Raw genomic sequence first — 72,089 nt, forward strand, 5'->3', positions numbered from 1 at the left:
CTGACAAACAGTGGGCATGTAATGAATATTTGTTAAGTGAAGTAATAAATTCAATCAAATCACATCACCTGTTTAAAGCACTTCATTGGCTTCACATTGCACTTAGAATAAAGAGAAATTCTTTTTATACAATATAAGTTCCTGCAGAATGGAGACACTTTCTACTTCTCCAGCCTCTTTTCAACTCCTCTCCTACTAGCTTCTGTATTTAAGCCACATTAGACCTTTCTTCAGTTTTTTATATAGACTTTGTTGCATCACACCTCAGAGATTCTGTACATGTTCTTCCTCCTGCCTAGAAAGGATCGTCCCTCCACTTTCGCCAACTAATCCCTGCTCAACTTTTCATCTCAGCAGGAGGCCCATTCTCTTTGGCAATACTCTGGCCTCCAGCCCATTTATTACATGCTCACATGTCATCATGTACTTCGTACAGCATGTAACACAATTGCACTTTTATATTTTAACAAATTATTTTCCCATATTGAACTGTAAGTCTCCTGAAAGGAGGAATTTTGTTCTTGCTCATCATCAACTTTTTCAACATCCAGTGCACCATTTAGAACTTAGATGTAGTCAATACAGGTTTGTGGAATGAAAGAGGAAAAGAAAGAATTAATATTCCTTTAAATTAGGATTGCAAAGATCGTATATAGAAAATTGGCTAAGTTGTGGTCCATTCATGTTTGCTCCCAATTAAGGAGCACAGCTATGAAAAGGAAGGCTTCAAATTAATAACCAATAGATTTTTTAAAAAAGAAAACTGGCCAGGTACTGTGGCTTATGTCTGTAATATCAGCATGTTGGGAGGCCAAGGCAGGATTACTTGAGCCCAGAAATTCCAGACCAGCCTGAGAATTTGGCAAAACTCTGTCTCTACAAAAAATACAAAAATTAGCCAAATTTGGTGGCATGTGCCTGTAGTACCAGCTACTTGGGAGGCTAGGTTGAAGAATAGCTTGAGTCTGGGAGGTCAAGGCTGCAATGAGCTGTGATCGCACCACTGCACTCAAGCCTGGGTGGTAGAGTAAGACCCTGTCTCAAAAAAAAAAAAAAAAAAAGAAAAATTACTAAGCAAAATAAGACATGTGAAGGATCATGTCAAAGGTAAGAAAAATTAGGGGAACATTAAAAGCTTTCTTCCCAAGCCACTAAATCAACTTGACTAAAAAAATTACCACTTGATTTAGCATTAGAAAATTACATTACATATCAAACATAAACCCATTAATCAAATACTAAAGAAATTTCTGAGTTAAATGGTATAATGTTAGCTTATGCCGGAGCTGACCTTGAAAGATTGTTCAAATATGGCTCAGTGTGATTGAAAGTTCTGTGTGAATATGTTTTTGGAAAGATCCAATAGCAACATCTTAGTGTATGTTTTTGAAATAAAATGTATCTGAGTAGCAGCAAAGTTATTCTTAAATTTCCATTTTATAGCTGGAGATGTTATACCGTGACATATATGATAGGACCCAATATGGATTAATCCCTTTTAGAAGTCAATCAGGAAGAGAGGAGCAGTTAAAACAGTTGCTTCATTTACAAACATTAGAACAATTTTCTTATTCACACCATCTGATTATTGTATTTTATTTTTTCCCCAATGTTTATACTACACAATGAGTTAAGAATGATAAAAATAAGCTCACCAATATACTAGGTACATATTTACCAAAATCTGTGCATGCCTATACATATAAACACAGCTGATAATTTATTAGTTAGGCTCATTTGTAATTTTTGTCACTATAGACCAGTTTTTTATTTAAATTGAAGATTAGTATACATTTTAAATGATTAGTCAAAATAAAAAATCTAAAATGTGCTCTAAATACTTCTTAGGTCAGAAAAAAAAAAGTCAAAAGCTAGAATATAGAGAAATTAAGAAATGCCCTAAATTTCTAACCTGACAAAAATTCATACAAGAGTTAAATATTTTAATGGAAAATAGAACAGAACTAATCATGGAAGAAATTATAGAAAGGAAACAAAATAAACAGATTATATGGAGGATTTTTAGAAGATAAGTAAATAAATTAATATACTAGGAAAAAACAAGGGAAATATAATTGATAAATACAGGTAAGAGTTCTTTTGAAATAATGATAAAATAGAAAATCTCTGTCAAAACTAAAAGGAAAGATGCATAAATATATAAATAAATGATAAAAAGATGTTGCATACATATATGACTTTTTCAGAATCAAAAAAATTAAATTTCTGTAATAAAATTTAAATGTTTATAAATTTAAAAAACTAGAAGAAAGAATGTTGACTGTTCACAATACAAATAAATGACAAATATTTGAGGTGATGGATATGCTAATTATCCTTATTTGATCATTGGACATTGTATACATGTATCAAAATATCACTCTGTATCCCATGAATATGTACAATTATTTGTCTCAAAAACAAACAAAAAAAAAGATAATGGGAGAATGTTGAAAACTCAGAGAGAAGAGCAACTGTCACAGATAGGGATCCAGATAACATTAGCAGCTGATTTCTCAGCAGAAACCTTGAAGGCCAGTAGGCAGTGGATTATATATTTAAAATAATGAAGAAACCTGTCAATTGAGAAATCTATAGCTGGAAAACTTATCCTTCAAAAATGAAGGAGAAATTAAGACATTTCCGGATTTTTTTTTTAAACTGAAAAAAATCCATTTATCCCTGAATTTGCCATTCAAGAAGTGTTAAGTCCTTCAGGTTGAAATAAATGAACTCTAGGCAATAACTATATAAGTAAATAAGCAAGCTGTGTGAATATACAAAGCTCTCTGGTAAAGGTAAATACATAAACAAACATAAAAACAGTCCTATTGTTATTTTGGTTTGCAACTCTGCTTTTTATTTTCTACATAATTTAAAAGGCAAATGCATAAAATGTAATTGTAAATCTGTTAGCTGGTATACAATGAATAAAGATATAATTTGTTACATCAATAACATAAAAAGAGTAGAGCTATATATATAGCAGTCGAATTTTGGAATGCGATTGAACTTAAGTTGAAATAAATTCAAATTAAAATGTTATAACTCTAGGATGTAATTCTCATAGTAACCAAAAATGAAATATACATAGAATATAAACAAAAGGAAATGAGACTAGAAACAAAATGTGTCACTACAAAAAAATCAACTAAAGATAAAAAAGAAATAATTGAGAAAATGATTGGCAAAAATCAGTAACTCTGATGTATTAAAACTTTCCATGCTACATAAAACTGAAAACTCTATTTCACATAAAACTGGAGCTGAAAGAGACAAATATTTACCTATAAAGTTAAAAGTTATATAGGGAACAAACACTAATTTTTTTTAGAAAAAATTATAAAAAGAGTAAAAATATGCCTTATACTACCATAATTTCATGTTTTACAGCTCTGGGAAAATAGAAAATAAAATGTTCTGTTAGCATGAATCCCTCTGTGACCCCAAAAAACCCTATGGATTGCATCATTATTACCTAAAAAGTCTATTCTCAAATGCAGCAGAGTGATTTTTTTACAAGGTAGATATTAATTTTAGATATGGAATAATATTGGTGATTTCAATTTTATAACACTGGGTTAAGATGAAAGAATGAGAAGTTAAAGGTCCCTCAGCAATATAACCCACAAACATGTTCAGAAGCAGTAAGAAGTTACATTAATTATCTTTTGAAAGTCGATAATCTACATCTTTAATGTATGCATATAGCATAGCTAATGTACTATCACTGGGTCCATTTATTCAATGAATAATTGCTGCTATGTGTCAGACATTTTTCTAGGCCTAGGAATGGATACATAAGTGAACAAAGCAAAGATTCTGGTTCTTGTAGAGTTTCCATTAAAAGACCATTTAGTAAAACTTTTCTTCCCCCAAATTATAAAATCTGTAAGATGATTTAACAACATGTGTAAAAGTCATTGTGGGCCAGGCACGGTGGCTCATACCAGATGTGGTGACTCATAGCAGTCTGTCACCCAGGCTGGAGTGCAGTGGCACAATCTCTGCTCACTGCAACTTCTGCCTCCTGGGTACAAGCGATTCTCCTGCCTCAGCTTTCTGAGTAGCAAGGACTACAGGTGCACACCATCACGCCTGGCTAATTTTTGTACTATTAGTACAGACGGAGTTTCACCATGTTGGCCAGGCTGGTCTCGAACTCCTGACCTCAAATGATCCGCCCACCTCGACCTCCTAAAGTGCTGGAATTACAGATGTGAGCCACAATGCCTGGCCTTATTTTCTACAACTTTGGTAACTTTAGCATATACCCCAAATCTGTAAGACATAATATTATAATTCAAATGCAACTCATGGCTTCTCATTGTACTCTTTCTCTAGCTTTTGAATTATTTATTCTAATATCAGTTTTAATTCTGACACAATAGCATGGGAGTTCTAATCAAAATCCAACCTTTTATCATAAAAACTATGAAGAAATTATGAGTAGAATTTAAAAAGGAAAATAGGCCTATTAATTAGATTTGTCTTTGTAGCATTTAACTCTATAATAAATAATATTTTATGCCTATGAGTCCCCAACAAAGCCTCCAGCTTCTATTTAGATATAAAACGTAAAAGTCACTACTGGATCCACAAGCAAGACTATGGTAAAGAAATTTCTCCACCTAACCAGCTTCTTTTACATGATGTTACATGTTTCTTTTGTTTTTTTCATTTTGGCAAATATTGATTGTCATCTTCGTGTTTGTCTATGTCCTAAGTGCTGGGATACAGAATCTGAAAACATGGACACAGGACCTGCCTTCAAGTTCACCCTTTCTTTTTTTTTTTTTTTTTTTTTTTTTTTGAGATGGAGTTTTGCTCTTGTCACCCAGGCTGGAGTGTAATGGTGAGCTCTCTGCTCACTGCAACCTCCACCTCCAGGGTTCAAGTGATTCTCCTGCCTCAGCCTCCCAAGTAGCTGGGATTACAGGTCCCAGCCACCACGCCTAGCTAATTTTTGTATTTTTAGTAGAGACAGCGTTTCATCATGTTGGTCAGGCTGGTCTCGAACTCCTAACCTCAGGTAGTCGACCCACCTCGGCCTCCCACAGTGCTGAGATTACAGGCATGAGCCACCACGCCCTGCTAGGAGTTCACACTTTAGTTGGGGAAAATATACAATAAGCAAGCCAATTTTTAAAATGAGAACTGCAATTAGAGTTAAATGCTACAAAGACAATCTCACAGGAAGATGGGATGCAGAATGATAAGGCTTTCAGAATAGTAAGAGAAATTATTGTTTCTTACGATGTTTGTCTTTCTTTGTATCAGTGCTCAGCTGAGTCTGCAGTGCTTCAGAGGCAGCTTTCATTTTATAAAAATCTATGATTTCTCCTTCCAGTTGTTTTTTCTCTTCCTCGAGCTTCCTTATCTCCTCCTGCTGAATCATTTTAAGATGCTCGAACTTGTCCTGCAGCTGTGAAACCAATGTGCAGTTGTGACACCAAAGCAGTGTGGCTGAACACCCAAAAGAATATGCTTTTTTCTGATTATCAAACAAACCCAAATCATCACAGTAGAGCATGATCTTACTAATAATCTCAAAAACTCAGGAGTAAACACTCAGATATGGAATTTTTCTTTTCTTTCTTTTTTCCTTTTATAAGATGGAGTCTCACTCTGTTGCCCAGGCTGGAGTGCACTGGTGCGATCTCAGCTCACTGCAACCCCCATCTCCCAGTTCAAGTGATTCTCCTGCCTCAGCCTCTTGAGTAGCTGGGACTACAGGCATGCACCACCACTACAGGCGTGTGCCACCACACCTGGCTAATTTTTGTATTTTTAGTAGAAATGGGGTTTTGCCATGTTGGCCAGTCTGGTCTTGAACTCCTGACCTCAGGTGATCCTCCCACTTTGGCCTCCCAAAGACTTTTTTTCTTTTTTAATATAGAGACAAGTTCTCAGTATATTGTCCAGGCTGGTCTCAAACTCCTGAGCTCAAGTGATCCTCCCACCTCAGCTTCCCAAAGTGCTGGGACTGACTGGATGCAGTGGCTCATGCTTGTAAACTCAGCACTTTGGGAGGCCAAGGTGGGAGGATCGCTTGAGCCCAGGAGTTCAGGACCAGACTGGGTGATATAACACAATAGTAAACTTCAACAGGAGAGAGAATCTGTAAACTTGAATATAGATCTTCTGAAATTATCCAGTCAGAGGATAAAGAAAAAAAGAATAAAAAAGAGAAAAGAAGGCTGGGCATGGTGGCTCAAGCCTGTAATCCCAACACTTTGGTAGGCCAAGGCAGGCAGATTAAGAGGTCAGGAGTTCAAGACCAGCCTGGCCAACATGACAAAACCCCATCTCTACTAAAAATACAAAAATAAGCCGTGTGTGGTGGCACATACCTGTAGTCCCAGCTACTTGGGAGGCTGAGTCAGGAGAATCGCTTGAACCCAGGAGGCAGAGGTTGGAGTGCAATGTGAGCCAAGACCACACATTGCACTCCAGCCTGGGTGACAGAGCAAGACTCTGTCTCAAAAAAAAAAAAAAAGAAAAAAGAAAAAAGAAAATAAAAGAGACAGAGAAAAGAAAGCCCACAAGACACCATTAGGCAAACCATTGTCAGGTTATGGGAGTTTGAGAAGGAAAGTAGAGAAAGGACAAGAAAGCTTATTTAAAGAATGGCTGAAAACTGCCTAAATCATAGGAAAGATTTAGACATCTAAACCCATGAAGCTTAAAGATTCCTAAAGAGGTTCAAACCAAATAGATACTCACCAAGTCACAATATAATCAAATAGTCAAAAGTTAAAGAAACTTTGCAGGTCAGGACAGAATCGAATAATACATTCAAAGTGCTGAAAGAAAAAAACTGCCAGCAACTAATACTATGTCTGACAAAGCTGTCCTTCAGATAGAAAGAAGAAATAACATGTTTCCTCGACAAACAAAGCTGAGGGCATTCAGGACCACTAGGTCTACCTTAAAAAAAATGCTTAACGGAGTTTTTCAAGTAAAAATGAATGAAGTTAGGAGCGGTGGCTCATGCCTGTAATCCCATTTTGGGAGGCCGAGGTGGGTGGATCACCCGAGGTCAGGAGGTCAAGACCAGCCTGGCCAACATGGCAAAACCCCACCTCCAGTAAAAATACAACAAATCGCCAGGTATGAAGGCCACTGAGATCGTGCCACTGCACTCCAGCCTGGGTGACAAGAGTCAAACTACATTTCAAAAACAAAAAACAAAACAAACAAAAAAACAAAACTTGAGGTCTGTCCTTCTGCTCCTCTCCAACCCCCCCTTCTCTGGGCCCAAGCCACCTTGGCTGAGGAGGGGGCAAGGAGGTGTGGGCCCCTGCCAGGAACCCTGTGCCCAGACCAAGTACTCAGCCCCCAGGCCTGCGTTCAGTGAGGCCTCCCGTGGCGTCAGCATGTTCGTGTGGAGCAATGTGGAAGGTCACTCTGTGGCCATGTTCCCCTGGTACTCCATCCCCTTCCTGAACCCTCCCTGCAGCCACACGAGGCCCAGCAACCTGCCAGTCACTCAGTGGCCTCCAACCAGAGAAAACAACCTGCCAAGTTGGCAGCTGTTGCTCACGAGCATCCACCAGGTGGGACAGGGAGTGTTGACCCTGGGCGGCCCCCTGGAGCCACCTGCCCTGAAAGCCCAGGGCCCGCAACCCCACACACTTTGGGGGTGGTGGAACCTGGTAAAAGCTCATCTCCCACCATGGAGGAGGAGCCCTGGGCCCCTCAGGGGAGTCCCTGCTGGACAGTGAGACAGAGAATGACCATGATGATGCTTTCCTCTCCATCATGTCTCCTGACACCCAGTTGCCTCTACCACTCAGATGATGTCAGGCCCAGTTCCTCAGTGCCCTGCACAAGGAACAGGGCTCATCTTCTGAGAAGGATGGACGCAGCCCCAACAAATGGGACAAGGACCACATCCGGTGTCCCATGAGTGGCGGTCATGATCTTCAGCAAGCGGCACCAGGCCCTGGCAGGGCACACCAGGGTCACCCCAACCAGGATAACTGGACCGTCAGCCAGATGCTGAGCAAGTGGTGGTACACCCTGGGGCCCAATGAGAGGCAGAAATACCATGAACTGGCCTTCCAGGTGAAGGTGGCCCACTTGCAATAAGGACTGAAAGAAGTTCAGCTCAGAGGCCAAGCCCACAAGCCAGGGGCTAGCAGGAGTGTAACAAAGGCTCGTGGGAGTGGAGCATGTCAGAGACTGGCACTGCCACTGCCCCTGGGGTGTCCTCTGAACTCCTGTCAGTTGCAGCCCAAACACTCCAGAGCTCGGATACCAAGGAGCAGCTTCTGTGGGGCAGAATGGCTGCACACAGTCAGGGAACCTGGCTCAGCCTGGCCCAAGCCTTCTCCCACAGGGGGGTACACAGCCTGGATGGCAGGGAAATAGACCATCAGGCACTACAGGAACTGACACAGGTGGTATCTGGCACTGCATCATACTCTGGCCCAAAGCCTTCTACTCAGTATGGAGCTCCAGGCCACTTTGCAGCCCCTGGTGAGGGAGGTGACCAGTGGGCAGCCCTGCTGCTGCCCACCTGAGCTGGTCATTCCCAGCACATGGCCAGTGAGGACATAGCGAGTGACAAGGAGCACACGGTCATCCATGAGGAATAGGGTGTGATGATGTCATTGCTGATGATGGCTTTAGCACCACTGACACTGATCTCAAGTTCAAGGAGTGGGTGACCGACTGAGAGTGGGGACAACTCTGGGGAGGAGCCAGAGGGCAACAAGGGCTTTAGTGGGAAGGTATTTGCACCTGTCATTCCTTCCTCCTTTACTCCTGCTGCCCCTTGCTGGATCCTGAGCCCCCAGGGTCCCCCGATCCACCTGCAGCTTTTGGCAAAGTCTATGGTCCCACCCTGTCCTCCTCCTACACATACTCGGATGCTTCCTCCTCAATCTTGGCACCCACCTCCTTCTTACTGGGCCCAGGAGCCTTCAAAGCCCAGGAGTCTGGTCAAGGCAGCAGAGCGGGCCCCCTACAGCCCCTACCCCTGGGGATGTGGACCCAGGGATGCCTTCCAAGGTGACCTGTTTCCTCCCAATGGATCCTTCCACCTTCTGGTGCAAGAGACCTGAAAGTGTGGGTGACCTGGAGCTACCAGGCTCCTCAGTCATCAGGGTCCCTCCCAACACTAAGGCTTTCCTAGGCAGGAGCTGGGCTGAGCCACCTGGGGGGCAGAGCCTGAAGAGAAACTGACTGGGCTTTTGGGGTCGGGGAAGAGGGAACCCCACAGACATGGATCCCACACTGGAGGACCCCACCACACCCAAATGCAAGATGAGAAGATGCTCCAGCTGCAGCCCAAAGCCCAACACCCCCAAGTGTGCCATGTGTGATGGGGACAGCTTCCCCTTTGCCTGTACAGTTGGAGAAGCCAAGGACAGGCTCAGGGAACTGGAGACCGAGTAGGCGCTGTCCTCTTCACTGCACGCGCCCTGGACCAGTGCCAGCCCTGATCATGCAGCATTTCCAGGCCCCCTTCTTCTTCCTGTCCACTAGGCCACAGCCGCCCTCCAGGCCCACTATGTACACATCTTCCCCTCCAAGGTTTGTTCTGCCCCTGCCCTGACTCCCAGCCCTGTGGGGGTCCTGACCACACCTCACCTGGCTCAGACTCTTGACGCTGCCCTGGCTGCCCCACCACTGCCTCTGCCTGAGAGTCACATGAGGCTGAGAGTAGGGGCAGGGGCAGCAGTGGTGCCAGTTGGGGGGTGGTCCAGTGGGAGGAGCCTCAGCCTTGTGGGCTGCTCCATGGGACTGATGACTGCATGATCTTCTGGGCACCTCATGGATCTTCAACTGCAGGTGAAACAGATGCTGGTGGTGGCTGCAGGGCCGCTGGGAGCTGCTGCATGGGTCCCAGAGGCTGGACTGGGGCAGGTGCCAACTGAAGCTGCTGGGGCAGCAAGGGCAGGATGTTCTGCACACAAACCTTGGAAAAGAAGGTGTGTGCATAGCGGGTCCACTGCTGCTGCCCCTGCCCTGACTCCCAGCCCTGCCTGACCCCACCTCACCCTGCTTAGGCTCTGGCGCAACCCTGGCTGCCCTGCCACTGCCTCTGCCCCAGAGTTGGGGCCTTGACAGCCTGGCTGGAAGGGGACACCCTAGCCTTGCCTCAACACCTGGGGGTCTCCATAACTACCACAGGCAGGTAGGCGACCCCAAAGAAGATCCCAGGACTCACAGTACAACCTGAGAACATGGACAGTATGTGGGGGTAGCAATGGAGGGCAAGATGGTTATCTTCTCCCAGGTAAAGAGATTTAATCCTTTCAGTTTGGGATGGAATAAGGCCTGTCTCTTTTTTTTTTTTTTTTTTTTTTTGAGACGGAGTCTTGCTCTGTCGCACAGGCTGGAGTGCAGTGGTGCGATCTTGGCTCACTGCAACCTCTTCCTGCCGGGTTCACGCCATTCTCCTGCCTCAGCCTTCCGGGTAGCTAGGGTTACAGGTGCACGCTACCACGTCTGGCTAATTTTTGTATTTTTAGTACAGACGGGGCTTCATCATCTTGGCCAGGCTGAGTTCGATCACCTTACATCATGAACTGCCTGCCTCCACCTCCCAAAGTGCTGGGATTACAGGCATGAGCCACCACGCCTGGCCAAGGCCTGCTCCTCTTATCTATACCCCCTACCCCTGCAGCTGTGCCAGGGGAAAGCTGGGCAGTTTCCCTCCTCCGAGCCCCTGTACATTCCATGAATTGTGGGACCTTCACAGCTTTTCACTTTTCAGAAAATAGTTCCTGCTGGGGCTACAAGATGGAGTGTGAAGAGGGCTTTGGGCCACAGGGAGGCGACTGTGGACTAGGGGGAGTTCATGCACCCCTTCTTTCCCCAGAGGGGCTGGACTCAGGTGAGTATGGGGGTGGGGGCTCCTGCACTTCGACACAGGCGGCAGGAGGGTTTTCTCCCCATTCCCTCTGCACTCCCAACTTGAGCTGTACTTTTTAAGAAAGTGATTCACCCTGCCTTTGCCCCCTTCCCCAGAACAGAACACGTTGATCATGGGCGATATTTTTCATTGTGCCAAAAAGTTGCCATGACCATCATTAAACCTGTTTAACACCAAATAATAAGGAAAATAAAATAAAAAATTCAGGCTTGGTGCAGAAACTCACTCCAAATAAATTACCTACCAAAATATTTATATAATGGTGGAAATATTCCAAAATTCCATATTTTGGGATTTATACACAAAAGATAAACAAATTAGAGGCCAAGAGGCTGCCGGAAGGGAAAAACGGGGCCTGGAAAGGCCGCTGTGAGGAATGAGCTGGGCCTAAAGAGGCCACTGGCAGGCAGGAGCTGGACCTGCTGAAGTGGCCGAAAGGCAGGAGCTTTGGACCGGGGAGGCCGCAGTGAGGCGAGAGCTAGCTGGGCTTGGAGAGTCCGCTGTGAGGCCAAGGCCGGGCCCGTGCAGGCCTTCAAGAGGCAGGAGGCCAGGCCTGCAAAGGCTGACTGGAGGTCAAGTTCGGGGCCTGAAGAGGCCGCCAAAAGTCAAAAGCAAGGCCTGGGAAGGCCGCCGAGAGCCATGAGCTGGGCTGGGCCAAAAGAGGCCACTGGGAGGCAGGAGGAGCTGGGCCTGGAGAGGCTGACTCGAGGAAGTTTTGCACCTGGAGAGGCCACCGAGAGGACGGAGCTGGGCCCAGGGAGGCTGACTTGCAGCTCTTCCAGGCCCACTTCCAGGCCGACTTGAGGAAGACTTGGGCCTGCAGAGGCAGCCAGGAGGCTGGAGCTGGTCCTGGAGAGGCCAACTTCGGGACGATTTGGGCCTTCAGAGGCTACCAGGAGGCCCAAGCTGGGCCTAGAGGAGCCCACCAACCGGAGGCTGTTTGGGGCCTGCAGATGCCATTGGAGGGTAGGAGCTGAGCCTGAAGAGGCCACCGTGAGGCCTGAGCTGGGCCTGGGGAGCTTGGCTTCGGAAAGTTGTGGGCCTACCAGGGCCCCTGGGAGCTGGGCAGGAGCTGAGTCCAAAGACGTTGTTGGGAGGCCGGAGTCGGGCCTGGAGACACAGCCGGGAGGAAGAGCTGGGCCCGGAGAGGATGCCAGGAGGCTGCAAGTGGGTCTGGAGAGGCTGACTTGAGGAGGCCCGTCCTCTGCCTCCCGCATGGCGGCCTCTGTAGGCCCAGCTGTTCCTCCTGGCTGCATCTCCCAGCCCAGCTCCTGCCTCCCAGCAAACAAGCTCTTTTGGCTCAGCTCTGCCGGCCTTTGTAGACCCCGAAGTTTCTGCAACCAAGCTCTTCAGGCCCACATCCCACCTCCCAGAGGCTTGAACAGTCCCAGCTCCGGCTGGAGAAGAGCGTCTGCAGGCCCCACTGTTGCCTCCCAGGGGCGTCTCCAGGCCCAGCTCTCACCCCACTGTGGCCTCCCAGGCCCAAGTCCCTGCCTGCCTCCCAGCAGCCCGCATGTGACCCTGCTCCTCCCTCACGGTGGCCTGTTGAGGAAGGGGCTCACACTGACCTCTCTCAGTGTGGGAGGGGCCGGTGTGAGGCAAGGGCTCACGCTGACCTCTCTCAGTGTGGGAGGGGCCGGTGTGAGGCAAGGGGCTCCCGCTGACCTCTGTCAGCGTGGGAGGGGCCGGTGTGAGGCAAGGGGCTCCCGCTGACCTCTGTCAGTGTGGGAGGGGCCGATGTGAGGCAAGGGGCTCCCACTGACCTCTGTCATGCCACTGCACTCCAGCCTGGGTGACACAATGAGTCTCTGCATAAAAAAAAAAAAAAAAATTCCTGCCCTTATGACTTACTTACAGGAGACAGATAATAAACAAAACAAGTAAGTAAAATAAGTAGCATATCATATAGTGATAAGTAAAAGAAAAAGCAGGGCAGTGGGGTGGGGTGCAATGGTTTGTGCCTGTAATCCCAGCAATTTGGGAAGCTGAGGCAAGAGAATTGTTCCAACCCAGGAGTTTGAAACAAGCCAGGGCAACATAGTGAGTCGCCACCTCTACAAAAACATTTAAAAATTACCTGTGCATGGTGGTGCATGCCTGTAGTCCCAGCTACTCAGAAAGTTGAAGCAGGAAGATCACTTGAGCCCAGGAGTTCAAGGTTACAGTGAGCTATAATTGCACCACTGCATGCCAGCTTGGTGACAGAGTGAGACCCAGGATCAACACACACACACACACACACACACACACACACACACACACACACACACAGCCAACAACCAAAAAAAAAAAAGGGATGGGGACTAGGCTGACTGGGCTGGAAGGAATCACAATTTAAAATACAGTCGTCAGGAAAGACCTTACTGAGAAAGAGATAGTTAAGCAAAGACATGGAAACAGTAAGTTGTATCAGAATGTCATTAACCCTGACGCTCCAAGGGTTCGTGGGAGAGTGACGATTTTTGAAAAGTCATTGTGTCAGGACTCTTTTTGTTGTAAATGACAGGAAAATAGGCTCACCATGACTTCAGCAAGAAGGGGGAATGTATTAGTTCAAGGAATTGAAAAGTCCAGGTCAGGCTGGAGTCAGGGGTCAAACGACGTCATTGGGACACGACCTAGTTCATTGTGCATTTCTGCTTTTTCTGTGGTGGTTTATTTTCTAGTTCCATATGGAGGTAGAATGGCTATCAGCAACCCCAGGCCAACATCCTGCAGAGTTCAAACCTAGAATGGAAGAGAGAGTGCCTCTTTACCATCAGGCCAAGCAAAAGACTCAGTGCACCTTATTGGGTCACAGGCTCATCTGGGCTCATCTGAACACTTGACTATGATCGGGAACATATGGTTCTGAACGGCTGGGCTCAGTCACCTGCCTAACCCTGGAGTCACAGGGAGAGTTAACATACTGACAGTAGTGGAAGGTGGGGCCCCAAGGAAATATGGGGTGTTGACTGCAGAGTAGAGAAAGCAGCAAGTATACATGATATCACTGATCTAAAAATAATTTCTTTTATGATATTGCATAAATTGTTGATGCAGTTTGCTCCATGCCCAAAGGGTGGTTAATAACAGATTACAGATTTCTCCCTAAGAGACAATCTACAGACAGCGTAAGCTCCTTCAGTGGGAGTCCTAGACTGGGGTCCCCTGTCACTACACAGGACATGTGAGCAGCACATTCACAAGCTCTCAGAGCTTCAAGGGTGGCTGGATGTTTGGTTTTATACTGTGACCTCTTGTGCTTCCTCCGTGGGCTTTAGTGGGCCACATCACAAGTGCCTGACATCTCCAGTGTCAGAAGCTCAAGGCTTTTAGAGTCTTGTTCCACTTAGGCTGACCTGTTACCTATGGGGCCTGACAACATTCTAGAGACATGGTCCTAAATTCTGAAAACCTAGTCCACTACTTGAGTAAAATCTTGGTGTTTTTCTAGGAAACTGCGTTTTCACGCTTTGATGTTAGACAGCCCTGGGGCTAGATTTTGACTATCACTTACCTGCTGGGGGACTCTGAACAAGTCATGTGACTGACTTCTTGAGTCTCAGGTTTAATATTTGCATAATGAGGTCATTAAAATGAGTAAATAAATGACCAAGTATAAAGAATCTAGTAACAGCCCGGCATACAGTGGGAGCTCAGAAAATTTGTTTCATTTTTTTCCACTTCCCTGCTCCCTTTTTCCATGAGGCCATTACCAGGCTTCCCTGGAGTCCATGTTATGCAACTTGAAGATAAACCTGTCAAATAAAAAGGAAAGGAATGAAAGGGATGGGTAAATGAACCCTGGGGCAGAGCTGGGGGATGTGTAGTTGAGTGGAAAATCATAGACTTTGGAATAAAACTGAATTTTAAATACAGGCCCCATCCCTTGTTAGATAGAAGGCCTTGGAAAAATTACTTAATATTCCAGAGTCCCAATACCCACAATGAGAAAACAATTACTGCTGTTTACAGAGGCTGTGAAGGTTAGTTGAAATAATGTAACCTGGCACACAGTAGGCCTTCGATGAGTCCTAGTTCTCTTTGTTTGCAAAAGTAATTTAATACTTGGGTGAAAGTGATTGACAATCAAGACACTTACACACAAAAATGCCCAGAGAAAATTATTTTCCTGAAGGCTCAAACATCCAGACTTTTGCTTGTTCTCCTCCCTTTTTGCTTGTGCAATTTTTTCCCCTTATGTTGGAGGCTGGGAAATAAAAGTCAGTCAACAAAGCCGTACTGACAACCTGTCATGCCCGAAGAGAATACTATGTGTTATGGATGGGAAACCAAATCAGACATAATCCTTGTCCTTGAGAAGGTTTGACTTAATTGGGGGAAATAAAACATGCAAAAGAGGTTATTTAAAATGCTTATGAATAGCCTGCTGACCAAATGCCAAGGTAGACCATGAAGGAGTGACCAGGTTTGGATGTGAAAAGTCAGGAGGGTTTCTAAGGACAGAGATTAGCAGGGAGGAGAACCCCCAGCAGAAGCCTAGGGGTGGAATGAAAAACCTCCTGCCTCTGGGATGGTGACCTCATTGACTTATCTGCACACCAGGAAGGCATTGTGTAGAGGTCATGAGATAACAAGTCAAGAGGCTCTTGAGCAATCAAATGAGGTCAATCACAGGCCTATGTTATTACCTGTTACTAGTGCTGGTAACACAAACAAATCCAGTCTCCCAAACTGACTGGTTGGAAAAAGAGCTTAAACTTTCATCCACTATAAGGTGGGGACCATTCCTCTTATGAGTTTTTTATGTACATCTGAACTTCCTGGCAATTCTTACATAGAAGTAAAACTACACATCTCTGTGTAGTGTTGCATTGAACAAGACTTGAAACTCCATCAGGTACCTCATGTCAGTATAGTAATGGTGCCACCTCTTACTGGAGCTTAAATCACTGGATCTTCCCACGTCCACAATTAAGGACAGAGGATGCTGGTCTATGCTCCCAAGCCCACCTTAGTGTCTGAATAAAACCCTCCTCCGTGCCCCTCTCTACAGCTGGGTGTTATTGTGGCATGATGGCTATGAGCTGGCTCTGTTTCTCACTGGCTGTGTGAAACTTAGCCAGCTAAATAGGAGGATGATAATACTAGTGGTAATTCTTTCCTGTAATTGTAATTAATTGGGAGGTAATTAATTTAAAAGGCTTAGCATAGTGTCTGGCACACAGTAATCACTTACTAAATAGTACTTATTATCTTAAACTAGCTTGAAGTTTGGACACTATTTTTCTCTAGAGCAGAAAGGGCAGATTTATGTGACCCAGAATGGAGGGGAGCTCCATTCATTAGGAATGGATCTAAACCCAGAGGTGATTCTAGCATGGTAGAGTGGAGAATCTTCTACCTTTACTCTTACAGCATATTTGAATGTTTGAAGCACTCTTTGGTGGGAAGGTTAATGGAAAGACTCAGTGGAGTGTGTGTATAATTTTTTTTTTTGAGTATTCAAAGTACAGCAACTTTTTCAGAGCATTGCTTAGAAATGGACATGTGTGTGTGTAAGTTATGCATAAATGAAAATATAAATAAATATATATATAGTTTTATACATATAAGTAAGTTTATTAATTTTCAATATGATGGATCTGATGCCACTGAAGACAGAAAGACTCAGCACGGCTTTACCACAGACTAAATGTGTGATCTGGAGAAAGTTATTTAACCCCCATCTCAGTTTCCTCAATTGTAAATTGTTATTATTATCGAACTCAGAGGCTTATCGTGAGGATTAAACGAGATACCAAATGAAGTGTGCCTGGCCCACAGATGTTAAATGAGAGTTTAATGGAGACATGGAGCATTGTCATCAAAATCTTGGTTTCTTACCCAGCTCATTTACTCTCTGGGATAGTTTGGAAGAAATTATACATAAGAGACAGCCTGCTTGCGGAAGACTTGATGAGGAGGAGAACTGGTTGGGTGGACATATGTGATCCTTGATGCAACCTAAACCTCCTTTAGACAGATGATGGTAGTCATGCAGCTTGTCATGGTAGGAGGTTTCAAAATAAATTTCCTCTGCAGCAGTGCTAGGTTGTTTGCTTAGGAGATTGTACTTCTGACCTAGATACACCCTCTCTCTCTGGACCACAGCTGATAAAGAGAAACATCTGGATTCTCCAGGTTCACTGGTCTGGGAGGAGGAGAGGGTGGAGATCTGGGCTGAGAGTGAAGACACCTGGATTCTGGTCCCACTCACCGCTTGCCCATGGGCATGTCACTTCATCTCTGAGTCTCAACTTCCATGGGTTCAAACTGATGTTCTCTAAATTATTTCCAAGTTCTAGTATCTCATTATTCTACGAATGTATAACTTACTTTCTAGATGAAGAACATGATCATACTAGACAAAGGCAATGCCAAAATGAAATCGCCTCATTCTGTTATGCAGTTTCTTTGGCTTTCTAAAAGGAGTAGGGCGGGATTCAGCCAGATGAATAATGATATGCAAACATGTTTCTAAATCCAGGATGCAGAGTCTGGTCTTTAATAACTTGGAGGCAATGCCCTCTGCTCTCTCTAACGCCCCCATCCCAGCAGTCCAACACAGGGCTCCTGGTTGGGAGGAATTGCTCTTACTCTTTGGCGAGGTTATTCTATTGGATTTCAGAGCTGGTTTTCAAGTGTCTGTCATTCCAGAGAGACTCTCCTCGGTACTCAGGCACCCAGCAGAGGCAGCTCACACCCTCTCTCCACATGTTACTGTGGATGAATGTGTCAGAGCAAGTTGAGTCATGGGAAAGGCATGAGCTCTCCTACCTGCTCCCCAGGCAGGTCCCTCCAGGGCTATTTTCTCTGGAACCAAGCTTAGTCACTTGCCAAACTCTCAAAACAGAGATGTCTCTAAAATTCCAGGACTGTTTGTTCCCAGGCAAAGTACCTTATTTGGTGGTAAACATAAAGTGGATAGAAAGTCTCTTCTGAGAAAAGCTACCCATTGAGTGATGAGAACTGGCCACCAAGAATATAACTGGGCACTTACTAGCACAAGCAAGTATAATTGCCACTGCTACATCTGTAAAGCCCTTGGCCATTGATGAAGCCCTTTTGTGTGCTTTGCACCAATGTATTGGCCTCACCACAACTCTATGTAATAGGTAGTATTATTTTTAAATTAATTAATTAATTATTATTATTTTTGAGATGAAGTCTTGCTCTGTTGCCCAGGCTGGAGTATAGTGGCATGATCTCAGCTCACTGCAACCTCCACCTCCTAGGTTCAAGCTATTCTCCTGCCTCAGCCTCCCGAGTAGCTGGGACTACAGGCACCAACCACCACGCCCAGCTCATTTTTGTAATTTTTATTAGAGATGGGGTTTCACCATGTTGCTCAGGCTGGTCTTGAACCCCTGACCTCAGCTGATCTGCCTGCCTTGGCCTCCCAAAGTGCTGGGATTACAGGCGTGAGTTACTGCACCCAGCCTTTTTTTTTTTTTTTTTTTCTTTTTTTTTTTTTTTTTTTTTTTTGGGGAGGCAGGGTCTCACTCTGTCACCCAGGCTGTAGTGCAGCAGTGCAATCATGGCTCATTGTAATGATAGGTATTATTAAACCTATTTTACCGATGAGGAAAGTGAAGTTTAGGAAGACTAATTTTTGCCCAAAGTCACACAACAGATAAAGAGTGAGTCTGGGACCTTAACTCAAGTCTTCTGACCCTGAACTCAGTGCTTTTACCATCAATACAACAGAACCAGGAAGTCCATTCAAATCTACATCCCCATATAAGCAGGAAGAACTCTGTGAATACTTCTTGGTCAATGATCTCGTGATTCATCAGCCCAATTTTCTTGACAATATCATTTTTATAGCCGTTTAGTCGTTTTCCTGACACAGTATGGCTCATGCACAACAAAATTAATCAGATAAGATATTGGAGCTGCTCTTGAGAAGTTTACATTCCAGAGAAACAATTCAGATGGGAGAACAGTGTTTTATGATTTTGGTTTAAAGTCAGTGCAGAATAAGGGTTAAGAGACTAAAAAAAAAAAAACTTCTTATGGAAAAATTAGTTCACTAATGCAAGTTAAAATCATCAATTCTTTCTTTTTTTTTTTTTTTTTTTGAGACGGAGTTGTGCTTTGTCACCCGGGCTGGAGTGCAGTGGCACAATCTCGGCTCACTGCAAGCTCCGCTTCCCGGGTTCACCACCATTCTCTTGCCTCAGCCTCCCGAGTAACTGGGACTACAGGCGCCTGCCACCACGCCTGGCTAACTTTTTGTATTTTTTAGTAGAGATGGGGTTTCACCATGTTAGCCAGGAGGGTCTTGATCTCCTGACCTCGTGATCTGCCCACCTCTGCCTCCCAAAGTGCTGGGATTACAGGCGTGAGCCACTGTGCCCGGCCAATACATTCTTTAATTCACCAAGTATTTGCTAAGCATCTGTTATGTGTCAAGCTCTGTACTAGCAACTAAGAACCACTTAGTCCCGACTAGGTAACTTAACAGTTCTCAGGGGTAGGTAGAGATGTCAATACGTCCATTGCAATGGAGTGTAATAAGGGCCCCAGGAAAGACACAAAGTTTTGTAGCACATAGAGGCAGAGAAGGCTTAACAGAAGAGGTAATTTTTTTTTGAGACAGGGTCTCACTGTGTTGCCCAGGCTGGAGTGCAGTGGTGCAATTATGGCTCACTGCAACTTCCACCTCACAGGTTCAAGTGATTCTCCCACCTCAGCCTCCTGAGTAGCTGGGACTACAGGTGCATGCCACCACACCTAGCTAATTTCTGTACTTTTAGTAAAGACGAGTTTTCACCATGTTGGCCAGGCTGGTCTCCAACTCCTGACCTCAAGTTATCCTCCCTCCTCAGCCTCCCAAAGTGCTGGGATTACAAGCATGAGCCACCATACACAGCCTGAAGCACTAATATTTTACCTGAAGTGTAAACAATTAATAAAAATTGCCAAATAAACAAAGGGTACATGATCATTTGAGAAAATCATCATCATCACCACCATCATCATCAGTACAACCACCGTCACTCTATAATTACCTCCTATGTGCCAGACAATCTACTAAGCCTTCTGTGTACATTAACTCATTTGATCCTCTCAGCACACCACAAGGAGGTATTGTAATTGTCCCCAATTTTTCAGATGAGGAAAATGATGAGAGAGATTAAGTGGCTTACCCAAAGTCACCCAGAGTCAGGATATGAAACTGTGCCATCTGGTTCCAGAGATCATATGGTTGATAATGGAAGGAACAACCAGTACCAAGATGAGAAGGTATGCATGGGTGTTTATGTGAAGGATTGAGATTATTTCAGTGCGGCTGGAACATGGTATATAAATGTGTCTACCTCAGTGGCTCTCCCAATCTCTGTGCCTCTTCTCCTCTTTTCTCATCATTCTCTCTATGCAGTACTATTTTAAATACATAGCTTGAGCTTTTGAACCACACTACAGATGCAGACTTGGGCTCCAAATCTGAAAAAGTGCTAGCCCATGGTTATAACCTCTTAGAGATCAGTGTTTTTTCTTTTCTTTTCTTTTCTTTTTTTTTTTGAGACGGAGTCTCGCTCTGTCGCCCAGGCTGGAGTGCAATAGCACGATCTCTGCTCACTGCAAGCTCTGCCTCCCGGGTTCACGCCATTCTCCTGCCTCGGCCTCCCGAGTAGCTAGAACTACAGGCGTGCGCCACCTTGCCTGGTTAATTTTTTGTATTTTTAGTAAAGACGGGGTTTCACCATGTTCGCCAGGATGGTCTCGATCTCCTGACCTCGTGATCCGCCCGCCTCGGCCTCCCAAAGTGCTGGGATTACAGGCGTGAGCCACTGCGCCCGGCCTTTTTTCTTTTCTTTCTCCCTGACTCTGATTGGTGCCAAGACCTCACTTTCCATCACACCATGGGGTGTTGTGGGAGGGGCCAGTTTACTTCTGCTTCACACGGACTTGAGGAGGTGACTGTGGAATTCCTGGTAATCCCTAGCTTTGACTTCTGTGTTCTTGCTTCCAGAATCCATCAAAACCACAGCTCAGTTTTGCAGCTTGGAGAATTCAGATGGACAAATGCCTTCACAGGAAAGGTGGCTTTGATGTTCCACTTACTTCTCTGGGTTCTTGCTTTCTCTTAGACTTGAGGCTGGAATTTCTTACCATCCTGTCAGCAATTTGATGCTTTTACAAATATGAAAAGAGAATTATCCAGCATTCTTAGTTATTTTCAGCAGGAGAGTTGGTCTAAATTACTAGTCCTTCAACTACAGGAAACTCAAAGTCCCAAGACTCATCCAACTTTCACAACAACCCTGTGATGTAGATACAATTAACTTGATTTTTCCAATGAGGCAAATGTGATTCAGGGAGTTTAAATAACTTGCAAAAGGTCACACAGTTCATTTATGGAATGAATCTTAGGAAGCAGTCTGGTTTTATCAAAATGAAGAGCGAAATTTGGTCTAGTCTAGAATGGTATAGATACCTCCCGATAAAGGAACTGGGATTGTGCTTGGGCTGAAAATCCAGTCCGCCCAATGGCACTACTGACCAAACCAACTGTGGAAAAGATTTCAATGATCTGTTTTAAACTCACCTAGGGCCTCCCAAGTGAGTTTTCAGTAAAGTCTTCCTCAATTAAAGTTCTTTCTCTAAGATTACACTGCTGCTAAGTATAAAGACAAAGGAATTTTCCAGTGCCAAGCAAAGACAGACAGAGAGTAGCCTGGTTCAGCCACTGTGTCTGCCCACCGTGTTAGTGACAGCACTGTTTTCCAGAATGAGGAGAGTGAGGGCCGCGAGTTGGGTGGGAGAGCCCAAATGCAACAATAGTTTGCACGGCATATAAAGAGTTCTTGAAAGAGGTTGAAGATTTTTGTGAGCACATTCAATTGATTGAGACATGTGTATTTCCAAATAATAGATTTGTCCTCTTAATTTAAAGGAGACATATAATAGAAAGCTAGGTGTATTCCCTAACAGTCAATCACTTATGAGCCAGAGGAGGGAAGAATGATCTTTTTCAGAATTTAAGTTGCAAAATACGCCTTATCCTATGATAGACAGTTTACAGTGCCTGACAAAATGAGTAATCTTTTTGTTTTGTCAAATTTTACTCTAGCTAAGTGCCTCCAAGCTTAGGAAAAATAAAGACAACTGTTCTTAAATGTAATAATGCCATGGACTCTCATGCATAGAAGCCTTCGATAACTAGAAAATAGTTATCTTTGACTTTGTGTTCAAAGTATAGGGGTTTCTTATCTGTAAAGCTGGAAGGGGATATAACTGGTTATAGATAAGGAAGGATGTGCATGAATTGAGTACAGTTACTTTCTAAGTCCTAAGTTAGTGCATAGCTGCAGTGTCTAATACCTGATGGTGCTCAATATGTATTAATGGAATCCAAATTTCTTTCTCCACCAAGATCTCTGTCAAGTATATTTGATCATTAAGTTAACTGTTCCATTTTCAGGATCCAGTAGTCACAAACTGTAGCATAATCCTAGGGTGTTTTATCTTACATTTTAAAAAAATACATAATTTGATTGTTTGTGTTTTAAAAGCAATACCCATTCTTTGTTAACAAATTTAGCTGGGATATTTTTATTTTGGCTTCACTAATTTGAATTTCAAAAGTTATACATGCTTATTGTGAAAATCCAGACAATAAAGAAGTGTCAAAATAACAGTCTCCTCATCTTTGCCACCACTTCTCTGATATAACCATTGATCACAAATCACCTTATAGCCTTCCATAGTTTTTCCTATAGTGCTCCCCTCACACACGTGCTTTTGTATTTTTTTTTTCCTACCTCTTTCTTTCTTTTTTTTTTTTTAGTAAAAGTGGTATTGAATGTATTATCAGTTTCGTGCAGTTCAACAGATACGTATTGAGCTCTTGCTTACACAGCGTCAAGAGCCACTGTGCTATGAGTGTGTATAATCTCTGTCCCTGGGCAATTTCTCACATTCTCTTTTGTTGTATTTCAAATTCATTACTGTTGCTATTCTCTTTATAAGTTCACAAGGGCTTTCCACTTCATGGTGTTGTGAAACCCAAATAATGTAATGTTTATTAAAGCACTTAGTTAAGCATAAAGCAGTGAGCTATGACTGCATGATTACTAAGAATTGGTTCCATGAATAATTCTAATTTTTGTCACTGCTAAAGGAAAATATGCTTCCTCTGCTTACATTTTAATTATTTCAGTAGGTTCCATATGTTTTCAAAACACCTGATTTTACTTACTGTATTTTTACTTTTTTTTTTTTTTTTGAGACGGAATTTCACTCTTGTCACCCAGGCTGGAGTGCAGTGACACGATCTTGGCTCACTGCAACCTCCACCTCCTGGGTTCAAGTGACTCTCTTGCCTCAGCCTCCCAAGTAGCTGAGATTACAGGCACCCTCCAACACGCCCGGCTAATTTTTGTATTTTTAGTAGAGATGGGGTTTTGCAATGTTGGCCAGGCTTGTCTCGAACTCCTGACCTCAAATGATCTGCCCACCTCAGCCTCCCAAAGTGCTGGGACTACAGGCATGAGCCACCACGCCTGGCCTGTAATTTTACTTTTACATGCAGTATGCCCAGCTTCTTTGTCTCAGCAGATGTTTTTTTAGAAATTCCTACTAGGTGTATCTTTAACAATTCTTTTTCTTCCATATTCTTGGCTATATTTGATAGATGAGAGTGATATTATAAATTTTATTCCGTTAATGTGTTTTAAAGTCTAAGATTTCTTCTAGCTTGTATTCCATGTTCATTGTTGTTATTTTATCACTAACTAATTAGTTACAGCCAGAGACTTTAACTCAGTCGCAAATATAAAGTTCTTCTTTGTCAGAAAGACCACACACACCTCTTGAAAAGTTACTTTCAGATTTGATCACATAATTTCCAAGTGTCTTCCAAGAAAGTGAGCATGACAGCCCTGAGTGAAAAACGGTGGCACTTGACCAAAACCTCAGTTTGTTTCTAATCATGTATGGATGGAGTGTAATTTGATTAAAGCTGACTGGCCTGAAATGATCCCAGTAAGATGCTGAACTGGATCTGGATGAAAGTCTCACTGTTTTCTGCCCTCATCCAAGCACTAAGGCATCACTGAAATGAATGAGTTTGGGATTTCATGTCCAAATCCATTTTTAATACTACCACCTTATGTTTTCATAGTACCGTAGGCTTTTCAAAATGCTTTTATCTATAGTATTTGATCCGTGCAGTCTGCTTTTAGCTTCTGTATTTCAAAGACCAGTAATGGTTAGGTTGGAAGTAATACCTATCAGAATAGTGACTTTGAAACTTTGAAATCATTTCCAGGTGTTTTAGATAGGCTACATTTGAGTGATGAAACTTTAAACTTTCTTTTTTATAAAAGAAAACTTTACTGCTTGAAGTAATCTTTTTAGAAATTAGTAGCCCCAAAGATTTCAGGGTGTGTTGTATTGTTCTTTTTTACAGTGAATGGGTGTAACTTACTGCAATGTGAATAATGCATAATATTTGTAAGGAAAAGTAGGGAAGTAGGCAAGGAAAAAAGATGGGACAAAGAAAACTGTGAGTTTTCTTTAAATATCTGAGGCAATGGAAAGGAATTTTAAGCAATTTCTTGACAAAAAGACTCTCCTTTTTTTGATTACAGTAGGGATGCCAATAAGATGGAAAAAAAATCAAGGAGAATCGGAGAATAAAATAATACCTGCACAGTATATATATTTTGGGGGCATTGTTGAGGTTGTACTTGTGATCTAATATCCATTTTTAAGTGTTTTGTAGATATTAAAGTTAATTTGCATGCGTACATATATATGTATATATACACATATAATAAATCCAGATATACATGTATTATATATCTATGAATAATACACATACATAACACATGTATAATAGATACTCCTATTAATCAGTATTATCATTTAGATTACTCAAGACCTGGAATATATATTTGGAACAAAAGTAAAATCCCTTATTGTGATTCTACTTGCCAGCTCCTTATTATGGTCAACGTCAGAAGCCTTTTCATGGGCCCAGCAGTCTCAGATGGCCTCTCCGAGGAGATGCAGTGCTGAGCCCCCAGGATGCCTCAGGCTCAGCCTGAGCCACCTCTGCCCAGGCCCAGGCCACCTCTGCCCAGGCCATTCCTGTGCCCTGGCCTGAATCACCCTAGAGGTCACCTATGTGGACACACTCTGTGGCCTCAGAGATCTCATGGGGCCTGTGGCCCAGAGGGTTGGCTCCATGAACTTCACAGTATGGTCACCTGCCAATCCCCATGGCATTCTGTCTTGGGGCTGTGAGGACACAGTGGGATATCAGGGCCCAGTCTGTGCATCTCTCATTCCAGGGAGGCCGGGGCCCTGAATCCACTGTCCCTTAGGCAGGAAGGGGACAGGGACACTCAGTCCAGGGCTGCAGCCATTTGTCACCTTTCATCAGGACTTTTGCCACACTCAGATGCCACTGGAATTCTTCTTTACTTAGCGTTTTTTAAAAATCAGCTTACCTTTAAAATTTAAGTGTGTGATTTACCCTCTTCTTTAGCCATATTTGAGAAATCAGGGTCTGATATACTAGTCAAATACCCGCACACATATACACATACACATGTGCACATACATGCTCACACAGACATATACATATACACATATATGTGAAAATATACACATGAAATATATCCATGAAAGTAAACACAAAGTTAAAATAGCAAATGCTCAGTTCCGTATACCATCTAATCCTGTTTTAGGTTTAGAGTGGCTCTAGTCTTTCCCCTATTATGGGTGATTCCTTACTGGTGATACAAAACAGGTTCAGATGGTTCACAGAGCTGAGCATTTACCAGCCATTCTAGCCTTCCCCCATTTTACAGATAAGGAAACCAAGGTCCAGAGAGGTGCAGGGCCTGCCCGAGGTCACACAGCACTGGGATTAGTGGCCAGCCCGCCTGACTCCCAGCTGAGTGCTCCTTTTACAGAAGCACATTCCCTGTCTGCGGTGTGCAGGGCCCCTTCCTCCAGAAGCACAAGTGGACTCGCAGAGGCCTTTTGGAGACTGTGGCCTAACACAGAGTGTTCATTGGAAGGTGGGCTTCCTGGTGGCAGGCTGACAAGCAGGCGGATGGTCTCCTGGGTCCTGGTGGGACCAGGCACTGGCCCCTGGCTCTGTCTATGCTTTATCTTCATGCTCATGGCTCCTGCAGCGCCTCAGGATTTGGGGAAGTGGGGAAAGGAGGGTCCCAGGGGAGAGAGAGAGCAGGGCTGTGGCAGCAGCCCTTCCCCAGGGAGCTGCTTACTGAAGAGATCATTAGTGGTACCAGCTCTCAGGCTGGCAAGGAAGGTGGCCTCATTAGCAAGCACCTTCCCCTGCACCACCTCCACCTGCCCACCTGCAGCCTCCTGACACCCACACTGCCACTGTCACCACTGCCATCACTCCAGAGATGCCACATGATGGGCCTCCTGTTGGGGACAAGGCTGCTAGCTTAAGGGAGCCAGGAAGGAGATGTGTGTGTAGGGTGCCAAGGGTGTGTGTACACTGCACACACACACACAGACATGCTCACATGCATGGACACACATACTGCATTAATAGAGGTGTGCACATAAGTCTAGCACACACACACACAACACAGACTTGCACAGTAACACGCAACTCCCCAAACACACGGTGCAAGCACACGGATCCAACAGAGATGTACACAAGGGGTGGGTTTCAGTGTGAAGCCCCACCGTGCACACGTATAGAGACCCATATGGAACACAGGCACACATGCACCGTAGGAGATGCACGTGTGTATTCACACAAACATACAGTCCTGTCTCCAGACTCCAGAGTGTGCATGGAATTGTACACACATGAGTACGTGTCAACAAACCTGCAGACCAGCCCGGGGCGTACTACTGTGTGTGCAGGGATGCCCACGTGCACACGTACATGCATGCAGAGCACACACCAGTTATTTTTTTCTTGGAATCTAACAAGGCCCAAGGAGCAGGGAGTGGCTAATTCCCTGGAGGAAGTGAGGAGACCGGAGCTGAGGACACGTTTAATTAATTCTTCTCATTCCCAGCAGGGGGAGAAAGGGAGAGAAGAAGGGAGAGAGGAATGAAATGACAGAGAGGAGAGGAGAGGGGAGAGGGGCAGCAGAAGGGTGAAGGTGAAGTGGGGAGGAACCGGTGTGGGCAGTGAGGAGGCTGAGGGACCCCAGGCCCAGAGGCATTAACCTTTTCAGCTTACGGCAGTCCCAGGGAACTCATCATTCAGCCCCGATCCCAGAACCAGACGGGTCGTTCAAGGTCAAGTGGTGGGGCTGGTGCAGAAATCCACCCTCAGTGCCCCCTACACACAGCTCTGGGGATGGCGCACACACGTCTTTCACCTGCTCCCACCGAGTGGAAACCTGCCCCCCAACCCCGAACCTCCCACGATCAGTCCCACTTCTGCTCTGTGCCTGCATTGGGTTAGGGCCCTGGGGGCTCTCCTATCACAAGTGCAGGGCACGGGCAACACAGCTGCCCAGGGAGGCCCCTGCTGGGCACCAGGACAGCTCCTCCCACCCCTGCCCTGACCTCAGCCTTGAGACAGAGTCAGGGAGATGGAGGTGGACAAGGACAGGGGCTCTGAGGGGGAGGGAGGATGTGAGCCAGGAGAGAAGGGAGGTGGGGCCGGGTGGGAGTGAAACAGGGAGATGGGGGGCAATGAGAGAGAGGGGGAGTCACTAAGCCAGAGATGGTGAAGGATGTGAGAGGGGCTAGGATGGTGAGAGTCAGACCCAGAGACACACAGAGAGGATGCTAGAAAGAACAAGAGAAACAAAAAAAGGTCAGAGGGTCAGGAAAGGCAGCCAGGCTCTGCAACTCTCCCAAGTCAGGAGGGAGGCAACTCACCTGGGGTGTGAGCGAGGAACCCTGGCCTAGAGAGGATGCTGTGTGACCCCGCCCAGGCACCCCACCTCTCTGAGCCTCAGCTGCTGGTTTCTAAAGCAGGGGGACCGGCCCTGTCTCTGAGAGGGCCCTTAGGCTCCGCAGGGAGGCTGGCCTGGTCCCTTTCTTCCTTCTACTCCCCTGAGTCATGTGGGCCTGCAGATGGGGGTGGGGGTCTCCCTTCCAGGGCCCTGAGTGGGCAGACCAGGTGAAAGAGGAAAGTTGCTGTGGGGCTGGTGTCGTGTGCTGCAGCTGTGAGCATGGAGTGATGGAGCGTTTGCCCTGAATATTGAAAATACATAAATATCCATTGTCAGGCACCAAGGCAGATATAAATACAGAAGGGAGGGTGTGCAGCCCTCAGCCATAATTTACCGGCTCTGCTACCCGCGGGGGCTTGGGCACTTGCACTTGGCCATCAAGAGGCTTTTCCAGATGGCTTTATGACCACCAGTGGCCACCTGGATCCCTTCTCCTGGAGAAGTGGCTCCTTGGGATCCACCGCCTGGGGTGAGGTGGGGCAAGGCAGGGTGTGTCATTCCTAGGTCTGCTCCGTCCTAGGCCTTTGGGGCCTCTCCCACCTTCTCCTCCTCCAGCATCTCCTTGTTTGGGAGGGACGGAACCACATCTGTATCAGGCCTGGTGTGTACCCAGCCCTGGTGCACTTGGATAAAATCACAGGTGTTCCATTCCTGCCCATGGGCACTTCCAGGCTGCGAAGCAGAGATGACACCCTAGGTCCTGCCCTTAAGAACTCACCCAAGGGAAACGGATGGTGGAAGGGTCTGGAGAAGCCAGTATGGGGCAAGACCCGGGTCCACTCTGGAGCAGGCCAGAGAGGAGAGACACATGGCCAATGGTGGCCTCCAAGAGTCTGGCTACAGCCCAGCACACCCAAAGCCCTCAGCCTGGAGGGGAAGCAGCAGGACCTGGGGTGGAGGTCACGGCCCGCTGGCAGGCAGCTCTCTCTCTGACATCCTCCTGAGAGGACATGGGTCTTGCCCCATGCTGGCTTATCCAGAACCTTCCACCGTCTAAGAAATGTGCTCATTCTCGATGAGTAGACAAATGGAGGCCCCAAGGCAATTCCCTGCCTTTCCTCCCAGAGCTGGAGCTGGGACTTGAGCACCCTGATCCCTGCCACCTTCACATGCTGAGGGGCATCTTTCTCTTTGGGTTGGGACTCTGTGTTCAGGGCACTCACCTTCCCACAGCAGAAAGCCACCAGCCTCTATTGGGGGGTGTGGAGCATTCTCCCTTCCAGGGTGCCCAAGCCTCCTTTTCCCAGGAAATGGAGGCTGGGCTTCCCTGCCCTGAGCAGGAGGCTGCACTGGGAGGCAGGGGCTGGACAGCCACCTGCTGCCTGGGCCGAGGGTGGAACCTGTTTGTGTGGGATGCAGGCATTGAATCATGAACACGCCAGGTTGAGTGGCCCAGGGCCCTGCACAGAGCAGGGGCTGGGATCAGGTGGCATTGGTGGGGAGGGGCCGGGGGGATGCTCCGTGGAGGGAGGGCTGAGGCTGAGGTGGGGGTAGCAGAACCGCGCCTCCTATTCCTTGCCTGCCTCTCTCATGTTTCCCTCCCCCACTGTCAACAGGGGCTCTCTGAGGCAGAGTCCTCACAGAGAGTGATGCCTGCCCGGGCCCTGCCCTCCAGGCCTGTTCTGCCAGAAACACCCACAGGTCAGGGCATCCAGGTGCCTGGATGGACAGCCACAGGCCAACTGCCTGGCCAGCCGCAGTCTTGGCCGGCCGCTCTCCTGTGGCTGCAGAAAGTGAGAGGTACTGCAGCCGCCAGCCCCCGCTACCCCGCCGCCAGGCTCTCCTGTCTGTCCTAGTCCTCGCATCAGGTGCAAGGGCACAGGCCACAGTGGAGTCTCTGGGTCTTCCCCGGGTGACTTTGCTGTTGGCTCTGGGCCCCACACTGGCCCTTCTGTGCCATCTGGGTGGCAGGATAGACGTCTGCGGGGCACATTCTCCACACCCCCTTGCATGCTGCTCCTGGTTCAGTTCTTCTAAGAGGAGGTGCTGGCAGGCTCCCGCACCTGCATGACATGTGCCTCTCAGCGGTTCCAGCATCAGCTCAGTGGCAGTTCCAGGAGCACAGCAGTGAGTGCAGGCTGTGGGCTCCAACTCAGGGCATCTCTGGATCTGCTTCCTCCTCCCAGCCCTTCCCCCATCACCTCAGCAGCCTGGCCGTCCTGGAACTCCCAGGATGCTTCTCAAAATGGCTCTAAAGCCCTTATTCCTCACTTCTTCCTGGAGGGGGCCCCACCTTGGCTCTGGGTGGCAGGAAAAGCTCTTCTCCCCTCTGCGGGAATGATCCCACTTTGCCAGTTAAATGGAATGGTCTTCCCCGAATCTGTTATCTGGGTCATGTGTGTGCAGCCAGGCCTCCAGTGGCAGTGGTAACAGGGTCCTCTCCCCACTGGCTGCTCCCCAGGGTCTCCTCTGCTCTCTCCTCCCTTCTCATGGGCTTCTTCATCTTCCTTGGGGTTCTGCTCCCCCATAGCTCAGGGTCCCCCAAGTTACTAGGGTGACAGTCTGGCCTGAGTCATTTATGATCAGGCCAGAGGTTCTGCATGTCCCAGGCTTGGCCTCTGGGGTCAGATACTCATTGCCTTCTGCAGGGCAACCAGGAACCATGGGGACCTGGGGGTGAGGCAGTCTTCCTTAGTTCAGGGTGGGAAGCAGGCAGGGGCCTCAACCACAGGCAAACTAGCAACTGAGATGGCATCAGCAGCCCTGCTCACAGTCGACCCTTGCATCGGCTCCACCTACCCCACCCAGGCTGCACCAATGCCTGCTGTATGCCCAGCACCAGGCTGGGCTTATGGCGGAACCAGATGAACAGGACTCAGACCCTGTTCTGGAGGAGCTGAGGGTCTCATAGGGGAGACATAGACTCCTCAGATGCCCGAATACCAGGCTGTAAGGAGCATGAGGTGCGCAGGGAAGGGAGAACTCAGCTCTGGCTGAGGAGCTGGGGATGCTTCATGTAGCGGGGGATATTTGACTTGAGCCACAAGGTGAGATTTTAATGCATGGTTGGTTCCAGGGTTGCTGGAAACATCCCAGAGAGAATAGAACCACCGTAACAAAGGCCCGGCTCGGTAGCAGGGTGGGAAGAGCTGACTACTAACCACCAGCCTAACTTGTTTAGTGAGAACGCTCAGAGCAGTGGGGATTAACCAAAAAGTGGGTGGTCGGGTTTTGAGCCCCTGGTGCCCTGACCTGCTTCTCCTCCTCCTGCTTGCCCAGGTCCTCTGGGGCTTCTCTCCCGTGGTCGCCATGGGAACTCCAGGTGGCTGAAGTTTACTTGAGCCTAGCTCCCTGAGATGGGCTGTGGGTCAGGGGAGGTGGAGGGAACTGGTCCCCAGCCTGGGCTCTGAGCACCCCTCCCCTGGGTCCCAGAGTCTCCATCTGAGCTCTGCCCATTTAGCCCTCACCCGGTGTCTTCCTCGCCTCCTCCCTCCCCCACACTCCACACAGCCTTCCAGTCACCAAGTTCTGACTGTTCCTTCCACTTGTAAAATCTCCCTGGGAGGCATCCACTCTGCACCCACCTCCCTGCCTCAGGCCTGGCTCCACCCCTTCCCTCTCCTCTGGATGACAGCAGGGGCCTCCTAGGGGGTCTGGCTCCTTCAGTCTGCTCTTCCTGGGTGCTGCTGCTGTCCTCCTGACCAGTGTCTGGCAGTCTGGCAGCTCCTCTGCCCCTCCCTACCCCAGCCTGGGTTCCCACCACCCTGGGATGGCTGAGTCTGTGAAATGGGTGGAGTGGTGTGTTGAGCTCCGCTTCTAGAACTGCATTCTATGGGGCAGTAGCATCTTTCTGGAATTAACAGGTATACCTTGAAAATGGGTTCCATGTGGAATTGGTTTGGGAAGCGCTGCACAGCCTCTGCCTCCTGGATACTCACAAGGCACTGTAACAGGTGAAAGGCTCCCAGAGGTCCTGGAGTAAAGAAGTCTGTTTTGATTTATTTAACCCCGAGATTCCCAGAGTGTTTTGGCTCTAAATAAGGAATGTCTATGAATAACTCCAGGAACAAGTTTCTCTGGACCAACCTTTGGAAAATGCTGGAGGAGCCATAAAGTGTGGTGCCTTGTCTTTGGGGATCTGGGGTCCTGAGGCCTGCTTCCCCCATCTGGCATGCCGGGGTTCACACAGGTGCACAGGCTGATATGGAGCTGAGGAAGCACTGGAAAATTGGGCCGCACCATGGATGCCTTGCTTCCATCTCCTGGCGCACAGCATGGTTCCTGGATATGTTTTGTTTAAACCGCACGTTCTTTTGAAATTTGACCTGGTTGTCAACATTTAAAACTTGGGAGATTCCACCACAAATTCTGCATTTTAAAGTTCTCTTAAAACATGAGGAGCCGGCCAGGTGTGGTGGCTCACGCCTGTAATCCCAGCACTTTGAGAGGCCAAGGCTGGCGGATCACGAGGTCAGGAGATGAGACCATCCTGGCTAACACGGTGAAACCCCATCTCTACTAAGAATACAAAAAAGTAGAGGGGCATGGCGGCGGGCGCCTGTAGTCCCAGCTACTTGGGAGGCTGAGGCAGGAGAATGGCATGAACCCCGGAGGCAGAGCTTGCAGTGAGCTGAGATCGCACCACTGCACTCCAGCCTGGGCAACAGTGCAAGAATCGTCCCCAAAAAACAAAAAACAAAAAAACCACGAGGAGCCCTATCCACACAGTGCGCATTTCTCCCTCTGTGGAGCCGAAGAATGGCAGGACCCATTTACATGCAAAGCACCCAGCCTGCAAGCAGACAGTTTCCCTCCCTGGCGTGGGCTGAGCCCCCGAAAACACTGGAGTTTCTGACCTCTGTCATGGGGAATATGGGGCTTTCTTCAACAAATTCCTCTTTACGATGGTGACTTATGCCTGACCCACCCTTCTCTTGGGGTGTCCTTCTTTGAGGGGCTGAGGCAGGTGGGGCCTGCTGGCTCCAGCATGTTCCTTACCTCCCATGAAGTACCATGTACATGGTGCAGTCTAGGCTATGAAGTCCACTAGGCTACCCCACCATTACCCTTGGTTCCCATGACGGGGGTGCCAGAGTGGCCCAGGGGCAGCAGGGCTATGGGAGACAGAGGGAGGGCCTGCCACAGCCTCCTCTCCTGTGACCACCTGGCGGCTCAGCTGACAGGAGAGTCACAGCTGCTCAGGTCACCCTGGTCACTGGAGCATGCTGGGTGGGAGAACCACTCCCTGCAAGAGCGAAAAGCTGAGAACACTGCCAACCGTGCTGGCACCCCTGAGCCAGCCCGCCGCTGCAGAGAGCCCTCTACAAAGAGCCCGCTCTGTGCTGATGGAGGCTGGAACCTGGGGAAATCTGGCTCAGGGCTGCTTGCTGGGGCTCAGGGTGGGGTGGGGCTGTGGCCCTCCACAACCCTGCCCTGGGATGACCGTGGGTGAAACAGAACCCTGACTTGCAGGCCCCAGTCTGAGGTGGAGGGAGGGGGCCCAGACCAACCTCACCCGAATGTTAGGATAACAGGAATTTCCTGCCAGGATGAGGCTGGCACTGGTTTCGGTTCTGTCCTGAGTGGAGGGGGAGGTCAGTAGTGGACTCTCCAATCAGTGGGGCCTTCACGGGCTCTGGTCGGAAGTTCCCACATGCCCCCATCAGGAGGTCTGACTCTGGCCACCTCCTGCCTCGCCTGAGCCTGTCCTGCTCATTGCCCTCCCCTTCTAAGCCTGTCCGAACACCCCTACCTTGGGGACCCCTCCTGTGTCTTCCTTCTCCAGGAAGCCCCTCTGATCCTCCCCCTCAGAGCTCTAGCCCTCCTCCAAGCTCCATCCCTGCCCTATCCCAGCCTTCCTATACAGCCCCACAAGTCAAAAAATCGTGACTAAAATAAAATATCTCCCTGACAAAAAACTAAAAAAAAAAGACACTGAAGTCCCAATTAAGACTAAAAAAATTAAAAAAAAATAAAGTATCCTTTTTAAAAGTGGCCACTGTAAAGCCTCCAAAACCCATTCCATTAACTTAAAAAACAAAAAAAACCTATATACGTAAATCAGTGGCCACTACCAAAACACAAACTAAAAACTTTACACTTACTAACAAAAAAATTTAAAAAAAAAAATTGAGCCTTCATTTTCGCCTTAAAATTCTCCTATGTTTATAATTCAAAAAAAAAAAAAAAATCCGACAAATGACACATACTAACCAACTTAAAAGCATTAATGCCGTAATTCAACCCATGGAGAGTCTCCAACCTGAGTTGCCCTCTCCGGCCATAATCCCCCAAAATTGGCCTTTAATTATAATTAATCTAAAAGATTACATTTTTACCATTCTTCTGACAAAACAAAATTTAAAAACATTTACTTTCACTATACCAGCCATAAATAATAAAAAACCAGCCACCAGGTTTCAGTAAAAAGTGTTACCTCAAAAAATACTTAATAGTTCAACTATTTGTCAAACTTTTTTGTAACTCAAACTCTTCAACCAGTTAAACACAAGTTTTCAAACTGTTATTCATTATATTAATACTATTTTGTATACTACAAAAACAAAAAACAAATTAACTATTACACATTTCTACAAGCAAAGGTTACCAACATAAGACTGACAATAATATCTAATAAAATTCAAACCTCTAATCCTTTCCATTACTTAAAAATGTAAGTTAAAAAACCACAAAAAATAAAAATTAAACATTAAAAACATTAAATAACTTTCAAAAATTACTAAAAATTATTAAACTCAGCCAACTCTAGACATCCCTACTTATGCCATGTCAAATTTGTTCTCTATCTTAAAAAAAATCCAAAATTAAATAATGAACATTAACTCCAAAGACAACTAAAAAAATTAATTTAAAAAAGTTCAGTCAACCCAAATAAATAAAATGAATCACTTAGCCCCACTCCAACTTTTAATTTTTACTACTACACATTCTCCAACAGACATTATTGTTCAAAATACAAATCTTATGAAGTGGTCCTTCCTTCCTTACAGCACAATTAAGACTTTTACATTGTACTTAAATCAAATGACTACATTAATTAGACAAAACTACAAATAATAAAATTATATAAAAATAACCCAAATAAAATCATTGTTCCTTTAAACAAAAAACAAATTAAACAAGACTTTATCAATTCTGGTATACAACAAATTGGTCTTACTAATTTTATAAAAAATTATTGACAATCATTACCCAAAAACAAAAATCTTCCAGTTTTTAAAATTGACTACTTAAATTTTACCTAAAATTACCAAACATAAACCTTTAAAAAATACTCTAATGGTGTTTACTAATAGTTCCAACAATAAAAAAATGACTTACACCAGACCAAGAAAACAAGTCATTAAAACTCAATGTCACTTAACTCAAAAAACAAAATTGGCTACTGTCATTACAATATTACAAAATTTTAATCAGCCTATTAACATTGTATCAAATTCTACATATATAACACAAACTACAAAAAAGTTAAAACAGCCCTAATCAAATATCGAATATAATCAGTTAAACCAACTATTTAATTTGTTACAACAAACAGTAAAAAAAAAAATTTCCCATTTTATATTACTCATATTCAAGCACACACTAATTTACCAAGGCCTTTAACTAAAAAAAACAAACTAATTTACTAGTATCATCTACATTCATAAAAACACAAAAACTTCATGCCTTAACTCATATAAATACAACAAAACTAAAAAATAAATTTAATATCACATAAAAACAAAAAATATTGTACAACATTACACCCAGTGTCAAATTCTACACCTGCCCACTCAAAAAACAAAAGTTAATCCCAAAAGTCTATGTCCTAATACGTTATGACAAATAAATATCACACATGTACCTTCATTTGAAAAATTGTCATTTGTCCATACAACAGTTAATACTTATTCACATTTTATATAAACAACCTACCAAACAAAAGTACTTCCCATATTAAAAAAACATTTATTATCTTGTTTTACTGTCATAAAGTTCCAAAAAATTAAATAATAGGACAAAATAGTGTAATAAAACATTTCAAAAATTCTTAAATCAATAAAAAATTACACATACACAAAAATCCCCTATAATTCCCAAACACAAACCATAATTTAAAAAACTAACACTCAAAACTCAATTAAACAATAAAAAGCAAAACACTCCCCCAATACAACTTAATCTAACACTCTATACTTTAAACTTTTTTAACATATATAAAAATCAGACCACTACTTCTACAGAACAACATTTTACTAATAAAAAACCCACATAAAAAAACTAATTTAATTTAAAAAACATAAAAAATAAAAACATTAAAAAAAGCTTTACTTGTGTTTCACCAAAAAATCAACTTCCTGTTTAAATACCCACTAAACATTTCAAATTCTACAATAAACCCATTAAAAATACAAAAAGCCACCTCCACAAAAATAAAAACACCACAATCAAGCATCATTAACTCACCAAATAAAATAACAATATCAAAAAAACAGTCGCCATCCACCAAAAAAACAAAGCCACCAACTTAAACACAATTAAAAAAACTAACACCGTTAACTAAAAAAAGCCAAAAAAACACAAAAGTGACACAAACTCCAAAAAAATACTGTTTATGACTTTAATAATTATATCAACAATAGTAAGTATCCCCATGTCTACAAAAACAACAACTAATTATACTAAGCCTATGTACCTTTCTCACCCTTAATTCAGTCACATAAATAAATAATCCTATTAAAACATATATTAATAATACATGGGTACCAGGCCCCACAAATAATCGTTGCCCTGCCCAACCTAAAAATAATAATAATATAAATATTTCTATTAAATATTATTATCCTATTTGCCTAAAAAAGACACCAAAATATTTAATACCTACAACCCAAAATTAGTAAAAGTACCTACTATCAATACCAATAAATTTACTTATTACATAGTAAGTAAAATGTCACTCAAACCACAAATAATTTACAAAACTCTTCTTTTCAAAAATCATTAAAATCTAAACCTAAAAAAATCCTTGCCCCTAAAAAATCAAAAGATCCAAAAGTCTTAGTTTTAAAAAAATATATAACTAATACTACAATAATACTACAAAACAATAAATTCAAAACTATTATAAACTAGGCCCCTCAAAACCAATTATATTGTAATTCTACGGGTCAAACTCACTCATGTTCACAGGCCCCATCCATCTGGCCCATTAATCCAGCCTATAATAATAATTTAACTAAAAAACTAAACCAAATTTATAAAAAGTTAAAATCACCCTATCCATAAAAATAAAATTAAAAAAAAAGTTTTTTTTTACTATGCGTAAATGTATGCATAGGCCAGATTTATACTTCTCTCCACCCAAACATTTCAGTGTAGTAAAAAGTAATAGAACAACATTGCCGCCAACATAACTCGCCTCCAGCCACAGGGCGGTTTTCTCCTATCTCAAAATAAAACGAATGTACAATCGGGTTTTACACGGAGACACTCCATTCCCAGAGGCATACAAGAGATGGAGGCCTTCCTCTTACTAATCCTCCTCAATACAGACCCTTTATGGGTGTCGGACTGGAAGACGGTCAGGTCTTTCCTTTCCCATAAGGCCATATCTCAGACCATCTCAGTGGGGAAAAACCTTGGACAATACCTAGACTTTCTTGGGCAGAGGTCCCTGAAGCTTTCCGCAGTGTATTGTGCCCCTGGTTAATCAAAAATGAAAAATGACAATAATTTTTACCAAAAATACTGCCTGTAAACATATTATTAACAAGACACATTCTACACAGCCCTAGATCCCTTAAACCTTAATTCTATACAACACGTGTTTCTGTAAACACAGGGTTGAAACTAAAGTTACAAATGAACATCTCAAAACAATTATTCAGGGTACAAATAAAAATGAGGTTTCTTATGTCTTCCTTTTCTACATAGACACAGTAACAGTCTGATCTCTCTTTCTTTTCCCTACAGACACCAGGCTTCCCTTCCCCTGGAGCAGCCAGACCTTCTGTGGTATCTTGAGCAAGCCCCTGGTCCTGTCTGGGCCTCTGCAGACTCAAGGTCTGGTGCCTGACTTACACCCTGTTATCATATCCTGCCATCTGGCCCCATATGGAGTCCTACAGGGGACTCTCAGACCCAGGCGTGACCACTGGCTCAGGCCCCTCTCAGAGGTCTGGCGGCCCAGCATCTGCCCACGGGCCTCCTCTCCCCCTCCTTTTCTCCAGGCTCCTGTCTCTGCCACAGTTCCCTGGAGGTGACCTCTAGCCCGGCCCAGGGGCTCACACACTCCTGAGGGAGGCAGGGCCAGACTCAGGCAAGGCCTTGGAGGACACATCCCAGTGGCAGGGCCCAGCACTCTTGGGGTGGAACTACAGGGAGGAGAGGCAGGGCAATTGAGGCTTGAGGTGCCTGGCCTCACCCAATGTGGCCAGCCTGCTCCTTTTCCTCAGTCTCAGATGGAGCAGAGGATGGAGGTGGGGAAGAGAGGCCAGGGAGACAGTAGGGCTTGGTTATGGATGATGGGGGTCCTTGTGTGATATAATTAGGCTTTGTGTCTCCACCCAAATCTCATCTTGAATTATCCCCATTTTCCCCACCTGTCAAGGGAGAGACCAGGTGGAGGTAATGGAGGTAGTTGGTGGATCATGGGAATGGTTTCCCCCATGCTGTTCTCATGACAGTGAGTGAGTTCTCATGAGATCTGATGGTTTTATAAGGGGCTCTTCCTACTTGTTCAGCACTTCTTCTTTCTGCCACCTCGTGAAGTTTCCTTGCTTCCCCTTCACCTTCCGTTGTGATTGTAAGTTTCCTGACACCTCCTCAGACATGCTGAACTGTGAGTCAATTAAACCTTTTTCTTTTACAAGCTATCCAGTCTCGTGCAGTTCTTTATAGCAGTATGAAAACAGACTAATACATTGTCCCTGCTGAGGGCTGCCCGGCTGGGCTCTCCCTGCTTTGGCACCTGGGTTGCCAGTAGCACATTATTTGGTCTAACAGTTTTTGTTTATCATTATGAAACTGAGCTTATCTAATACATTGATAAATTATTTCAAAGGTATTTTTATAGTTCAAATAGCTTCACTTTTACCCTGACACGTATAAATGACTAGTAATGACCTTCAGATAGCGTTTAGCATCTGTAACCAATCTGACAATAATGTGTTCATCAGGTACCTATGGATTAAATCACATACTGGCATATTTAAACTGAATGTAAGTCTGAAAAATAAATGTACTATATTAACTCAAATACCACTCTTTGTATAGGTATTTTGTCATATGTTTAAGAAAAAGCTAAAAAGAATGGAAATCCTATGACAATAACTTAAGTCTTTCTTCAAAGTGCATACAGTGTTTTGCAATACCTCATTCAGCCAAATATTTGTTCTCTTATTCAGTATAAGGCAGCTTTCAATTTGCTTGGAAGGCAACATTAGAAGGTTAGAGTTCAGCAGGAACATAGAATTTTAAAATGTGACTTCAACTGAATGAATTTCTCTAGGGAGTAAAGAATCAAAATACCTACTTAAAGACTGCAATATGTGATAATTATTTTTAAAGTAATTGATTAAACCTGGTAGGTTTTCCCGAAATGAAAAAAAAAAACAGTTCTAAAACCAAAGCTGATTTTTAGAAAATGTGAAAATGTAAGTCAACTCTATCCAAAATAGATTCTCTAAAACTTTGTCTTACAGTCACTTTCAAATAACTATTCAAAAATGTAACTGCTATACTAACATCTTAAAATAATTCAAAACATTTTAAAATATGAATGCTCTAGTTTAAAACAAAGAATCTAGGGGAAGGAAAAGTAGACAAAGAAATGCCAATTCCAGTCCAAAGCTGTGTTTGCCAAGTTTTCTTAGAATGACTTTTACTGATTTATGAATTCTTACAAACAGAATGTATAATGGAAATACTGATTTTTGTCTAAAGTGGTATTATTGACTGCTTCTGTGAAGCTACTGTAATGTAATACATTATTAAATTGTTTCAAGGTGCTGTTTTGCCTAAAAATTTTGTGTGTCTTGAAAACTATAGTATTAAAGGTATTGAGACTGTGCAAATGCTGGGCACGCTTGGCATGAGATAATCAGTTTTTATTCTTACAAAATTGTAACTATGTAAGTGTGTTTATTAAAATAACACAAACTAAAAAAGTTACAGGAATTAAAGTTGTGGGATGAAAAAGTTACGGGATAAAAAATACTGTGGAAAAGTGGCAAAAAAAGTTGTGGAAAAAAAGTAAAAAAAAGTTTTATGAAAAATTTTTTTAAAAAGTTATGAAAAAGAAGTTACAGGATTTAAAAAAAGTCATGGTATAAAAATAAAAATAAATAAAAGCAGGCCCCTGTCAGCATAAGCCTGGAGAAGTGGGTCTGGAGTCTTCACCCCCACCATGTCCCTACAACACCTCCCCAGTCACCCCTTTACCATTAGGGTAGCAAGACAAGACCCTGGTCTAATGCAGGGAGACAAACAGACCCTTACCACCTTGACCAAGGCTGAGTCCTTACATTTCTGGATGATGATGTTTGTTATTTAAGAGCCAGAGGTTGGAGGAGTTGGTTTGTTTGGAGGAGGTCTGATGGCCTCCTTACTCTCACCAAAGCAACTTTTCCCTCGGGGGGCTCCCATCTTCTTACTCAGAGAGGCAGCTGAGGCGGGACAGTGGAGATAACTGTAGATGAGGTGAGGGCACAGGCTGCTGGGGGTGGCCCCCCTTCCCCCGTGTACATACTGTAGCTGTGTAACATTCCGTATCGTACCTAGTGGAGGTTGCAGCTGGCATATGAGGAAGAGGTTCTTATAATTATTCACGGCTGGGAAACTTATTTATTGCTAGCATAGGAGCGAGGAAGGAGGCGGGGATGGGGTCATGGCTCCCTGGTGATGGGACTCCTGTTTTTTGTTTGTTGTTGTTATTGTTGTTGTTGTTGTTGTTTTGCTTTTGATTTTGGAATAAATGTATTTAGCCATACTGCTCAGCCTGTTATGTTCCCATTTCCCTGACTGGGTCCTGTAGTTTGTCCCACTGAACGAGGAGCCCCAGAGTGTCTCAGCATGTCCAGCTGGGCTGTGGGGAATCTTCCAGGCCTGTTACCTGTATGCTGCCTGGTGACACCTGGTGGATTTCATGGGGACTGCCATGGTGCCTATGGAGTACAGTCCAGCCCTGACAGCCAACAGGTTGAGAAGCCTGATCTAGCTGTGGCCAGGAAGACAGATACCAGCACCCAAGGGCACTGACTTCCCTCCACCCCAGGTGTCTTCCGTTCTGTCCCCCTGCCTCCCGTTCCTGTCTGCACCAGGTGGCCTGTCTGTCCCTCCAGAGTGCTGGCTGCCCCGCAGGCTCCCTCCAGGCTGAGTTCAGGGCCCTGTGCCCTAGTGGCCAGAGCCGGCTTCACAGGATAAGAGCCAGCTAAGCTGCGGGGACTTTCCAGGAAAAGTGTCCCTTGAAAAGGGTGTGACCTTTTCACTGCTCCCAACAACACCCTAAAAATGGCTTGGCCTTTTCCATCCCCTGAGCTCCATAGAGAACACAGCCAGCAGAGGACACATTCTCTGTAATCCAGAAATGGGTTTCTCAGCCGAGGGACAGCAGGACTGGTAGACACTGTCAGGCCACACAGCTGCCTGCACAGTGCAGCCATGCTTGGCTAGAAGGGCGGGAGGGATGGCAGGGGCTGGCTGTCCACAGGCTGCGCATGTCCTGGAAGCTCACTGGAGGTGGTGTACTTTGGAGGGGCGATGTCAGGAGACAGCTTTCTCTTGCTGGTCTACAAGACTCCACAAGCACAGCACGGGGACTGATTCCCAGTTCTAGAGGCGAGGCAGTTGGCCACGTATATATATGTATATATGTGTGTGTGTGTGTGTGTGTGTGTGTGTGAGAGAGAGAGAGAATTTATAGCTATTTATAGAACTGGGCAGGGGCATACCACAGAGGGGGCACAAGTTTTCAGCAATGGTCACACCTGGATGTGTCAGCTCACCACTACAACAGACTAAGTCACAGATGAAGGGGGCTGGCTTTGGGGCTGGGGGAGCCACTGTCAAGTCACAGGACACCCACCCAGGCAGGCTTGGAAAGGGAGGTCTCTGAGAAGAGGAGGAATCTGTTTAGAGGTCGAAGTGGGGCCTGGAGCTCTCAGGATGGGATGGACTTGCCTGACCTGATCAGCTGGCAGTTGGAGAGAAAGCAGAGAGAAAACGGGTTAGAGAAAAGTCAGAGCTGGTGAGGCGAGTGCAGAGTATGGGTGCGCTGCAGAAGCTGTGGGAGGGCCGGGGAGGGGAGGGCGTAGCTGTGGGCATGGCAAGGTTCCTGGAAAAGAGGGGCTGGAAGGGAAAGGGGAGGAAGATGGAGGGAGAAGCCAAAGCTTCATAGGTAGTGCCTGGGGACTGCGGCGGCCCTCCGCACCCCACACACGCTAGCCTCTCTCATGGCACCCAGGCAATCCACCCTTCCACCCACAGTTCAGACCAATGCCAGCTCCCTCAGGCTTCCCTCTTCTCTGGTGACCATGTCTTCCAACCCACTGGCCCAGGGCCACCTCTTGCTTGGAGAGCCCTATCCAACAGCCACCAGACCTGATAGAGAAGGAACACTGCCTGAACCAAAATGGTGGAGCTATAAGGGATGGCTGGCTGGAGTGGTCGCCAGAGGCCCCTCTGGGCCATCAGAAAACCCAGGGTCCTCTGAGGGACCCTGGGGAAGGCATGGAGGGCAGGTAGCCAGATGGCACTGGCCATAGACATATAAGTCTAAAAGGGGAGCCTCAACTGGTTGACGGGGGGCTGCAGGTTGCATAGGTGAGGCTGGGCCTTTCCTGCTGGGAAAAGCAGAAGAGGGAGGCTAACTTTTGTGTTGTTTAGTAGAGAGTGGGTTTCACCAGGTTGGCCAAGCTGGTCTCAAACTCCTGACCTCAAATGACCCATCTCTGCCTCCCAAAGTTCTGGGATTACAGGCCTGAGCCACCGCGCCCGGATCCGAGGCCCTTAAGCTTAAACACCTCGTTCTTCAGTCAGGTTTTCCTTGTTCCCGCGTGTTCAGCCAATCCTGTTTAAGGAGAAACTAACAATGAAAATGGACTCGTTGGTGGAGGAGAAGTTGGAATGCAGCCTCTGGTGCTGTTTGAGCGATCCCTCTTCCCTGGTCGCTGCTGTGTTCTGGAAAGGCGCATTGTACCCTGGATGCGGCAGGTAAGAGTCCTGTCCAGGTGCTCTGCCCGCTTTCCTTTCAGGCTTCTGTATCAGCTTTTGTGGGCTCTGGGTTAGCTACGTGGTTGTTGTAAAATGATTAGCAGGGAAAACCGTGTGTGTGTGTGTGTGTGTGTGTGTGTGTGTGTGTGTGTATTTTAAGTTTCTTTTCTTGTCAGAGGACTTCGAATTTTATTTTATATGGTAATTCTTTCAATTTACTTTATTCTCCACCCCACATTTATTGAACAGCAAAGTATGAAAGTAATGTGTCCCATAAGCAGCCTTCAGAAGAATTACAACTGCTGTATATCTGAAATTCTTTTTTATTTTTTTATTTTGAGATGGAGTCTCACTATATCACCCAGGCCAGAGTACAGTGGTGTGATCTTGCCTCACTGGAACCTCTGCTGCCCAGGTTCAAGCAATTCTCCTGCCTCAGCCCCCTGAGTAGCTGGGATTACAGGCACCTGCCACTGCACCTGGCTAATTTTTGCAGTTTTAGTAGAGACAGGTTTCACCATGTTGGCCAGGCTGGTCTTGAATTCCTGACCTCGTGATCTGCCTGCATCGGCCTCCCAAAGTGCTGGGATTACAGGCATGAGCTACTGTGCCCGGCTGAACTTTCCAGAAGTTTGTGTGTCAGTTTTCAAAAAATTATGATATCAAAAGATAGCTGTGCCCTACATTTGGAAAGATACAAAAACTGAACATACTGGCAGGCAGTTTTGCTTGCTGGTGCTTGAGATAGAGGCACACATTGGTCTCAGTGGATTTATGGAGAAAAATAGATACAGAAAGTTATTTCTAAATAAGACCAAAAAATCCTTTTCTTAAGCAGTGACAGGTAAAGAGGTTGTCTTGGCTAACCTTGAATTGTGTTGCCCTTGATTGAGACAGTTTTATGGTGGGGATGGTAGTGGTGATAAACTTGTTGGAAACTTGTCTGCTAATGGTAACCTTTGTGGTAGCGGTCACAGACAACTTCATCCTCACAGGCCTTGAAATTAGTATAAAACTAACAGAATGGAGGAGAAACAAAGGACCTGAATAATCAGATGCTTAGATAATTGTTCTGTGTTTTCATAACTGATGAAAAAGAACAGTGTTAGGAACACTTAAACATTCCATGGAAGGAACACTGCCTGAATTTATATTGTGATTTTTGAGCATCATTCACTGTTTAAAAACAGGCATATTGTAGGTAATATTTTAAAGACAAATAGAAAAGTTATCTTTTCAAGATGGATCTAAAACTTAACCTTATCAAAATTACAAAATGTAAAGCATACAATTGAAAAATATTAATGCATAGGTTTAAATATTGGTCATCATTTTAGATGTCTTTCAAAATACATTGTCTCTTAAATATTAAACTGAAAACATTGAACATGTTGTAGAGTTTGTGCTCAAGGTTAAGTTTCCTGGGGTGATGGATATTTTATAATATGGATAACAAAAACTTCTTATTTTAAGAAATTTAGAAAATTTTTAGGCAAAACTAGAACATAATACCAGTAATTCTACCACTCAGAATGTACCACTGTCAGAATTTTGTATCTTTCCCATCATCTGCTCATCTCTTTTCTCCTTTGCTTGTATGTGTTCCCTCTCCCTTAAAAAATCAGATTTTTTTTTGTAATCTGCTTTTTCACTCAACAATATTGTAGACCCATGTCATAAGTTACTCCTCTACAGTGCCTTCAGTTATTGTGTGCTTTGTGTTGGATGACTATACCATCTAGTCATTCGCGTTTTCTGATACTGAATACATAGGGGTGAGTGAGTGAGTGTTTATGTTTCTGTGTGTGTGTGTGTGTGTGCACGTGTGTTTTCTACCTTAACTAATGCTTTAGACATCAATAGCTAGAGCTAAATACTTGAAACCTTCCATGTGGTGGCTTTCAGTTCTCATTGCTGAATTGGTTTCTAGAGATGGAACCAATTATATTGTATGGAAAAAAAATTTTTTTGAGACGAAGTCTCACTCTTGTCACCCAGGCTGGAGTGCAATGGCATGATCTTGGCTCACTAAAACCTCCGCCTCCCAGGTTCAAGTGATTCTCCTGCCTCAGCCTCCTGAGTAGTTGGGATTACAGGTGGCTGCCACCATGCCTGGCTAATTGTTCTATTTTTAGTAGAGATGGGGTTTCACCATGTTGGCCAGGCTGGTCTGGAACTCCTGACCTTGGGTGATCCACTCACCTTGGCCTCCCAAAGTGCTGGGATTACAGGCATAAGCCACCACACCCAGCCTTTTTTTCTTCTAGGTACTAGTTTTATTTATCAGATTGGTAAAAATGTCAGAAAGTGTGCAATGAAATGGGCATTCTCACAGTCGTGGCAGAAAGTATAATTATCTTTGACTTTCTAGAAAGCAGTCTGACATTCTAGAAACTTGCCTAACCTCTTCCCATTTAGGCAAGATGAATTCTGACTATCCCTAGGTGGCCAATCTTGTCCCTGTGATTCCATATCTCCCAGAAAGAGAGGTCTAGTCTCAGGGAAAACCCAGATTTTCTTGGCTTAGCCCACCTGAGAGCTAATCACTGGAAATGGGGTGGGCCGGTAGAGTCCTTTGGTCAGGTTTTGTGTCAAGAGCAGGATGTGGAAAGATAGGAGAGAGGTAGCAAAATTGGCCTCAATGGAACTATGTAAGTTAACATAGAATGGCAAAGGAATGTTTCTTCCAAGGAAGAAATTCTAGGGAAGGAAGAAAGTGGAGGGTAAGGCAGCAGTTCTCAAAGTTTTGGGGTCAGGATTCCTTTACACTCTTAAAAGTATATTGAGGGCCCAAGGAGCTTTTCTGTATATAGGTTATATCTATTGGTATTTATCATTAGAAATTAAATCAGAAATATTTAGAATATTCTTTAAAAGCTCACCAAATTTTGTTATAAATGCTTTTATGAAAAGAAAATTTCTAAACCCAAAATAGTACAATGTTACACCTTTTGCAAATTTCGTTGATGTTTGATACGTCATTTGCATTTCCATTCAATTTATTGTGTGATATTTGCTTGAAAAAATGTGAACAAAGGCCAATCTGATACAGACAGCCATTTTAGATCATTATGGATATTTCTTTTTTTTTTTTTTTGTGAGATTGGGTCTTTCTCTGTCTCCCAGGCTGGAATGCAGTAGTATGATCACGGCTCACTGGAGCCTCAGTGTCTGGGGATTCAGGTGATCCTTCCACCTCAGCCTCCAGAGTAGCTGGGACTACAGATGTATACTACCCCACCTAGCTAATTGTTTGTATTTTTTTGTAGAGACAGGGTTTTGCCATGTTGCCTTGGCTTCCTTTTTGATACTCCATCAAAAATTGATTTTTCTTGAACTTTGGATCTTTTACCCTTGCATGGTATTATAACATCATGCATTGTTCCGTTCAAAAATAATGGTTTACTGAGATCTTCTATATGTTGATACATTTGATTGTACAATATCAAAATACACTCATCAATATCACCATCAATCTCATCAGAATAGTTTTAGAAAGCGATGGTGGATATAAGTTTTCTAAAATTCTAATTTTTTGTTCAAAAGCTTGAGTTTTAGTATTAGCAATTTTATTGTTGAAATTTATTATGGCCTGTCTGTTATTTTCCTTGAAATAACAGAATCTCCTTTTTTGAGAAAATGTCCCCCAAAACCCAAGCTGAAATAGCATTTTTTGTCAGCCATCTTTTGGAATAAAAATGATATTCCATTAAAGTGGTTAATTCACTTCATGACGTAGTCTCATGAGGGTTTTTTCTCTGACAGTCTGTAGGTATGCTCATGTATACTTCCCATTTCATCACTTGAAATATTAAAAAGGTATATTCAAGGATTAAGATGTAAATTTTTCACTGCTTCATCATAGACATTCTTTTTATTTTTGAGACAGGGCCTTGTTCTGTCACCCAGGCTGGAGTGCAGTAGCATGATCACAGCTCACTGTAGCCTCAACCTTCTGGGCTCAATCAATCCTCCTGCCTCAACCTGCCAAGAAGCTGGGACTGCAGTCATACAACCACCATGTCCAGCTAATTTTTATATTTTTAGTAGAGATGGGCTTTCACCGTGTTGGCCAGGCTGCTCTCAAACTGTTGACCACAGGTGATCTGCCCGCCTTGGCCTACCAAAGTGTTGGGATTACAGGCATGAGACATTGTGCCTGGCCTGCCCTTCCTTTTTCAACCTTTAAACCTTTCCTGTGCATAGTAGTCATACCATGACTACTAGTAGTTTGGTGTTACTGCCTTTATTTGTGCTAAAGTACCAGCATTTTTACCCACCATTGCATCTGCACCCTTACAGCAAATGTCACCATGTTAGTATTCCTGTCAAAACAGTTTGGACCTGGGGGTCTGAGGGCTGCACTTTGGGAACCACTGAAATAGGTACTTAAACCTACTATATATCATATCTTTTCATCTACAAGATTTTTAAAAACTTGATTTCAGTTAATATTTTTGTAGTTTTTAAAATATGGTTTTGAGGGGTTTCAGTCCAGAGCAGCAACATGTATTTTACTTTGCTTATGCTGAAGTTTACTAGACAAATACTAACCTAATAGAATGAGGTCCTAAATCTAGTTGCATTTTCTTTAGCCAAAAAAAAAAAAACCCAAACTAAAAATTTAAAAATGGTCCATATGGTGTATTCCCAATGTATGCTGAAGAATTTGAAGAAGAAAATGCAATAGGCAGTAAGTGGTATTCTTTAAGAATAGCATTGGGCCAGGCACGGTGGCTCACACCTGTAATCCCAGCACTTTGGGAGGCTGAGGCAGGTGGATCAGGAGATCAGGAGATTGAGACCACCCTGGCTAACACAGTGAAACCCCGTCTCTACTAAAAAACAAAAAATTAGCCAGACGTGGTGGCAGGTGCCTATAGTCCCAGCTACTCTGGAGGCTAATGCAGGAGAATGGCATGAACCCAGGAGGTGGAGCTTGCCATGATCTGAGATCGTGCCACTGCATCCAGCCCGGGTGACAGAGCGAGACTCTGTCTCAAAAACAAAACAAAACAAAAAGAATAGGATTCATTCTGAAGAGTTTCTTTTAGCCTGTAAAAAGATTTGGGACACTGTAAGAGAGGAATGAGAAGAATGAGAATAGTGAAATAAATCATTATTGAAGAGATAGACTGTTAATGATGTCCTCCTTCAATATAACTTGTTTTTCTTTTCCTTTTTTTTTTTTTTTTTTTGAGATGGAGTCTTGCTCTGTCACCAGGCTGGAGTGCAGTGGTGCATCTCAGCTCACTGAAACCTCTGCCTCCTGGGTTCAAGCGATTCCCCTGCCTCAGCCTCTTGAGTGGCTGGGACTACAGGCATGAGCCACCATGCCCGGCTAGTTGTTTTTATTTTGGTAGAGACAGGGTTTCACCACATTAGCCAGGATGTCTCGATCTCCTGCCTCGTGATCCACCCACCTTAGTCTCCCAAAGTGCCCAGATTGCAGGCATGAGCCACCACACCTGGCCAACTTGTTTTTCTGGTTTTCCGTGGTTTTCATGGTTTTCTGGTTTTCTTGGTTTTCCTTGACTTGAACCTAGTTCTTCTGAAGCTAATATATAATAACGATTGCTTTTCACCAGTTTCTAATAGAAGACAGTACAATGCAACAGAGTAAATGTCTATTAGTGGGTGAAAGTGCATAATGCTTAGTTCATTAGCTTTTTAAAAAATCACATGTAATTATCTCCCAAAAATATATGTATAATAATGGCATTTATTCATATTACTTGGTTTGTGTGATAGAATAAAATGTATGAATTTTATGGTGTTTGAATTAGTTATCTATTGCTCTGTAACAAATTTAGTAGCTTAAAACAACAAACATTATCTCACAGTTTCTGTGGGTCAGGATTCTGTGCAGTTTACCTTGGGTTCACTGGCCTGGCCTCTCACCAGGCAGTGAAGGTGTTGATGGCAGCTGTGATCATCCCAAGTCAGGATAGGGAGAGAATCCATCTCCAAGCTCACACTGGCGGGATTCACCTCAGAGGCTGCTGGACTGGGCCTCCGTTTCTAGATGGCTATTGGTCAGAGACCTTTTACAATACCTTGTCATGTGGGCCTCTCCATAGGGCACCTCATCACATGGCAACTGGCTTCCAACAGAGGGAGCAATGGAAAGAGCAGGAGAAGGGTGAACAAGGCATGCATCGTAGTCTCCTTGTAGCCTCATCTCAGAAGTGATGTTATTACTTTTGCTGTATTCTCTTTGTTAGAAGTGAGTCACTAGGTCCAAGGGTGGAATTTTACAAGGGTGTGAATGGCAGGAGGTGAGGGTGATCAGGGCCATTTAGAGGCTGCCTACCATTCTTGAAGAAAATTGTTGACTTCTATGAGCTGTGGCAGCAGACAGTGCTATGCAAGGAGAATGGCTGTCTCAGAAGTCCAGCTCCTCACATGGGTTTTAATGTGTTGCCTTTTCCTCCGATACATTTTGTTTAAATCCGTGGTCATCTTGCCCTTTAGTGATGTGGTTTAATTGCATATTTGGGTTAGGCTGTGTGTAAACATTTAACATAGGTGTCTCTGGGTTAAACAGGAATCCTATTCATCTTCTTCACCAATATGGTTTGTAGACTCTGATGAGCTAAATCTGACATCAGTTTTGGAATGTCTGGAAGATGATAAGAACAACAATTTGGTGAGGAAAGAAGCCAAGCTCTTTTCTCTTTTCCTCATAAACATTGTATTTAGAAATTAAATGTTAAGAGATAATATAATAAAAAAACATGATTAATAACTATAAACTTAGAGGAATTAAAGTCTGGGTATTTTAAGTCCTCCAAATCTTATTTACTACCTGGTTTCTCTTTGTTATTTCCCACATGTATAACCTTAGTTTAGATTAGCAATTCGGGATCTCTTTTGCCCTGAATTCTAACAATTAAGCCAAGCAAGCATTTTGGGTGGAGACCACTAGCCAAGGTGGGAAGTAGAAAAAAGACCAAGGTGGAAGTGAAGGGAAAGATGGGGAGAATGACACCAAAACTAGTGGGAGGGGATTGCCTTTTCTTTCAAGGGTCTGTAAGTCTGCAGTAAAAGTCAAAGGTATTCAAATAGGAAGTTTTGTTTTTGTTTTTAGTTTATAAAGAAATATAACTTTCCATGTTGGAAAAATTTTAAAAACTTTTTTTATTATAAAACTCACAAGCAACCATTGTTGAGAAAATTAGTAAAGTACAGAAAAGCAAAAAGAAAAAAAATTAGTCTCCCATAATTTCTCTACCTAATATAACCACTATTGACAGTTGACATGATGGCCATTTTCTACCAGTATATATTTTTTCTTTGCTAGTAAAATACATAACCTTATACATATGTTTAAATAGTTGAGGTTGTATTCTCTATAGTTTTATATTCTTCTCTGTCTTTTTTTTTTTTTTTTTTTTTGAGACAGAGTCTTGGTCTGTCACCCAGACTGGAGTGCAGTGGCATAATCTCGGCTCACTGCGGGCTCCCCTTCCCAGGTTCACACCATTCTACTGCCTCAGCCTCCCCAGTAGCTGGGAATACAGGTGCCCACCACCATGCCTGGCTAATTTTTTGTATTTTTTAGTAGAGATGGGGTTTCACCGTGTTAGCCACGATGGTCTCAATCTCCTGACCTCGTGATCCTCCCGCCTCAGCCTCACAAAGTGTTGGGATTACAGGCGTGAGCCACTGTGCCCAGCCCTTTTATATTCTTTTAAAAAGTATCTACTGTATTTTCCCATGGTGTCATAGTCTATATAGAAAAATAACAATCATTATTTTCAGTTTACATGATTGTTTACCTAAAAATATCCAAAGGAACCAACTGAAAAAAACAATTTTTAAGATTATGGGTTAAAAGCTCTTTTATATAAAAATCAATAGCCTTCCTAAATGTTATTTATAATCACATAGAAGACATAGTGATGAAGTATTTTTTCAGGTATTTCAGCAAAAATTAAATACCTAGGAATAAACTTAGATGTGCAGGACTTTTATCAAGGACATGACAAAATTTTGCTGAGTGGAATGAAAGATTTGCATTCTATGTTCCTGGATGAGCAGATTTCATGTTATAAATATGTTAGTTATCACCATGTCTTCATATTAATTTGTAAATGTAATTTCTGCTGGGCACCGTGGCTCACACCTGTAGTCCCAAAAGTTTGGAAAGCTGAGGCAGGTAGATGACAATTAGCTGGGTGTCTGTGGCACACACTTGTAGTTCCAAATACTTATGAGGCTGAGGTGGGAGGATCACTTGAGCCTGGGAGGCAGAGGTTGCAGTGAGCCAAGATCATGCCTCTGAACTCCAGCCTAGGTGACAGAGTGAGACCCTGTCTCAAAAAAAAAAAAAAAAGCAGAAAAAAATGTGTATGTGTGTATATAAGTGTGTATGTACATTTCATATTTTATATATATATTTATATATACATTGTATATATACATTTCATATTATATATACTTATATATAAATTGTATATATACATTTTACATTATATATAGTGTGTATATACATATACACAAATTTCAGTACAAATTCCAGCAGATTTATTTTTGACACTTGACAAAAACGACTCTAAAGTTAGTTTAGAAGAATAAATAATAAAAATTCATAAAGTATAGACTCTTTCAACCAGATATTAAATAAAATATTGTGGACTAGCCCTGGACCAGACAGATAAAGGCAATGGAAGTTTAGAGCCAGAGTCATGCAAATGAGAATTTAGTGTAAGGAAAAGGTGGTATTTTAACTTAATACTGAAAAGAGAGATTATTCTGTAAATGGTTTTAGGAGAACTATTTGAGGAAGTTTGAGTCTTAACTCCAATTTTTGTCAAAATAAGTTACAGTTTGTTTAAACACATCTATTCGTAAAAATTAGAACAAAAGGATATTGGTTTGAAGATATTTTAAGAGTTAAGGCTGAGGCTGGGCACAGTGGTTCATGCCTGTAATCCCAGCACTTTGCGAGGCCAAGGTGGGAGGATTGCTTGAGCCCAGGAGTTTGAGATCAGCCTGGGCAACATAGCAAGACTCTTTCTCTCTCTCTCTCTCTCAATATAGATATACATGTAAATATACATATACAAATAGAAAAAAAAGAGTTAAGTTTTATATGGAGAGCCATGAAGATAAGAGGTAAAAATTAAAGGCTTGATGGACACATGTTTACATCTCCAGCAAGGGGGTTGATGGAAAGAATGATAGACATAGCTCCATTACTGCTACCTCCTTTTAGGAAGTTGCATCTGAACATCTAAAGATATCAGTTTTATAATAGCAGAAATGAGTTATTTTTCAGTGTCTAAAACATCACATGACATACATACATACATGCATATATACATAAGTATGTTCATAAAGTTAAATGAAGTAGGATATAAAATTGGGCCTAGTGTTTAAAAAAGTAAATATATTTACATGAAGGAGAAAACAACTCACCTCCCACTCTTACAGCCTCTGCCAGTTTATCATAGCCTAGTTTCTTGAGAGAATAAGCTGCATGTCTTCACCTTTTTTCACTGAGCTCATTATAATCTGGATTCTGCCTTCATCGTCGCGCTAAAATTTATCTCCTAGTTGCCAAATCCAGTGACTCCCCTCTTAGTCCCCAAATGGACCCCTCTGCAGTATTTTGATACTGTTGATTGTTCCTTTGTTGAAACATTCCTCCATTCTTAATGTCCACTAATAAAGAGTTGGTTAAATAAAAATTGTAGTGTACAGTTTTATAATAGAATATTCTGTTGTTCTGTTGTGGACCAAAAAATGCAGCCAGTCTTTCCATAAGAGCATGTGCAAACTTCTAAGGTATATTAGGTAAAAAAAGTAAGGCATAAAATATTGTGTATAATCTGACTCCTTTAGCATACAGTGTAAAAACATCTATGTCTGTACTTGTTTATACTTACTTTTTTCTCCCCTGGTGGATACAGGAAACTGTGAATAGTACAACACAATTTAAAAAAGTAACTGTGTGTCTTCTGCACCAGGACCTATGATAATTGGGTGTAAAAGACAAAAAAGGCATGTCCCTGTCCTCTGGGAAGGGACATGATAATCGAATGAGACTTCTATCGGATTCTCTTCTCCTGTTTTGATCTTATCACCCTGCCTTGGTCTCCTCCGATCTCTTCTTCCTTGTCCTACTTCTTTCTTCTCTTCTCATTCTGTGCTTTCTCTGAGTAATCTTTGACTCCCATTACTTAAGTCATGACCTGTGTTGCAGGGACTCCTAAATTTGTATTCATCTCCGGAGTTTCAAACCCATATATCTGTCTGTATATCATATATGTTAGGGAATCTCACCTGGAGTGACATGGGTGTTCAAAATGATGATATTTAAATTTTCATGTATCCACCTCCTAGCACTCTATCTAGTCACATATGCCTAAACCTGGGAACTGTCTTAGCGTTCTTTTATATACAACTGTTCTCTGACACCCCCAAACTAGTAAATTTCTAAGACCTGCCCTTCTGAATGTCTCTTAATATTTTCCCTGTGATCTCAGTTTCTTCCTCCCATCCCTCAAATGCTTTGTGTCTGTGTGTGGTGGGGGAAGAGAGTAAAATTTGTGGAAAATGTACTACCTTGTCTTTCTTTCTTTCTTTCTTTTCTTTCTTTTGAGATGAAGTCTCCCTCTTGTCCCCCAGGCTGGAGTGCAGTGGCACAATCTTGGCTCACTGCAACCTCCACCTCCTGGGTTCAAGTGATTCTCCTACCTCAGCCTCCTGAGTAGCTGGGATTACAGGCACCGGCCACCATGCCCAACTAATTTTTGTATTTTTAGTAGAGATGGGGTTTCATCATGTTGGCCAGGCTGGTCTCAAACTCCTGACCTCAGGTGATCCACCCACCTCGGCCTCCCAAATAGCTGGGATTACAGGTGTGAGCACCATGCCTGGCCACTACCCTGTCTTGTTGCTTGGTATGACTCCACTACCCTGCTCCCTCTCTCCCCGTGCAGCAGCATAATTTAAGAATCAGACAGACTGAGGAGGATATATGTTATTATTTAGGTGCACCAGCCCAGTCAGATTAACATCTAAAGGACTGAGCCCTGAACAAAGAGTCAGGTTACCTTTTAAGCATTTTGTGGGGTGGGGAGAGATCTGTGCAGGGAGAAGCATATTACAGAAGCAAGAAACAAAGACAGTTATTCAGTTGAGACATGCATTACATTATTTCTTACTTTTCAAGGAAAAACATGTTTTATGACTTGAGTTTATCTGTCCAGTGACCTTGCAGCTGCACAGCTAGAGAAACAGGGTCTCCACAATGCCTGGGAGAGGAGGAGAGATGAGGTTCACTAGCCTCAGAAAAACAGACAGTTAATTCTTAAAGTACTCCACCTCTTTTTCTTTCTTAGGGGGAATTGGGTTTTTTTAACATACAACTGCATTTTTGCTTACACGTTCTTTAATTTCTTTTCATTCCTCTTTCATCCCAGCCCTCCTGTAGCCCCTTCAGTGCCAGAGGTCAGAGTGTTCAGGTCCATGTCCAGATCACCCTGCCTCATCTCCATTATGTACTTGGCACAAAACAGAACACACTGAGTGTGTAACAAATCCACACTGGGGCTTGGCTTCCTTTTAAGCATGAGGATTTTTGGTGGATCCTAATTTATGGTTCAACCTTCCTATTTCCACTTGCTTCATTGTTCACTTTGGAAAGGCTTATTCTTTGCTTCCTTAACCCATTCTATCCTTTGTCTTCTTTCTCTGTCCTTTGTAAGCCTGCTTCTTTCTCTTCATCTCTTTTCTTGGTCAGAGACACCCAGAAAATTGTTCCTGACCAAGTGAAGTGAGTTGCCTTATTAGATCCCATTTGAGTCACCTTATACATTGAAAAACATTTTAAACAATGAAAACCACACTTGTGCACATAGTTTACCTTGCTTACTTCCTTAAAGTAAATATGCTTACAACACAATTTGGACTTAAACATGGAAATTTACAGTTATTATTTGCAGTTTCCTAGTGAATTATTATTTTTTTAGACAGACACTTAAGAGCCTACTAAATATTAAGTCTTTTACAGGTTTCATTTAATCTTTACTATTCTGGGAAAGTTTTCATTTCTTTGTTTTGCAGATGAGTAGACTCAAACTCAGGGAATTAGATATAATATCCAAGGTCATCTAGATTTCCAGGCTCTGTCTGCTGGATCACATTTGCTTTTGTACTTTTAACTGACTATGACAGGAACATATAATTTTATAATCCATCTGTAAGAACAGTGCCTGTGCATGGTTTTCTTTTTCTTTTTTTTTTTTTTTTTTTTTTGGTGGCCTCATTAATGTTCTATTGTTTGAAGTTTTAAGTTTCTAAGAAAACAAGATAGCAATGAGAAATTGGACAATGTCTGGAACTTCCTTCCTCTGCCTTTATTGTTGACATTCTGCTAGGTATCAGTTATGTGATTATACCCCAAGCCATAGTAACTTTCTTAAGCTAGAAGCTCCTGAAAATATTTAGTTTTTTTTTTTAATCTGTAAGCTGCACTTGAGCAGTGACAAAATTTTTATTTCCTACTGGATTGATTACAGCAGTCATAACATTATTGATGTCTTCTAAGGGCTCTTTAACATAATGCTTATTTACTGAAATGTGTTTTGTAGCTTCATCAGCAATTGAAGTGGTTGATATGTGGACTCTGCAGATTATATAACCTTCCTAAGCACCTGGATGTTGCCATGCCAGATCAACCACTACCCATGGGTCAGGTAGAGTAAAAATTCTCTAGTGTTCAAGAGCTAAAATAAATAGTCTCAAACAAAAGTCAAACTAGGATGATTTTTTTAAATTATTCAATTTATTTAGAAGTTAGCTTTTCTGTTCCTATTGAATTGTTTTGTTTGTCCTGTTTTAGATACTAAAAATAACCTTTTCATTCTTTGGAGCTGCTGGTATTTAGTATGACAGGCAAACAATTGCCCTTTTCCCTAACACCAGCTTTTTATTATGAATATTCCTGGTGTCCATAAATGTTCTTGCTTCTTTCATTGTTTGTCTTTGCTCATTGAATTACCTTCACCTAGAAATGTCATCTCCTTAAGTCTGTCTATGCTTCTTAAGGACTCACCCAAATGTTATCTCCTGCAATCAACAGAAATCTCCACTAGCTCACCACTACCCCTAACTTCTTCCTGGATTTACCTATTTAGGCATCAGCTATTGACTTTTTAGTATAATACATGAGAATTTAGCTCTTATACTACCCACTTTGCCTTCCTCAGATATTATCTTTAGTGATATAAGTAATCACTAATTATCATTAGGACTTCATGAAGCCAAGTTTTCTAGAATATTTAGGATAGGATATTTCTTTCCTTGGTGCTACTTTTTGTTTTGCAGTGTCTTCCTCATAATAGTAATTTTTAATTAAAAAATTTCTGTTGTAGCCCTTTCTGTGAGATCTCCTTCTCTTCCAAAGCCTTTGGCTCCTCTGTGCCCATTTTGGCAGGTTGTTCTTCAGCTTGGCTGTGCATATGTCATCTTGAGGTTTTTCTCATCTGCTCGCCTAGAGTACATCCATTGTTTCTTGGATCCCATGTCATCTTTCTTGGTTTTTCTCTTTGTCATTTTACCTGACTGTGTCCTCAAGTAAAACCCTGAGAAAGCATAGAGTGGTATATTTTCTGATCTCTAGCTTCTGAGAAAATATAATCCAGTGTTTGGGTTTTGGAGCCAGTCTGAGATAGATTTGAATCTTAGTTCTACTACTTATTAGCTCTATGCCCTTGGGCTGATTCCATAATTGCTCTATGCATCAATTTTCCATTTGCAAAATGGGGGAACCGGTAATAGTATTAGTACCTATGTTTCTAAGGATCTGTGAGGATTAAATGAGTTGGTACATGTAAATCATTTAGAACAGTGCCTGGTGCTTAGCCCATCCCCATCACTATTCACTTTTGTCATAGTCTACCCTCACACTTGATTGATAGTTTGGTTGATTATGTATTTCTAGGTTGAGGATAATTTTACCTTAGAATTTCAAAGTCTGTGCTGTTGTGTTCTAACCAGTCATGGTGGTGAAGCCTCATGTCATCCTGAGTTTCACTCATTTATGCATGACTTTCTCTCTGGAAGCTTTTAGGAGTTTGTCTTTTCCTTGGTGGCTGAAATAGCACAACATTGTACTTAGTGTGTGTCTTTTTTCATTCACTGTGCTGGGTATACCGAATGGATAGGCCTATGGATCGGCTCTTTCAAAGTTGTAATCTTGAATCTTGTCATATTTTTGTTAACTTTCTCTTTTCCACTTTATTTGTTCATTCTGAAGTGTCTGTTAATTGGATTTTAGTCCTCTTCTCTTGAGACTTGCATCTCACATTATTTCTAATTTTTTAAAAAATGTTAAGTTCTGGAACATTTTCCTTATATTTTGACTTTTAGGAAATTTTATTTGGACAGTCAACGTTAAGTTTTGTTTTGGTTATTTATTGTTGCTTAACCAATTTTCCCAAAACTTAATGGAATAAAACTACACATTTGTCTACCTGTCACTACTGTATGGGTTAACTGAGGACAGCCAGACAGTTTTTCTGCTGGTCTCGTTTGGCATCTCTCACTGTGCGGTTAGATGGTGTCAGGGACTGGTCATCTGGATGCTCAGCTGCAGTGGAATGTCTGAGATGGCTTCTTCACCCACAGGTCACCTGCTTTGGTGTTTCTTCATGTGGCCTTCCTCTCTGGCCTCATCATATGGCTTCTCTTTCCCCGAGAGTTAGTCAGTACTTATTTTGGCTACTAGAAGCACAGATGTGGAGCTGCCAGGTGTTCTTAAGGCTTAGACCTGGAACAGGTCCAGCATCATTTCTACCAAATTCTGCAGGTTAAAGTGAATCTTGGGGCCAACCTAGATTCACTGTGGGATGGGACTGTCCAAGGACATGATGCCGGGAGGTGTGGCTCACTGGGGACCAACTCCCAAGATGAACCCTGAGTTCTAAGAACTTTTTCTTCTCTGATTATTCCTTATTCATATCCTATTTTTGTTTTATTCATGTAATATATTCACAAGTGTCTTTATGAAGTGATTTGGGTACTCTTTTGTCTTCTCCCTAGCATCTCTTTGTTCTTTAATAAATTTTTTTCTTAGTTTATTTTGGTCTTATTTTTCTTTTTAAAACCTTTCCTTAAATATCTACTCTATGTTGCTTATCATTTGTAGTCTTTTTTTTTTTTTTTTTTTGAGACAGAGTTTTGCACTTGTTACCCAGGATGGAGTGCAATGGTGTGATCTCGGCTCACCACAACCTCTTGGGTTCAAGTGATCCTCCTCCCTCATTCTCCTGAGTAGCTGGGATTACAGGCCTGTGCCACCATGCCCGGCTAATTTTTGTATTTTTAGTAGAGACAGGGTTTCTCCATGTTAGTCAGGCTGGTTTTGAATTCCTGACCTCAGGTGATCCACCCACCTTGGCTTCCTAAACTGCTGGGATTAAAGGCATGAGCAACCGTGCCCAGCCTGTATGTTTTCTTTAATTCCCTTTTTTGTTCATTCATATTTGAGAGAGGTACTAAAAGACTGGGAGTCTGGACGTGGTGGCTCACACCTACAATCTCAGTGCTTTGGGAGACTGACGTGGGAGGATCACTTGAGCCCAGGAGCTTAAGACTAGTTTGGGCAACATAGTGAGATCCCACCTTCACAAAAAAATAAATTAAAAAAATAACCAGGTGTGGTGACACCAACCCATAGTCCCAGCTACTTGGGAGGCTGAGGTAAGAGGATCACTTGGGCCCAGGATGTTGAGGCTGAAGTGGGCTGTGATCATCCTGCTGCTTCCTGCATTCTAGCCTGGGTGAAAGAGCAAGACCCTGTCTCAAAAACATAAATAAATAAATATATAAAAAAATAAATAAAAATAAAAAATTGGGAGTTCTTCATGGCCAGGACTTGCCAACTGATAGCTTTTAGGGGGAATGTATGCTGATTCCTAATTGTCATCCTCTACCCCCCATCTTATCTCCCAGTGCAATCATAAATGATGGCTGGAACTACTCCATTTCTCTGGAGGTGAAATCTACATTCTCTTGTCTGAGGTAGATATGTTTGCTTGGGTTCTGCTTAAGGAGATAGGGGAGAGCAGTGTGTTTCAGGGCCTGGAAAATGTGTTCTCTATATAGGCTTTTGGTTGATCTCTGTTTTCAGTCTTGCCTATCAGTCCCACTCTCGGGGGTACCTGGTGTCGGAGTCTAGAACCTTTCCAGGTTGCTGTGGGACAAATTAGCTTCCTTGTTATCGGTGTCCCCCTGACCTCCACTTTGCTTTGCTTTGCTCCATTAATTAACCATTTTCCGTTTACTGTCATTTTCTAATGGAGGTGAATTCTCTTCTGTGGGTAACCCCATTTCTTTTTTTTGTAATTGTGTGTTTATATATCGTTTATTCTTCACTGTATTTCTAGTGGAGCCTCAGGACAAAGAGCAGATGGTGGAAATATGTGTTCAGTGTTCAGTTTTTTTCTGTAAGACATCTGCAACTTGTGTTTTTCACTGAATATCACGTGGACTTAATGCATATAGAGCTACCTTGTTTTTCATGATTGTGCCTACAATTCTATGGAGAAATATAATTTGTGAATTACCTGATGAAATTTTCCTAATTTTGAATCATCCTTGCATTCCTATAATAAATACTGTTAGAATGGCTATGGTAATATTTTATTTTTGCATTTTTATTTCTGTATTAAATAAGATTATAGTTTTGTTTGCTTCCTTTCAGGCTCTTATTTCAGTATCAAGGGTGTGCAGGGCTAACTTGGGAAGCTTTACATCTTTTCTCTAAAACCTAGGATGTAGATCTAGTTTACACAGTAGTTTTCAACTGCAGGAATATTTTGCCTCCCATGGGACATTTGGAAATATCTGGAGACATTTTTGTGGTCACAACTGGTCACGGTCGGGAGGTCTTACTGGCATTCCATGGGTAGAGGGGATGTTACTAAATGTCCCACAACACACCAGGAGAACCCTCACAAAGAATTGTCTGGCCCAAGATATCAATATTGCTGAGGCTGACAAACCCTGGTTTAAATAAATGTCCAATTTGGAGGATGAGTCTTTGTCTTTTTCCTTTTTCTGTGTGTATGGGTCTCCAGATTTTCCATTTCTTCAGTTAGTTTTCATAACTGTAGATTCTTAAAAGAAATGAACACTTCTCCCATACTTCTAAGGTGTTGTAAAGATGTGTAAAGTTTTCACTTTTTGCATCATATTCACATGTGGCTATATGCCCTTTTCTCTTCAAAGGTTTCTTTATCTCGATCAATTATCAGAGGTGTGACAGTTTTATTATCTTAGTCTTTTGAAATAATCCTCCTTGAGTTTTATTTTTTAAATTTAGTGAGTTTTTTTGTCACATTTTCCTTATGTCTTAATTATTTCCCCTTTTTGTTTATTTTGCTTTTTCTAGTTTAGTGGATCAATGTAATTTAAATTGCCTTTTAAACAAACCTGTAATGGTATACATTTTCTTTGGGTGCTGCTTGACTTTAGTGCACAAGTCTTTTTTATTTATTTTTTATTATACTTTAAGTTTAGGGTACATATGCACAACGTGCAGGTTTGTTACATATGTATATGTGTGTAATTTTGATGTGCTGCACCCATTAACTCTTCATTTAAAATTAGGTATATCTCCTAATGCTATCCCTCTCCACTCCCACCACCCCACAACAGGCCCCAGTGTATGATGTTCCCCTTCCTGTGTCCATGTGTTCTCATTGTTCAATTCCCACCTATGAGTGAGAACACGTGGTGTTTGGTTTTTTGTCCTTGTGATAGTTTGCTGAGAATGATGCTTTCTAACTTCATCCATGTCCCTACAAAGGACATTAACTCATCATTTTTTATGGCTGCATAGTATTCCATGGTGTATATGTGCCACATTTTCTTAATCCACTCTATCATTTTTGGACATTTGGGTTGGCTCCAAGTCTTTGCTATCATGAAGAGCGCCGCAATAAACATACATGTGCATGTGTCTTTATAGCGGCATGTTTTATAATCCTTTAGGTATATACCCAGTAATGGGATTGCTGGGTCAAATGGTATTTCTAGTTCTAGATCCCTGAGGAATCACCACACTGACTTCCACAATGGTTGAACTAGTTTACAGCCCCATCAACAATGTAAAAGCATTCCTATTTCTCCAAATCCTCTTCAGCACCTGTTGTTTCCTGACTTTTTAAGGATTGCCATTCTAACTGGTGTGAGATGGTATCTCATTGTGGTTTTCATTTGCATTTCTCTGATGGCCGGTGATGATGAGCATTTTTTCATGTGTCTTTTGGCTGCATAAATGTCTTGTTTTGAGAAGTGTCTGTTCAAATCCTTTGCCCACTTGTTGATGGGGTTGTTTGTTTGTTTCTTATAAATTTGTTTGAGTTCTTTGTAGATTCTGGATATGAGCCCTTTGTCAGATGAGTAGATTGCAAAAATTTTCACCCATTCTGTAGGTTGCCTGTTCACTCTGAGGGTATTTTGTTTTGCTGTGCAGAAGCTCTTTAGTTTAATTAGATCCCATTTGTCAATTTTGGCTTTTGTTACCATTGCTTTTGTTGTTTTAGACATGAAGCCCTTGCCCATGCCTATGCCCTGAATGGTATTGCCTAGGTTTTCTTCTAGGGTTTTTATGGTTTTAGGTCTAACATTTAAGTCTTTAATCCAACTTGAATTAATTTTTGTCTAAGGTATAAGGAAGGGATCCAGTTTCAGCTTACTACATATGGCTAGCCAGTTTTCCCAGCACCATTTCTTATATAGGGAATCTTTTCCCCATTTCTTGTTTTTGTCAAGTTTGTCAAAGATCAGATAGTTGTAGATGAGTGGCATTACTTCTGAGGGCTCCATTCTGTTCCATTGGTCTATATCTCTGTTTTGGTACCAGTACCATGCTGTTTTGGTTACTGTAGCCTTGTAGTATAGTTTGAAGTCACATAGCGTGATGCCTCCAGCTTTGTTCTTTTGGCTTAGGATTGACTTGGTGATGTGGGCTCTTTTTTGGTTCTATATGAACTTTAAAGTAGTTTTTTCCAATTCTGTGAAGAAAGTCATTGGTAGCTTGATGGGGATGGCATTGAATCTATAAATTACCTTGGGCAGTATGGCCATTTTCACGATATTGATTCTTCCTACCCATGAGCATGGAATATTCTTCCATTTGTTTGTATCCTCTTTTATTTCATTGAGCAGTGGTTTGTAGTTCTCCTTGAAGAGGTCCTTCACATCCCTTGTAAGTTGGATTCCTATGTATTTTATTCTCTTTGAAGCAATTGTGAATGGGAGTTCACTCATGATTTGGCTCTCTGTCTTTTATTGGTGTATAAGAATGCTTGTGTTTTTTGCACATTGGTTTTGTATCCTGAGACTTTGCTGAAGTTGCCTATCAGCTTAAGGAGATTTTGAGCTGAGATGATGGGATTTTCTAAATATACAATCATGTCATCTGCAAACAGGGACAATTTGACTTCCTCTTTTCCTAATTGAATACCCTTTATTTCCTTCTCCTGCCTGATTGCCCTGGCCAGAACTTCCAACACTATGTTGAATAAGAGTGGTGAGAGAGGGCATCCCTGTCTTGTGCCAGTTTTCACAGGGAATGCTTCCAGTTTTTGCCCATTCAGTATGATATTGGCTGTGGGTTTGTCATAGATAGCTCTTATTATTTTGAAATACGTCCCATCAATACCTAATTTATTGAGAGTTTTTAGCATGAAGGGTTGTTGAATTTTGTGAAAGACCTTTTCTGCATCTATTGAGATAATCATGTTGTTTTTGTCATTGGTTCTGTTTATATGCTGGATTACATTTATTGATTTGCATATGTTGAACCAGCCTTGCATCCCAGGGATTAAGCCCACTTGATCATGGTGGATAAGCTTTTTGATGTGCTGGTGGACTCAGTTTGCCAGTATTTTATTGAGGATTTTTGCATCAATGTTCATCAAGGATATTGGTCTAAAATTCTCTTTTTTGGTTTTGTCTGTGCCCGGCTTTGGTATCAGGATGATGCTGGCCTCATAAAATGAGTTAGGGAGGATTCCCTCTTTTTCTATTGATTGGAATAGTTTCAGAAGAGATGGTACCAGCTCCTCCTTGTACCTCAGGTAGAACTCGGCTTTGAATCCATCTGGTCCTGGACTTTTTTTGGTTGGTAAGCTATTAATTATTGCCTCAATTTCAGAGCCTGTTATTGGTCTATTCAGAGATTCAACTTCATCCTGGTTTAGTCTTGGGAGGGTGTATGTGTCCAGGAATTTATACATTTCTTTTAGGTTTTCTAGTTTATTTGCATAGAGGTGTTTATAGTATTCTCTGATGGTAGTTTGTATTTCTGTGGGATCTGTGGTGATATCCCCTTTATCATTTTTTATTGTGTCTATTTGATTCTTCTCTCTTTTCTTCTTTATTAGTCTTGCTAGTGGTCTATGAATTTTGTTGATCTTTTCAAAAACCAGCTCCTGGATTCATTGATTTTTTGAAGGGTTTTTTGTGTCTCTATTTCCTTCAGTTCTCCTCTGATCTTACTTATTTCTTGACTTCTGCTAGCTTTTGAATGTGTTTGCTCTTGCTTCTCTAGTTCTTTTAATTGTGATGTTAGGGTGTCAATTTTGGATCTTTCCTGCTTTCTCTTGTGGGCATTTAGTGCTATAAATTTCCGTCTGCACACTGCTTTGAATGTGTCCCAGAGATTCTGGTATGTTGTGTCTTTGTTCTTGTTGGTTTCAAAGAACATCTTTATTTCTGCTTCCATTTCGTTATGTACCCAGTAGTCATTCAGGAGCAGGTTGTTCAGTTTCCATGTAGTTGAGTGGTTTTGAGTGAGTTTCTTAATCCTGAGTTCTAGTTTGATTGCACTGTGGTCTGAGAGACAGTTTGTTATAATTTCTGTTCTTTTACATTTGCTGAGGAGTGCTTTACTTCCAACTATGTGGTCAACTTTGGAGTATGTGTGGTGCTGAAAAGAATGTATATTCTGTTGATTTGGGGTGGAGAGTTCTGTAGATGTCTATTAGGTCCGCTTGGTGCAGAGCTGAGTTCAGTTCCTGGATATCCTTGTTAACTTTCTGTCTCATTGATCTGTCTAATGTTGACAGTGGGGTGTTAAAGTCTCCCATTATTATTACATGGGTGTCTAAGTCTCTTTGTAGGTCTCTAAGGACTTGCTTTATGAATCTGGGTGTTCCTGTATTGGGTGCATATATATTTAGGATAGTTAGCTCTTTTTGTTGAATTGATGCCTTTACCATTATGTAGTGGCCTTCTTTGACTCTTTTGATCTTTGTTCATTTACAGTCTGTTTTATCAGAGACTAGGATTGCAACCCCTGCCTTTTTTTGTTTTCCATTTGCTTGGTAGATCTTCCTCCATCCCTTTATTTTGAGCCTATGTGTGTCTCTGCATGTTAGATGGGTTTCCTGAATGCAGCACACTGATGAGTCTTGACTCTTTATCCAGTTTGCCAGTCTGTGTCTTTTAATTGGGGCATTCAGCCCATTTACATTTAAGATTAATATTGTCATGTGTGAATTTGATCCTGTCATTATGATGTTAGCTGGTTATTTTGCCCATTAGTTGATGCAGTTTCTTCCTAGCCTCGAAGGTCTTTACAATTTGACATGTTTTTGCAGTGGCTGGTACCGGTTGTTCCTTTCTATGTTTAGCGCTTCCTTCAGGAGCTCTTTTAGGGCAGGCCTGGTGGTGACAGAATCTCTCAGCCTTTGCTTGTCTGTAAAGTATTTTATTTCTCCTTCATGTATGAAGCTTAATTTGGCTGGATATGAAATTCTGGGTTGAAAATTCTTTTCTTTAAGAATGTTGAATATTGGCCCCCACTCTCTTCTGGCTTGTAGAGTTTCTGCCAAGAGATCCGCTGTTAGTCTGATGGGCTTCCCTTTGTGGGTAACCCGACCTTTCTCTCTGGCTGCCCTTAACATTTTTTCCTTCATTTTAACTTTGGTGAATCTGACAATTATGTGTCTTGGAGTTGCTCTTCTCGAGGAGTATCTTTGTGGCATCCTTTGTATTTCCTGCATTTGAATGTTAGCCTGACTTGCTAGATTGGGGAAGTTCTCCTGCATAATATCCTACAGAGTGTTTTCCAACTTGCTTCCATTCTCCCCGTCACTTTCAGGTACACCAATCAGATGTAGATTTGGTCTTTTCACATAGTCCCATATTTCTTGGAGGCTTTGTTCATTTCTTTTTATTCTTTTTTCTCTAAACTTCTCTTCTCACTTCATTTCATTCATTTGATCTTCAGTCACTGATACCCTTTCTTCCAGTTGATTGAATTGGCTACTGAGGCTTGTGCATTCATCACATAGTTCTTGTGCCATGGTTTTCAGCTCCATCAGGTCCTTTAAGGACTTCTCTACATTGGTTATTCTAGTTATCCGTTCGTCTAATTTTTTTTCAAAGTTTTAAACTTCTTTGCCATTGGTTCAAACTTCCTCCTTTAGCTCGGAGTAGTTTGATCTTCTGAAGCCTTCCTCTCTCACCTCGTCAAAGTCACTCTCCACCCAGCTTTGTTCCATTGCTGGTGAGGAGCTGCTTTCTTTTGGAGGAGAAGAGGTGCTCTGATTTTTGGAGTTTCCGGTTTTTCTGCTGTTTTTTCCCCATCTTTGTGGTTTTATCTACCTTTGGTCTTTGATGATGGTGACGTACAGATGGGTTTTTGGTGTGGATGTCCTTTCTGTTTGTTAGTTTTCCTTCTAACAGTCAGGACCCTCAGCTGCAGGTCTGTTGGAGTTTACTGGAGGTCCACTTCAGACCCTGTTTGCCTGGGTGTCAGCAGCGTTGGCTGCAGAAAAGCAGATATTGGTGAACTGCAAATGCTGCTGCCTGATTGTTCCTCTGGAAGTTTTGTCTCAGAGGAGTACCTGGCAGTATGAGGTGTCAGTCTGCCCCTACTGGGGGGGTGCCTCCTAGTTAGGCTAATCTGAGAACAATAAAACAATTTGAAACAAAAATGTCTCCAGATCTCTTAAAAGGAAGCTAGGGCAGCTTTCTGTAGTGCACTTCCCAAAAATGGGCTGATTTACCTCAAGAGGTAGGGATTCTAGCCTACAAGGGATACATACAGGAGAAAAAAATCAGAAAAAGAAAAGAGATTTAAATAATAAAATGAAAATAACAGTAATCCCTCATTATAAAGGAAATCATTCTTTTTGTAATAATTTGGATGACAAACATTAAGAAAAATCTTTAATTTGCCACTCAAAACATTCTGGTTTGTTGCTTTTTATATGTTTTTCTGCACATAAACCTTTTAAAAAGTAGAATTGCAGTATGTAGTCTTTTGTCACTTACTATATTTTGGGCATATTTCTGTGGCAGTAAATATATCCTGGAATCATCATTTTTAATAGCTGGATGTATATTAAGTTAATCACTGCCACCCCAGAGGTGAATTTTCTTATACATACTTTTTTTTAATTATACTTTAAGTTTTAGGGTACATGTGCACTTTATGCAGGTTAGTTACATATGTATACATGTGCCATGCTGGTGCACTGCACTCACTAACTCATCATCTAGCATTAGGTATATCTCCCGATGCTATCCCTCCCCCCTCCCCCCAGCCCACAACAGTCCCCAGAGTGTGATATTCCCCTTCCTGTGTCCATGTGACCTCATTGTTCAATTCCCATCTATGAGTGAGAATATGCGGTGTTTGGTTTTTTGTTCTTGCAATAGTTTACTGAGAATGATGATTTCCAATTTCATCCATGTCCCTACAAAGGACATGAACTCATCAATTTTTATGGCTGCATGGTATTCCATGGTGTATATGTGCCACATTTTCTTAATCCACTCTATCATTTTTGGACATTTGGGTTGGTTCCAAGTCTTTGCTATTGTGAATAGTGCCGCAATAAACATACGTGTGCATGTGTCTTTATAGCAGCATGATTTATAGGCCTTTGAGTATATACCCAGTAATGGGATGGCTGGATCAAATGGTATTTCTAGTCCTAGATCCCTGAGGAATCGCCACACTGACTTCCACAATGGTTGAAGTAGTTTACAGTCCCACCAACAGTGTAAAAGTGTTCCTATTTCTCCACATCCTCTCCAGCACCTGTTGTTTCCTGACTTTTTAATGATTGCCATTCTAACTGGTGTGAGATGGTATCTCATTGTGGTTTTGATTTGCATTTCTCTGATGGCCAGTGATGATGAGCATTTTTTCATGTGTTTTTTGGCTGCATAAATGTCTTCTTTTGAGAAGTGTCTGTTGATGTCCTTTGCCCAATTTTGATGGGGTTGTTTGTTTTCTTCTTGTAAATTTGTTTGAGTTCTTATACATACATTTTAATGGGCTCGAGCAAATATTATTGGACTGAATTCATAGAAGTAGAATTTCTGGAGGAAAATAATTTTTAGGGTTTTTAATAGAAATTTTCAAATCATTCTCCAGGAAAAGTGACTCCGGTTATACTCCCACCAACAAGGACAGAGCTCCAGGTTCCCCTTTCCATTTATCATCTTTCCTGCCTTTATACAGAAAATCTCATTGTTTTCATGACATTTCTTTGATTTCTTGTGCTTTTGAATCTTTGTATATGCCATTGGCCATTTTTATTCTTATGAGAAGTGCCAGTTTCTCCATTGCCCATTTCAGTTGAAAATCATTTGTTTTTTTTTCTCAGTAATTTTAAAGATTTATTTATAGGCTAAGGATACAAGCCTTTTATCTGTCATTGAGGTGACAAAACTTTCACCCGGTAAGTAATTTGTCATTTCATTTTTTCTTCCTTCTTTTATTTTTCCTTTCCTCTCCCTTTCTTTCTTTTTCTTTTTCTTTTCCTTGTTTCTTTCTTCTTCTTCCTTCCTTACTTTCCTTTTCTTTCTTGCTTTCCATTCTTCATTTTTTTCTTTTCTCTCCATCCCTCTCTCTTTCTCTTTCTTCTCTCTTTCCTCTTTCTTTCTTTTTCTTTCTTTCCCTCTCTTTCTTCCTTTCCTTTCTTTCTCTTTCTTTGTTCCCTCCCTCCTTCCTTCCTTTTTTTCTCTTTCTTTCACTAGCCAAGCTCCAATGTCACATTTCACTTAATTTTTATCCTGCCAAATTTGAAGCCTCTTAACTCAGTGATTTTAGTGTAAAACAGGAGCAGGAGAAAATGTAATTATCTAAGTCTCGCTCTGTCACCCAGGCTGGAGTGCAGTGCCATAATCATAGCTACTGCAGCCTCCAAATCTTGGCCTCAAGCAATTTCCCACCTCAGCCTTCCAGGTAGCTAGGACTACAGCTGTGTGCCACCACACCTAGCTAATGTTTAAAAATTTTTGTGGAGATGTGAATTCGCTATGCTGCCCAGGCTAGTCTTGAACTCCTGACTTCAAGTAATCCTCCCACCTCAGCTTGCCAAAGTGCTGGGATTGCAGGCGTGAGCTCCTGCTCCTGGCCAAGAGTTTAGTTTTGTTTGCTAGTGGTGTTCTTGGTATCTTTTCATATTTGAGGCTTTGGGCTAGTGCTGAAGTATTACACTCACCATCCGCTGTCCAGGACTTTTGTTTTATATTGAACCGATGGAACTGTTTAGTTCTGCATCTTTGCAGGTATACAGAATGTGCCTACCAGGAATCTGCTTTATATCCATTGAAAGCAAGAAATAATACAGTAAAACTTTGCCTGGCTAGAGGCTTTGAAAGAATGGCATATTCTGGTTTTATTCTATTAACTTGGAAGTATGAAGGTTAAAAAAAATTCAAAACTTAAATTTCCTGTTGAATACAATTTGAAAATATGGCCAATGATTGCACTTTTCTTCTCTAGTAAGGTTGGACATTCTGATCTACTTGGTGTTTTATTATAGAACTGCTAGTGTGCCTGAGTGTTACATTGTGAAGATACTTTTTTAAAACTTGCGATGCAAGAGGATGAAAATGGTTTTGTAGGAGATCAGGCTGGATGAGAACGGACACTTGTAAACATACGTTTTAGACTAAATCTCTGATTGCCACTTGTTTTCTTATGGAACTCATAAAAGTAAAACACATTGGATGGAGGGTGGGAGCAGGAAGGAGATTCTCGTCTTTTAATTGCATGTCATTGTTTCATAACAAGGCAGAACATATGGCAACCCTGGCTTTGGACCTACAGAAGTAAACACATTTTACTAACTGCTGTATGCCAGAGGTTCTTGAACACCTGGAGGGATTGCTGAACCCTACTCCAGAGTTTCTGATTCACCAGGTCCAGGGTGGGGCCTGAGAATTTGCACTTATAAAAAGGTCTCAGGTGCTGCTGGTGCTGCTAGTCCATAGACTACATTTTGAGAACCACTCTTGTCTATTAAGTGTAAATTGTAGAACTCTAGAAAAAAGCTTAGTTTGGTCTGGGATAAGAAGCACACAGGTTATGGAGAAAATCATGAAAGATTCAACCCTTGATCCCAGCCTAGTGTGGATTTCAGGTAACAAGCAATACACAGTGACATAACACAATTCTTGGTTTTCATGATTGCAAGTCATAGCCAGATATCAAGTGAGAAATTCAGTTTCATTTGCAAGGCTTAGAGAGGCCAGGTGATTCTAGAAAAATGGGCCTTGTATTTGTTTTAAACCAGTAAAGAGCTTTAAGTGCTTATTAAATTGAAAGCTTTGTGCTCTTACTTATTTTGTATTTTATTTTATTTTATTTCTTTTGAGATGGAGTCTTGCTCTGTCACCCAGGCTGGAGTGCAGTGGCATGAGCTTGGCTCACTGCAACCTCCATTTCCTGGGTTCAAGTGATTCTCCTGCCTCAGCCTCCCAAATAGCTGGGATTACAGGCACCCACCACCACACCTGGCTAGCTTTTGTATTTTTAGTAGAGATAGGGTTTCTTCATGTTGGCCAGGCTGGTCTCGAACTCCTGATCTCAGGCAATCCACACACCTCGGCCTCCCAAAGTGATGGCATTACAGGCGTGAGCCACCCCACCTGGCCCAAAAGCTTTGTGTTTTTAAAGATATTAGACATGTTTCTTGTTCTAAAAAAAATCTTAACAATAATGTAGGAGGATAAGACAAACAATTTTCCAAAAAAGAGAAATCATTGTGATTATTTTATCCTCCTGGAATGTTGGATACTATAGTCTGCTTCATTAATCAAGCATGCTATGGATTTTCCATTTTTATATGATCTACATCTCAAAAGGTAAAATGTACCAGGTCATGGCCCCCAACCCAGCCACAGATCCCCTCTGATGACAAGACCGGTGCCAGAGTCCATACTAATCCTGTGGCATACCAGACTGGGCCCCCCAACCCCAGCACCTCTGGGCTCCCCCCACCAAAGTCTTCTCAGTCAGCCCCACCCCTTCAGCAAGCCACTCAGTCCTTGCCCTTGCCAATCACCACAGGGTGAATTTGGGAGGGTGACTCCTGGGGCTCCTTGCTCCATACTTGGCCATCACCTTCTGCTGCCCCAAGCCCAACCTCCCTGGGCTCTTTGGGCTTGTGTCTCCCAGGACCTGGGTCCCCCAGCCCCAGGCCCTGCCCTCACCAGTCATCCCTGGGTGACTTTGGGCTGGTGACTCCTGGGGCTCCCTACTGCAGACTCTGCCCTCCCCTCCTGCTGCCGCAAGCTCAACCTCCCTGGGCTTCTTGGGCTGGTGTCTCCGAGGACCTGGGTCAAAACCCTGTATTTCCCTCCCCCATCATGGAGTGGCGACTCCGGCATCGCACTGATGTCCCCTCCCCTGGGAGGAGTGGAATGCAGTGATGTCACAGTGCCCCTAGGAACTGTCATTACTGCTGCAAGACCGGCCTTTGATCTTACAACCCAGTCCCCTAAGTTTTCTCACCCCATTTCTGGTTCCTCTGGTTGCAGCCTAAATTTCCAGCTGGAAGAGGAGTGGAGACTATGGGACGTATGAGCAAGAAGTTTCAGGCTGCCTTACTCCCTTAACAATGTCTAATTGACAGTGGGAAAAGCTTACACTTCCCCTGTGAACTCAAAATGTTGACAGTATCTCTGGGTGGCAATGGGAGAATGGGTTTGGTTTGGTTTTCTCCCAGGCTTCTACTTTCCAGAGAGACTTTGACAATTTTTTCTGAGTTCTCCACAGTTCTGGGACCAGACTGCCCTTCAGTCAGTGGTCTCTGAGGTGAGATTTGCCCATCTTCTGTGGAATAGATCTTGGGAAACTGAACTTGACAGCTTGAATCTTCTCATATCATCTCAACCTGGGGTACTTTGAGTGCTACAGGATAAATGTGGGACATCTTTCTGAAGCATCATTTTCCCTTGATTCTCTTGAGAAAAAATATTAATGTTCTTTTTTTTAAAATTTTTATTATTATACTTTAAGTTTTAGGGTACATGTGCACAATGTGCAGGTTAGTTACATATGTATACATGTGCCATGCTGGTGTGCTGCACTCATTAACTCGTCATTTAGCATTAGGCATATCTCCTAGTGCTATCCCTCCACCCTCCCCCCACCTCACAACAGTCCCCAGTGTGTGATGTTCCCCTTCCTGTGTCCATGTGTTCTCGTTCAATTCCCACCTATGAGTGAGAATATACAGTGTTTGGTTTTTTGTTCTTGCAATAGTTTACTGAGAATGATGATTTCCAATTTCATCCATGTCCCTACAAAGGACATGAACTCATCATTTTTTATGGCTGCATAGTATTCCGTGGTGTATATGTGCCACATTTTCTCAATCCAGTCTATCATTGTTGGACGTTTGGGTTGGTTCCCAGTCTTTGCTATTGTGAATAGTGCCACAATAAACATACGTGTGCATGTGTCTTTATAGCAGCATGATTTATAATCCTTTGCATATATACCCAGTAATGGGATGGCTGGGTCAAATGGTATTTCTAGTCCTAGATCCCTGAGGAATTGCCACACTGACTTCCACAATGGTTGAACTAGTTTACAGTCCCACCAACAGTGTAAAAGTGTTCCTATTTCTCCACAACCTCTCCAGCACCTGTTGTTTCCTGACTTTTTAATGATTGCCATTCTAACTGGTGTGAGATGGTATCTCATTGTGGTTTTGATTTGCATTTCTCTGATGGCCAGTGACGGTAAGCATTTTTTCATGCGTTTTTTGGCTGCATAAATGTCTTCTTTTGAGAAGTGTCTATTCATGTCCTTCACCCATTTTTTGATGGGGTTGTTTTTTTCTTGTAAATTTGTTTGAGTT

At 42.8% G+C, this 72,089-nt stretch overlaps 6 pseudogenes across 1 annotated transcript in view; 3 read left to right on the forward strand and 3 right to left on the reverse strand.

The window, feature by feature from the left end:
- Positions 1-13,059, reverse strand: part of SEPTIN14P23 (septin 14 pseudogene 23) — a 16,420-nt pseudogene extending 3,361 nt beyond the window's left edge. The window contains exons 1-2 of the transcript NR_174182.1: positions 12,966-13,059; positions 5,257-5,425 (exon numbers count right to left, since the gene is read on the reverse strand). The product of NR_174182.1 is annotated as a septin 14 pseudogene 23 (transcript). The remainder of the gene's footprint in view (positions 1-5,256; positions 5,426-12,965) is intronic.
- On the forward strand, positions 7,669-11,162 carry CICP1 (capicua transcriptional repressor pseudogene 1; annotated as a pseudogene).
- On the reverse strand, positions 11,193-12,192 carry LINC00265-3P (long intergenic non-protein coding RNA 265-3, pseudogene; annotated as a pseudogene).
- GOLGA6L13P (golgin A6 family like 13, pseudogene) lies at positions 38,623-40,005 on the forward strand (annotated as a pseudogene).
- DNM1P27 (dynamin 1 pseudogene 27) lies at positions 40,293-42,186 on the reverse strand (annotated as a pseudogene).
- UBE2Q2P5Y (UBE2Q2 pseudogene 5, Y-linked) lies at positions 49,487-55,655 on the forward strand (annotated as a pseudogene).

Source organism: Homo sapiens, chromosome Y, assembly GCF_000001405.40.
Source record: "Homo sapiens chromosome Y, GRCh38.p14 Primary Assembly".
Lineage (NCBI taxonomy): Eukaryota > Metazoa > Chordata > Mammalia > Primates > Hominidae > Homo > Homo sapiens.